This window comes from Macaca fascicularis, chromosome 12, assembly GCF_037993035.2.
Source record: "Macaca fascicularis isolate 582-1 chromosome 12, T2T-MFA8v1.1".
NCBI classification, from domain to species: domain Eukaryota; kingdom Metazoa; phylum Chordata; class Mammalia; order Primates; family Cercopithecidae; genus Macaca; species Macaca fascicularis.
The window spans coordinates 42,214,104-42,286,192 of record NC_088386.1 but is presented as its reverse complement, the minus strand read 5'-3'; the positions used below and the strand labels follow the sequence as shown (position 1 = coordinate 42,286,192).

General features: G+C 36.0%; 1 pseudogene across 1 annotated transcript; it reads right to left on the bottom strand.

Moving 5' to 3' along the window:
• Positions 1-54,181: 54,181 nt before the first annotated feature.
• On the bottom strand, positions 54,182-54,886 carry LOC102119091 (large ribosomal subunit protein uL6 pseudogene; annotated as a pseudogene). Its single transcript, XR_012420938.1, has one exon. The product of XR_012420938.1 is annotated as a large ribosomal subunit protein uL6 pseudogene (transcript).
• Positions 54,887-72,089: the final 17,203 nt, after the last annotated feature.

Below are 72,089 nucleotides of genomic sequence, written 5' to 3'. Positions count from 1 at the left end.
CAGGAGGCGGAGCTTGCAGTGAGCCGTGATCGCGCCACTGCACCCCAGCCTGGGCGGCAGAGCGAGACTCCGTCTCAAAAAAAAACAAAAAACAAAAAGAAAAAAAAGAAAAACATTATCCCTTCATTGTTAAATTACACTTGCTACTTTCTGAAAGGTCAGTTAATTATGTTTGTGTGAGTCTGTTTCTGGGCTCTCTTTTCTATTACACTGATGTTTTATATTTGTCTATTCTTTCACAAATACCATTCTTCCTTGATTACTATAGTTCTATATACGGCTTGAAGTTTAGTATTTTCAGTTATAGTATTTCAGTAGTTGAAGTTGTGTATTGAACTTGAATATTGATTATCCTGGGCCTTTGCTTTTCTATATGGAATTTTGAATCAATTTGTGGTTTTAACTGGGATTACATTGAATTTATAGATCAAGTTGGAAAGAACTGGTATCTTGACAACAATCAATCTTCCCATTTAAGTGTATGGAATATCTCTCAATTTATTTAGATCTCCTTTTATTTCTTTCATCACAGCTTTATAGTTTTCTTCATACTGAACTTCATGTTTTGTGGACTTATTATGAAGTATTTCACTATTTTTATGTGCTGCTAATGTATATGATATTGTGTTTTTAATTTCAAATTATAATCGTTCATTCAGTATATAGGAAAACAATTGACTACTGTATATTAACCTGTTATTGTGCAACCTGGCTATAATCACTGATTAGTTCCAGGAGGATTTTTGTTGACTCTCTAGGCTTTTCTATGTAAATAATCCTGTGATTTTCAAACAAATATAGTTTTATTCCTTATCTTTACATCTTTTATTTCCTTTGCCTATATTATTCCTTTACCTAGGACCTTTGATATGAGGTTGAGGAGGAGTGGTGAGAGGCAACCTTCTTCCCTTGTACAAGATTATAGGGAGGAACTATCTAGTTTCTCAACATTAAATAGGATATTAACTGTAGGTTTTCTTGTAAACTTTAAAAATCAAATTCAGAAAGTTATTTCATTCCTATTTGCTAAGAGTTTTTTTCATTAAGTAGTAGTAGATACTTTTTCTGAATCTAGCAATACAGTCATATGATTTTTCTTCTTTAGCCTATTGATGTGATGAATTAAATTAATTGATTTTTGAATGTTTAACCAGCCTTGTATACCTGTATAATCCATCTTGTGTAGGGTATAACTCATTTCCTACATTTTTGGATTTGATTTACTAATATTTTGTTGATTGTTGTACCTTTGTTAATGGCACATATATGTCTGTAGTTTTCTTTTCTTGTAATGTCTTTATTGTATTTTGGTATTAGGGAAATGTTGGCCTCATGCTGGTCTCATAGAAGGAGCTAGGAAGCATTTTCTCTGCTTCTATTTTCTGGAAGAGATACTAAAAAATGGTATCTTTCTTTCTTAAATGTTTGATAGAATTCACTAAAATTCAGTAAAACCATCTGGACTAGTTCTTTTTTGGAAGGTTATTAATTATTGATTCAATTCACTTTATTTAATAGATATTGGCTTATTTAGATGATCCTTTTCTCCTTTTCTGAATTTTGGTAGATTGTGTCTTTCAATAAATTAGTCCATTTCAATTAAATTATCAAATTTATAGGCATAAAGTGTTACTATTTCTTTACTGTGATTTTCTTGTTCATGTATCAGTAGTCTGGGGCCCTCTTTTAATTCTGCTATTAGCAATTTGTGTCTTCTCTGTTTTCTTTGGTTATTCTAGTCAGAGTTTTATAATTATATAGAAGTTTTTTAAAGAATCAGCTTTCGGTTTCACTTATTTTCTCAATTGTTTTCCTCTTTTCAATTTTATTAATTTCTGCACTATTTATTATTTCTTTTTTTCTACTAGCTTCAGGATTATATTGTTCTTTTTTCTTTAGTTTCCTATAGTGGAAGCTTGATGATTAATTTTAAATCTTTCTTCTTTTCTAAGATAGTCATTCAATGCTGTATGTTCCCTCTAATCATTGCTTTTGCTGCATCTCACAAACTGATATACTTTCATTTTTCTCAAAATATTTTTTAGATTATCTTCAGATTTTCTTGACCAGTGTGTTATTTGGAAATGTCTGGTGTAATCCTATTTCTCCAGTGACTTATGCTCTTGGTCATCTGTGACTCTGTATCTGCTTATTTCTTGAGTTTCCCCCGCCACCCCCCAGGGCAACAGTTTGGCCTGTGACCTTAGTTTCCTGATGGACCTAGGGAGAATTGTTGGCTTTTACCTTATGTGTCCCTTTCCCTTTCCCTTTCCTTTCCTTCTTTCTTTTCTTTTCTTTTTTTTTTTTAATGGGTCTTGCTCTGTTGCCCAGGCTGGAGTGTGGTGGCATGAACTCGGCTCACTGCAACCTCCACCTCCCAGGTTCAAGCGATCCTCCTGTCTCAGCCCCCCTAGTAGCTGGGATTACAGGCATATGCCACCATGCCCAGCTAATATTTTGTATTTTTAGAAGAGACTGGGTTTTGCCATGTTGTCCAGGCTGGTCTCAAACTTCTGACCTCAGGTGATCCACCCGCCTTGGCCTCCAAAAGTGCTGGAATTACAGATGTGAGCCACTATGCCTGGCCTTGGCTGTTTTCTTATTGTGAGGATGGGAGTGATAGTTTCCAAGCTCTTTGCATGTCAGGGATTAGGTATGACTTTCATAATTTTCAGGTTTGACTTTAGCCTTAGTATAGGTGTTCTTCAAATTTGCCAGTATTCTTAGGATGTGGTCTTACTTCAAGGTCTTCACCTTTGTGAGATTTCAACTGAAAACCTGAGGTATTCTCCAAAAACTTTCTACTCTGGCAGGAATCGAATTCTGATTTCTCCTTGGCACTGTGTGTATCTGAAATCTGCTCATCTCTTCAGCCTGTTATCATTAATCTGTATAACAGACTCCATTAATAATACCCTGTGAAGTGGAATTGTTACACAGATAGCCATTTTGCTACCTTGGATGCTGATTTTTGCTCCCACACCCAGTGAAACTGTTACTGAAATACCAGGGGTTTGGTCTAGGTCCTGCTGCTCACCACACAGAAAACCAGTCACTAAGATGGTGAGTATTGCCAAGGAAGAAGGCTTTAATTCGGTGCTGCAGCTGAGAAGATGGGAGATCAGTCTCAAATGCACCTTCCTGACTGACTAAAACCAGAGGTTTATATAAAAGGCAAGAAATGTAGCAAGGTGTTAGAAAGCAAGAACTTGGGAGGGGCAAGGAAGCAATCATGGTGAATGAGGGGTCTGGTATCTGGTGCAGTGATCTGGTTTCAATTCTTTGACACTTTTTGTGAGAGGCCTAAAGATTGTTGCCTGAAGAAGGAACTCAGATAAAACAAAAGTTCCAAGCTTTTTAAGACCAGAAGGGCCAATTATTATGTTTATCCAAAAACAACTGTTGGTGGGACTCTTGGGCTGGTTTCAAAACTATGACTTTCTGCATGGGCTCATCTTTCTTGCAAGATAGTGTCACAGGGTCCTTAGTGTTGCTTCGCCAGCTGGAAACCTCTGTGGCCCATGTCACCTTCTGCTTTAGTATTGCTTGTGCCTGCTGGACTCATTCCACCCACCTGGCCTGGCAGGCTGCACTCGGCTCACATTACCAGCCCAAATCTCATGCCTGCCAAGGGCGAGCCAGGTGAGGAGCAGTGACAGGCATGTGAGCAAGCAAGCATTGGGTGTGGCCACTGCACACAGCCAGGCACACCAGCTGCTATGGTGGTGCAGGCAACTACAGGTGCTGGCACAGATGCCAGCTCCATTCAAAGTTACAGCTGGACCAGACATACCTGAAGCAGCTTTTGCTGCGGGCACCAGCACCTGGATGAGGGGAATGCAGTGGCATCTGAAAACTCCTAGACACCAGGAACTACAGAGGCCCAAAGACGGTGTTACAGCATGTCACAGCCCTGGCTTGGGGAGACCCGAGGTCTGCACTCCCAGAAAGGCTGCAGCTCTTCTCTCCTTGCAGCCTGCAGCATGGTGAGTGATGGGGCAAGTTTCTAGGGGCTGTGTTTCAGTCCATTTGTGTTATACCTCTTTCAGTCCTGCTGCCCCACTCTGGGCCACAGATCCTGGGCTGACTTGGTTCCGCTGCTGCTTTCCCTCACATGGGATGGCCACCCAGTGCCAGCAGAGGACTGTAGTGTTACAGCAGCTCTGGCTCAAGGAATCCCAAGGTCTGGGCCCCCATAATGTCAGCACTCTTCACTCCTGCAGTCTGGGAGTGTGTCACTGCCCACAGCTCAGCGAGCCAGACAGAAATGTGTTACAGCTCCTTGTGCTCCTGGGTCCTGAGTTCTTGTCCCATGTCAGGGAAAAACGAGGTTATGTGGACAACTGGAGGGTGAGCAAGGCAGAGATAAACTTTATTGGGTAACAGAACAGCTCTTAGGTGACCCAAAGTGGATTGTTCCTTTCTGGAGGCAGGTAGTCCCAATGAGTGTCTGAGTCTGGCTGAATCTGAGGGTTTTATGTGCTCAGAATAGAAGAAGTGTGTGCTGATTGGTCCATGGGTGGCCAGGCAGACCTGGAAAAGCACCATCTGATTGGCTGAAAGGCATCAATGAAGTTTTTATTCCAGGTGGCAGACTCCAGGCTTCTGGCTGTCCTTGGCTTGATGGTGGGGTTTCACCAGGGACTCAACCCGTCCCACCTAGGAACGTGTCTGCCTCCTGCCACCATCAACATGCCATCCATGGCACCCAGGCTGTCTGTGCTAAGGGGTGCCTGCAGGCCCACGCTAAGCCACTCTCAGCCTCCCGTCCTCCCTCCCATGCTCGTCAGCACCCAAAATCTGGAAGGGGCCAAGGTGGCAGGGGCCTGATGTGTCAATGCTGCCCCAAGCACATGCATACCTAGCCAGGTAGCAACAGTTTCTAGGCTTGGCTACAACTTTGCTCCACACTGGAGCAGACATTGAGAGTGGGGAGAGGCCAGGGAGTGGGAGCAGGCACTTCAGAGCCTGGGGGGAAAGGGGGCTTCCCAGGTCCCTGAGAGCACAGGGATGCCCAAGTCCAGAGACATGGCTGGGCAGCTGCAGCTGCACCCAGGAGTGCAGGCTGTCACCCCACCACCTCAGTAGGGCGAGGGGCTGCTGCTGGGATCACCTGTTCCTGATTTCTGCTGGCTCCAGGGAGCACACAGCCCTGACCATGCCTCCCCACCTCTAGCTGTCATCCTCACAGTGGCCACTCCAGATGGGCCGACACTGCCATCATAGTTTCTAAAAAATTTTCAGAGAGAAAACCAAGATGTCACCTCTTGTGCATTTTTTTGTCCAAATAATGTAGCACTGTGTTAGTTGCTTTCTGATGCATGAAATCAGTTGTTTTATATATCTGGTAAAGCTTTTATTTATTTTTAATGGTCATGGTAGGCAAACGGGGGTTAAGTCCAATATTATGTATTCTGTAATGGCTAGCATTCTTACTCTTCATAGTTTGCCTAAATATAGAATCTAGAAGTGATAGTTTATTCTTTTTCCACTTTGAAGCTATTACTCCAAGTACATTAAGATTATGAAGACTAAACTAACTAAAAAATTAAAATTAAAAAAAATAAGAGATGTAATTTTACATAGTGGGAATGTGATAAAATCACATTTTGTGTTTTAATATACAAGGTTATATATGCAAAAGTATGTATATTGTGATTATAAAAGTTTTTCTCTTTCAGAGGCAATGTTTACTATATATTATTTTTGTCCCTACAATCTGACTTATGGTTATAGGTGCCAAATAAAATACAAATTCATTTTATCATCATAATAAGCATGTAGAGTGCCTATCATCATTCCCGTTTTATAAAGGGAGAAAACTGAGATCCAGCAAAGTTAATTTATTGTCCACAGTCACAGAATGAGTAATTGGAAAAAACTAAAATTCGACCCAAATCTTTTCTACTCCAAGTCTAAAGCTCTTAACTGCTTCACTTCTCTGAGTTCTGGCTCCTTTTTATTGCTTTCACAGCCAAATTCTTTAGAAATTACCTCTTACTTTTACCTCCATCCCCACCACTATTCTCTTTAAAATCTATAATCTAAAAATTGTTCTTCCATCTGTTTATGCTTTTTTTTTTTCATCAGGATGTTCCATCCTGCTTTTTGCTACAGTGCCTTCGCCTGCTCTGCCATTCACCACTGTCAGTTTAAATCCATATTGCTTTCAAATTCAGGACTTATTCTCTACAAAGAAATGTAACCCTCCAGCAGATGTTTTTTTTCGTTTTTTCTTTTCTTTTTTTTTTTTTTTTTTTGCTTCGTTAAGATTTCAGTCAATATCAGGAATTATTTTCCTAAATCAACACCACTGTTCACCTTAATTTTCTCAAGTGATATGAAATACATGCATCGCAGTTTTCTCATTTCAAAATAGAGGAGATCATCTTAATATTTTCACATTTTAAGCCACCAGTAATCTTGCTGAAAATAGTTACTGTTAGGCCTTAAAAGCTGCCTAACCCGCTTAATGTTTAATGTTGGCCCAAGCGAGTGTCTGAAACCTCTTAAACAGTAGAGAATTAGTTCCTTTAATCCTAGTTATAAAAATGATGATTCTCAGTCGAATGGAGAGGGTGAAAAGGTAGGGAGTATTTAATCATGAGGATGTTATGATGACTCTCTTTATTTTTGAACCCCATCTTCATGTTTCTGTTCTGTGACTTTTAAAGCTTCCTACAAAATCATATTCCTCCACCTATATTCATAAGTATAACTATATATCCTCATACAGGAATGGGAATCAAGGCCAGTTAAACACCCATGGTGTTGCAAGTGTGAAGTAAAGCTCAAGTAAGTAGCTGTCTAACACCAGTCTCTGGCTTCCTCATTACGTGGCATTCTCCTGTGTGCCTAAGTGTGTTCACCTGCTGACTTCTTGTGAGAACATCAGCCATATCTGATTAGGGCTCAGCCTACTCCAGTATAACCTCATCTTAACTATGTCTTCAACAACTCTATTTTCAAATAAGATCACTTTCTGAGATACTTACTGAGGGGTTAGGACTTCAGTGTTTTTTTGGTTTGTTTGCTTTTTTGCAGGGGAGGAACATAATTCAGACAATAACAATACTTTGTTCATTTTAGAATGATGGTTATTAATGTCTGTTTACAAAAGATGTTAGTATTTTGATTTTACTTTTTTCTGTTTCTCCAAGAAACTATTAAACAAGAATTAAAAATGAGTTATGAGTTGGCATAACATTTATGGGTAGAAAACATTAGTTTTAAAAATCCATGCAAGTAAGATAGTAAGATATAAAATGCTGATTCAGCTTTTGGAGTTACAAGAAACCAAATCAAAAGCAGTTTAAAATACAATACAACAAATCAAAAGCAGTTTAAAGTACGACAGTGGAGAAATAGGCAAATAGTATATAATATATTTGAGCTTTCTTACTTTTATTTAAATATTGATAAGAGAATACGATATTCAAATTTTTGGACACTTTCTCAATGTACCTTATTTGTTTGTTTGCTTATTGGTGGATAAAGCAATGCTGCTTCCTTTAACATGAAAAATAAACTGCACTTATTCATTTAGAAAATAAACATTCTAGAAACCACTTTTATAGATGATTTTTGTTGCAAAAAAGTTTATTTCACTAATATAACTTCCTATTGAAAACCTATGTAATAATAGTCAGAAAAATTAATAAAGTATTTGTAATACAGGATATAAATTGATTTATGTGGATTAATCTGACATCCCCAGATACTATAACCTTCCTAAAAAAAGAGACCTTGTCATTTACATATTTGGAAAGCTACATGATACTTAGAACAACATTAAAATTGAAATATGGGCTCAGGAAAACAACAATTTGTTGTTAGTTTTTTAAATTGCCATTACAATCTCATTTAAAATATATTTGATTGGGGAAAAAAGTGAAACATCTCATTTAGATGTTTATTGGTACTTAAAACATGTAACATGAGAAATGAGCTGACCACCCAGTCATGGTCTCAGTCCCATATTATAATTTCTCTCTTCATCAGTTGAGAATAGAGCTGAAAACAAATAATTATGTTCATTATTGCTATTTAACTGAGTCAACACACTGTTTCTAGGTTGGCTCCATTTTAGCTTTTAGCCTTTGAAATGAATACAATGTCTTTGTGTAACCGTTTCTAAGAGGACAGTCTATCAATATTTAATTTCACCAGCCAGAGAAAGCATTAACATAGCATAAAACAATTTATGAGATTGGCTTAGTCTTGAATTTTCTCATTAAATGTAGTTAAAATTTATCAACAAAAGCATTCTGTGTGCATGTTTGTTATCTTAATAATTCCAATTAACTTTTGGTAATTGCTGAGAATCTGCAGCTATCTATTTTTCATTGTTACAGTTCTCAACAACCAGCAGAAAAATGAGTAAAATAAGCCAATAACGAGTAAAATTTAGTGTAGGTCAACTAAGTTTTTATTCTCAGTGGAGAATATAAAATTTATCAAGAAATCAAATCTGTATTTTTACAAATATTTGAAAAGAACCCAAAATATCAGTAAAGCTCTACAAAAAGCATGAAAATCCTTTAGAATATTACATACACACACATCTATGCAGACACAGGTATGTGGTTTTTTTTTTTTCAGACATATTCCTTATTATTACACCCTGATATGTATAACTCCAAGAATAGTATTTCTCCTGATAACAGGTCTACTCTTTCTGGTGCTTACTTTATATCACTTCCACAATGGACATAAATTGTGAGGATGAATACACTGAACTGAGCTACATACATACCTCAGGTTAATTTCAACTTCAGTCAGTCTCATAGCACAATATGGTGCTACTCAGTTACCAATTGTTTATGTCATGAAACAATTAGCTTATAATAATAGTTGTAATGACAGGTTTTAAAACTAGATATTTTCTGCAGACAAAAATCTATGATCTGTTTGCCACATGTAATCATATGAAATATAAATAGTGAAGAAAAGAAAACTAATGAAAAAAACAGCAAGGTATTACCTGTGTGATTCAACCAAAAAATCAAATATGTGGCTGACCCTAGAAAAATGAGTGATTACAAATTGTTAATTTAAATTAGAAACACGCTAAGTATTTACATATTATGTTATTTATAGATAAGGGATAACTTACCAGTTTGTTAAACAAAATAAATAATATATTTTGAAGAGCTACTGCCCTACATTATTCTGTAATGTAGAGAAGTAGTTTAAATTGACCAACTCTATAGCTAAAAATTGGTTCAAATTTCAAGTCTGTTATTTATTAATCAACTTCATTAACATCTCTGAGACTTTCCAAATCTGAAAATTGATTTTAATAAATTTTACCTTAAAAGATTGTTATCATGATTAAATAGGACATACTATGGAAGAATTTGGGACAGGGAGTGACTAATAGATCATGGTAATATTGGTTAGCTGTGTTTTTCTTCCATCCTCAAGGTTCACAACTACTAAGATATGTTTTATCATGCTTAAAGGAGGAGAGAAAACAAAATCTTGGGCCTTTGAAAAATAGGAAGATTGAATACAAACTGCTTTATAAATCTGAGGTGTTCAAAGGAAAGTATCAAATTATAAATATTCTGGATTCTAGGTAGAAAAAAATTTAATTTTATCCTGAAAATATGTAAATATGTAACCAATAACCTGCACAATATGTAGATTCTATTTATCAGACATTTACTGTATGTATTTGGAGCATGAGTTTTCCAAGATAAGGTAATAACATAAAAAGTTATCTCATGCTGGTGATATCTTTGGGTCATTTGACATAATTAAACACAAAACAAATATAAAAAATAACATTGCAAATATTTGTAGCATTTCAAGAGATAAACAACCCATATAAGAAAGATTTTTTTAAAACTTTTAACTTCAGGGGTACAGATGCAGTTTTATTATATAGGTAAACTTGTGCCATGGGTGTTTGTTGTACAGATTATTTTGTCACCCAGGTATTAAGCCTAGTACCCATTAGTTATATTTACTGATCCTCTCCCTCCTCTCACCGTCCACCCCAAAGTTTGTGTGTCCATATATTTGCATCGTTTTGCTCCCACTTACAAGTGAGAACATGTGGTATTTGATTTCCTGTTTCTGTTTTAGTTTGCTAAGAATAATGGCCTTCACCTCCATCCATGTTTCTGCAAAGGATGTGATCTTTTTATTTTTTATGGCTGCGTATTATGCCATGATGTATGTGTACCACATTTTCTTTATTGATAGGCATTTAAATTGATTTAGCGTCTTTGCTATTGTAATGGTGCTGCAACGAACATATGTGTTCATGTGTCTTTACAATAGAATGATGAATGATTTATATTCCTTTGGGCATATGCTCAGTAATGAGATTGCTAGGTTGAATGGTAGTTTTGTTTTTAGGTCTTTGAGGAAACACCACACTGATTTCCAAAATGTTGAACTAATTTACACTCCAGCCAACAGTGTATAAGTGTTCCCTTTTTTCCACAACCTCACCAGCATCTGTTACTTTTTGACTTTGTAATAATAGCCATTCTGACTGTTGTAAGATGGTATCTCATTGCAGTTTTGATTTACATTTATGTAATGATTAGTGATGTTGAGCTTTTTTTCATATGCTCATTGGCTGTGTGTATGTCTTCTTTTCAAAACAGAAAAATGTCCCAGCACTTTGGGAGGCCGAGACGGGCAGATCACGAGGTCAGGAGATCAAGACCATCCTGGCTAACACGGTGAAACCCCGTCTCTACTAAAAAGTACAAAAAAACTACCCGGGCAAGGTGGCAGGCGCCTGTAATCCCAGCTACTCGGGAGGCTGAGGCAGGAGAATGGCGTAAACCCGGGAGGCGGAGCTTGCAGTGAGCTGAGATCCGGCCACTGCACTCCAGCCTGGGCAACAGAGCGAGACTCCATCTCAAAAATAAAAAAAAAAATTAAAAAAATTAAAAAAAAAAAAAACAGAAAAATGAACAAGGAAAAGTTTGGAATGTAGAAAATATGAAAAACAGAGTTGTAAATAAATCTATAGTACAAGTAATCATAATAAATATAGATGTATTAAAATCTTTTGTTTTAGATTCACAGAATTTCTAGTTGAATAACCAAAATTCAAGCATATGTTTAAAAAAATAAAATTTAAAATATCTAACATACAAAAACATAAATAGTCAAATATTGGATGAAATAAGGTATCACAGGCAAATGCTACTCTGGTAGCTAAATTAATCAAAGTATATTTTAAAGTAATCATTATTAGGATTATAGTACACATTAAAAACAGTGTTCAGTGTATAATAATGATTCATTGGTTACATGCACATAACAGCTTCTAAGTACATAAAGTGAATATTGACATGTGAAACAAAATAAGAAGTTTAACCAGTAGAACACAAAACAAATACAAATAAATATCCAATTTTATTTATTGTGTAGATGTCATTTTTCCAACCACAATTCAAAAAAACTTGAAATAAAACACACCAAAAATGTAAACACTTGCATGTCAAAAAAATGTTAAATCATACTTTTCAATAATTTATTAATCAAAGAATATATTAAAATTAATATCAAATATTTAGAACTGAATGGTTAAAAAATCAAAATTTTAGTTTTCATAAAGCAGTATCTTAGTTGTTATAGTATGATTCAAATACATTTCATGAGAAATAATTGAAAATCTTAGAATCCTATCCATGAAAAAAAAAAAAAAAGCATTACACTTTTGTTTCTAATACTATTCTCCAGTAAAAGAAGCCAGAATACCTTGGAAAATGGCTGAATTGGGGGCTGGGACAGGGAATATACAGTATGAGCCTGTAACATCTTGTAATGACAGAAAATAAGAACGTGCTTAAAACCAAAATATCTCTTGTACTCCATAAATTTATACACCTACTATATACCCACAGAAATTAAAAGTAAAAAAAAAAAGATACAAAAGAATGAAAACCAAAATAATAAGTACATGTTAAACAGACACATGACCCAACTGAAAAAGCTCTCAATGGTCAAAGTTGTAACAGTTTAAGCACAAAATAAAGTATTATTAAATTACAGCCTAAAATGTAAAATAAATATCCATGTGCATTTACAGATATAAATAAATGATTAAATAAATTAATTAATGGGAGAAATAATAGATTAGTTTCCCATATTGAAAGAGTCCACATAGCTTTGTTGATGCTTCTCCTTTAGGAAAGTGGAGCATGATTTTCCAACCCCTGAATATGGAATGCACACAGTGACTTTCATCCATTCAGTACAATATGAACAGGGAGAATAAAGGAGAACTTTTCAGTGGAGAAACCTGACAAACACTACCTCAGTCAGGTAATCGAGATTAATGTCATCAATAATAAGTCATACTGATATTATGTATCCCTAATATGACATAATGAGAGTGACACCCTAGCCTAACCATGAAAAAATGTGGGATAAACTCAAATATAGTAACATTCTATCTTTATTTGATACCTCAAATATATTCATATTTGGTGAATACCTCATAAGTACTCAAAAAATGCCAGCACCATAAAGTCAAGGAGTTACAGACAGAATGGTGTTCCCCAGAGTTCATATGTTGGTGCCCTAATCCCAATGTGATGGTATTTGAAGATGAAGGCTTTGGGAGGTAATTAGGTTTAGATAAGGTCAAGAGGAAAGGGCCTTTATGATGGGATTAGATTAATTATTTATATAAATGACCAGACAACTTTTCTTTCTGTGCCATGTGATGAACACAGCAAGAAGATGATTATCTGCAAACTAGGAAGAAGGATCTCACCGGAAACCAAATTGGCTTAGTTTGATCTTGGACTTCCCAGCTTTCAGAAATGTGAAAAATAAATGTCTGTTGTTTAAGCTGCCTGGTTTATGGCATTTTCTTATAGCAGATAAACCAAACTAAGACATACAAAAACTGAGTAGCGGTCACAGAATAGAAGAGCCTAAGACATGATGACTAAATGCAACCTGATATCCTGAATGGGATCCTGCAACAATAACAAAAGAACATTAGGTAAAAACTAAGGACATCTAGATAAAGTACGAATTTTAGCTTATTATAATGCAGCAAAATTTTTTAGTTGTGACAAATGTACCACTGTAATGTAATATATTAACAAGAGGGGAATAGAGTGTTATATTTTCTGTACTATATTTAAAACTTTTCAAACATTTTAAAACTAAATTCTGAAACCTTTCTAAAGGTTTATTAAACACAAAGATATTGTAAACCCAAATAAGTCTATCAGGAAATAATAAAAATTAAAAACATAAATATGTCATTCTTATCATATAACAATGAAAGATATGGCATATTGAAATTTGTTTGAAAAAGTCAATAAAACAGAAATACATCTCCCAAAATGGGTCTTGAAAAAAGAGAGAAAGCATAAATAAATACAGAAGGAATTAAATGGAAGACATAAATATAATTATGGCATTTTTTGTAATCACAATAAAATATCACACATAATATTATATTATTTGAATATCTAAATATTTAGGCCAAATATATTTTTTAATTTTTTAACTCAAAAATTTAGATCAAAGAAAAATTTTCAAGAAAAACTATAATTTAGTAAAACATTACCGTGAAGAAACTGAAAGTGTGAATATATATTTATCAGTTAAAGAATAAAAATTATTAGATTGTAATCTACAATCCACCACTCTCAGGCACACATTAAAACACTGGGTCTAGATAATTTAAAAGTTAAATATCATTAAGACTGCAGGAAATTGTTTTTTTTCTATGTCAACTTTCATGACAAGAGAAAAAAAGGAAATTACTCAAAATAATTACAAGAGGCTATAGTCTTAATATTATTATAGTAAATAAAGTTACAGGCCATAATGATTTCTGAATATGAAGACAAAAATATTTAATAAAATACTAGAAAACCAAATCCAACAATGATGTAAAAGTACACTATGACAAAGTATACTTTTTTCCTCAGAGGATGAAAGATGTTTTAGCATAAGAAATATCTCTGAATATTACAACAATTAAAAATTAATGGAGAAATATATATTATTCTAGAAATAAAAAACAATGCAATTCAACATTTATGCATTTAAAAAACTTCTTAATATTTCAGGAATAAGCAGAAAATTCCTTTCCCTGATAAAGTTGTATGCTAATAATCTATATTTTCTTTGACTAAAATGAAGAAATTATGATACAATGAAGAACAAAAATGCTTAAAATCATAGTTATGTAGTTAATATATTGGAGACTTAAGAGCTATCTGAGTAAGAGAAGAAAAAAATAACAGAATGTATGAGACTTCAAAAGGAAGAAACTGCCTGAAGAGAAAATCTGCAAAACTGCTGGAAAACATTCATATATATGAGAAAGTAGCATTCCTATATATCAGAAAAATGATTAGGATAAATCTTTACAAAAATAATGATTTATATAGTTAGCCAAAATTATATAATACCAAATAATATCCCTAACAAAAAGTGTAAGGTATTTGTAAATTGTAGTGTTGTGTTTAAATATATGAAAATGACAAAAATAAATGGAAAAATTAGCAATTATGGTTGGAAAGATTCACTATCATGAAAATAGCACTATCTATAAAGCAATGAGATGATGATTGTATCCTAATAAAGTTTGTGTTTACAGAATTTGGCAAAAATCTTAAAATTGATATGAAAGGGAATGAGGCATAAAAAGTAAGAAATATTCTTGAAAACAGGGTGTTACTTGATCTTACTTTTTATTGATCCTGGTATTGCTGCCTTTTAAGTGGAGTATTTTGTACATTAGCATTTAATACAACTTGAAATATTGCTGGTATTCGGTCTTGCTTTTATTATTTGTTTCTATTTATTTCCTCTGTTTTGTTTCTCTGTTTTTCTCTTCTTAATTTTCTGCCTTCTTAAGACTAAAAAAGGTCTAAAATGTTACCCCATTTGCAAGCAAGCTAACAAATTAGCTTGCTGTAATTTCATAGATTCTGGCAGAAGACATGAGACTCCAAAGTTAGAGATAGGGGTCTATTATTTACTGACAGCAATAATAGTAGCCCTTGTACCAGCAATAACTTTCCTGGTTTCCTGAGACTCGATTTTCGCAGGGAAACATGAAGAATGCCAGGTGACACCTGCAAACGTAGTAAATTTCATTATAGAAGAAACGTCCTAAGCACAGGGGACCTGATTATTTTATAATACGCTGTAAATTTACCTGACCTTTGCTTTGGAGCCTAGACTGTGAATATGTCTGCCCATTGCTCAGAAGGAGAACACAATATCTCTATCTCAATTTTTTAAGGAAATTGGTCCTCTGCTCCAAAGGAAGACACTATCTCTGTCTTCAGAGCTTACTTGCTCTACTAACATCCTTGCAAAGATAGTCTAGAATAAAGACAGTAGCACCTCTGCGTAAAAGATGTGCAGAAATGCCAGGTACTTACTGCAAAAGAATTGTCCTTCAACAATATAAACTCCTTGTGCCTACACATGGAAATATTTTATCTTGAATACATCACAACATTGGCTACTCTGATGAATCCTACAGAGTCTGGAACTCATTTTGACTCATGTAGCATTTAATTCTACTTACTGTCAAGTTGTAGGATGAGTCCTATTTGCAACATTGACCTTGACCATGCCCACAGAAAGCTGGACAAATCTCTTAAACTATCCAGGTCTACACTAGAAAGCTAGATGGCTTTATTCTTCAGTTTCTGTACTGACTTTTTCACTTAACTGAGGGCATTAATCCAGCAGATATATTACTGATTGCATAGACTAGACCTTAGCCCATAAAGAAGAGCTCCAGTGCTATTGTAGTGCATAACAACCTTGGCCAATATATTGAGTCTCACCTGAAATACTTCCAAAACCAAGGTGGTGCCCTTGGTTCCTTAATGTCAGTGACACATTCTGCACCACCTCTTTAAGTTGGATGACTTCCATTATAAGAATAGTTGTCCTTGCAATGTACACCAATAATGAGTTAGTTACTCCTATGGAAATCTTTCCTGGAAGGGTAGCCTCATTCTAGAAACATCTCTACAGTCATTTGAAGACCACAAGATATACTAGGCATATTTTCTTAAACACTTGAAAATCTCTTATGACCTCTTCTACAATGCAAATGATTTTATATATATATATATATATATTTATATATATATATATATATATATAAAATCAACTTTATGCCTAGCTCCCCTAGAAGTAATACCGTCCTAGGTTTGCACATGTTGTTATAATGTTTGAAACCCCACAATGTGGCCGGGCGCGGTGGCTCAAGCCTGTAATCCCAGCACTTTGGGAGGCTGAGGCGGGCGGATCACAAGGTCAGGAGATCGAGACCACAGTGAAACCCCGTCTCTACTAAAAATACAAAAAATTAGCCGGGCGCGGTGGCGGGCGCCTGTAGTCCCAGCTACTCAGGAGGCTGAGGCAGGAGAATGGCGTGAACCCAGGAGGCGGAGCTTGCAGTGAGCCGAGATCGCGCCACTGCACTCCAGCCTGGGCAACAGCGTGAGACTCCGTCTCAAAAAAAAAAAAAAAAAAAAAAAAAAAGAAACCCCACAATGTATAAGCTACATGTTTTCACTCTGTAAGGGGGCACAGGATGATGTTGACTCCAATATGGCTTCCCAGTCAGCTAGTAGAACTTACGGGTTCATGGTTTCTTTTCAGTGACCATGACTAATGCTTTTTTCGTGGTGGGGAGGCGGACCAGGTTGGGGTACTGAGTGATACTCTAACTTGTATATTTGTTTAGAAATGATCTAGAAAACAGCAGAATATGTGACCAAATTTAGTTTCAAATTTAGCCAGAATCAACTGATGGGACTGGAACAGCAGCATCATAATCTAAGAAAATGTCAACAATGGTAAGGCAACAATAACACTGAGAAAGTGTTAAAAATTTGATGTAGTTAGTCTATCAGAAGCAGGCAGGGGCAAAACTTCATGAAGGGTAAACATGCAATATGACTTCCCTCATTATAACATAAAATCTCAGCTTTTGATAGGAGTGACAAATTTTGCATGTAATGATAGCCTCTGTAATCCTTTTTAATGTGTACCCTATGATAGTGAGTGTGCTGCCATGTCTGATACCATAATGGATTCTGGCAGCAAAGGTAGCAATCTAGGTGAAGCAGAATCAATCAACAGTTTGATTCTGGTTTGTCTTTTTGGAGAATGAGCATCTATACAAGTGGCCCAGAGAGGCTGATCAGCAAATGTAATTTGTTTTCAGAGTTGGTGGCCTCAATTTCTTTCTTTTTACTTTTTTTTCTAAATTTTTTAGTTTTTTAAAATTTTTATGGGTACATGGTGTACATATTTATGGGGTACATGATATGTTTTGATACAGGCATGCAATGTGAAATAAATACATTGTGGAGAATGGGGTATCCATCCCCTCAAGCATTTATCCCTTGAGTTACAAACAATCCAATTACATTCTTTTTTTGTGGTTGTTTGTTTGTTTGTTTGTTTGTTTTTGAGACGGAGTCTCGCTCTGCCGCCCAGGCTGGAGTGCAGTGGCCAGATGTCAGCTCACTGCAAGCTCCACCTCCTGGGTTTATGCCATTCTCCTGCCTCAGCCTCCCGAGTACCTGGGACTACAGGTGCCTGCCACCTCGCCTGGCTAGTTTTTTGTATTTTTTAGTAGAGACGGGGTTTCACCGTGTAAGCCAGGATGGTCTCGATCTCCTGACCTCGTGATCCGCCTGTCTCTGCCTCCCAAAGTGCTGGGATTACAGGCTTGAGCCACCGCGCCCGGCCCCAATTACTTTATTTATTTTAAAGTATACAATTAAGTTGTATACTTAGTAATGGGGTTACTATTAGGTAGGTATTACTAATAGTAGGTCTTATTTATTCTATTTTTTTTTTAGCTCATTAACCATCACCACCTTCCCCCAAACCTCAACTACCCTTCCCAATCTCTGTTGGGAGCTACCCTTCCCAACCATCCTTCTACCCTTTATGTCCGTGAGTTCAATTGGTTTGATTTTTATATCCCACAAATAAGTGAGAACATGTGAAGTTTGTCTTTCTATGCCTGGCTTATTTCACCTAACTAATGATATCCAGTTTCATTCTTGTTGCAAGTGACTGATCTCATTTTTTTTTATGGCTGAATAGTCTCCACTGTATACAGGTACCACATTTTCTTTATCCATTTATATGTTGATGGAGACTTAGGTTGCTTCCAAATCCTAGGTATTGTAAGCAGTGCTGCAACACGCATAGGAATTCAGATATATTTAAAATATACTGATTTCCTTGCTTTTGGGTATATACCCAGCTGTAGGATTGCTGGATCATATGATAGCTCTTGTTTTAGTTTTCTGAGGAAGCTCTAAACTGTTCTCCATGGTGATTGTGCTAATTTACATTCCCATCCACAGTGTACAAGGGTTCCCTTTTCTCTGCATCCTCAGTAGCATTTTTTTATTGCCTGTCTTTTGGATATAAGCTATTTTAACTGGGATAAAATGATATTGTAGTTTTGATTTGCATTTCTCTGATGATCTATGATGTTAGAACTTTTTTATGTTTGCCATCTGTATGTCTTCTTTTGAGAAATATCTATTCAAATCTCTTGTCCTTTTTTATTGGATTATTGAATTTTTTTCCTATAGAGTTGTTTGAGCTCCTTATACATTCAGGTTTTTAATCTCTTGTCAGGGGGTAGTTTGTAAATACTTTCTTCCATTCTATGGGTTGTCTCTTCACTTTGTTGATTGTATCCTTTGCTATACAGAAGCTTTTTAACTTGATGTGATCGCATTTGCCTTAGTTGCCTGTGCTTTTTGGGTATTGCTCAAGAAATCTTTGCCCAGAAATGTCCTAAAGATTTTCTCCAACGTCTTCTTGTAGTAGTTTTTTAGTTCGAGGTCTTAGAGTTAAGTCTTTCATCCATTTTGATTTGATTTTTGTATATAGTGAGAGTACAGGGGTCTAGTTTTATTCTTTTTCATGTGGATATCCAGTTTTCCCAGTACCATTTGTTGAAGAGACAGTGCATGTTCTTGGAACTTTTGTCAAAAATCAGTTCACTCTAGGTGTGTAGATTGTTTCTGGGTTCTCTATTCTGTTCCATCACTCTATGTGTCTGTTTTTGTGCCAGTACCTTGCTATTTTGGTTACTACAGCTCTATATATAATTTCAAGTCAAGTAATGTGAATCATCCAGTTTTGTTCTTTTTGCTTAGGGTCTGGATCTTTTGTGGTCCTGGGTATTTTGTGGTTCCATATAAATTTTATGACTTTTTTTTCTATTTCTGTGAAGAATATCATTGGTATTTTGATAGGGACTGCATTGAATTTGTAAATTGCTTTGGATAATATAGACATGTTAATAATATTGATTCTTCCAATCAATGAACATGAAATATGTTGCCATTTTGTGGTGTCCTCTTCAAATTCTTTCATCAATGTTTTAAAATCTTCATTATAGAAATCTGTCACTTCTTTGATTAATTCCTAGATTTCTAATTTTATGTGTGGCTATTGTAAATACGATTACTTTTTTTTTTTTTCACATTGTTCACTCTTGGCATATATAAATGCTACTGATTTTTGTCTGTTGATTTTGTATCCTGCAACTTTACTAAATTTGTTTATCATTTCTAATAGTTTTCTTGTAGGGTCTTTAGAGTTTTTCTAAATATAAGATTATGTCATCAGAAAACAAGGATAATCTGACTTCTTCCTTTCCAATTTGGATGCCCTTTATATCTTTCTCTTGTCTAATTGCTCTAGCTAGGACTTCCAGTACCATGTTGAATAATAGTGGTGACAGTGGGCATCCTTTTCATGTTCCAGATCTTACTTGAAAGACTTTCAGTTTTTCCTGTTCAGTATGATATCAGCTGTGCGTCTGTCATATGTGGCATTTATTATGTTGAGATATGCTCCTTCTATATGCAGTTTTTTAAGGCTTTTTATTATGAAGGAGTGTTGAATTTTATCAAATGCTTTTTTCAGCATTAATTGAAATAATCATATGGTTTTTATCCTTCATTCTGTTGATATGATGTATCATGTTCATTGATTTGCATATGTTGAACCATCCTTGCATCCCAGGGATAAATCCTTCTTGGTAATGATGAATGATCTTTTTCATTTACTGTTGAATTCAGTTTGCTAGTGTTTTGTTGAAGATTCTTGCATCAATATTTGTCAGAGGTATTGGCCTGTAGTTTTCTTATTTTGATGTGTCTTTGTCTGGTTTTCATATCAGGGTAATTCTGGCTTCATAGAATACATTTGAAAGTATTCCTTCCTCCTTTATTCTTCATAATAGTTTGAGTAGGATTAGTACTTTTTTGTTTTTTAAGTTTGGTAGAATTCAGCAGTGAAGACATCAGGTCTGGGATTTTCTTTTTTTTTTTTTATTTTGAGACAGAGTCTCGCTCTGTCGCCCAGGCCGGAGTGCAGTGGCTGGATCTCAGCTCACTGCAAGCTCCGCCTCCCGGGTTCACGCCATTCTCCTGCCTCAGCCTCCCGAGTAGCTGGGACTACAGGCGCCCGCCACCACGCCCGGCTCATTTTTTGTGTTTTTAGTAGAGACGGGGTTTCACCGTGTTAGCCAGGATGGTCTCGATCTCCTGACCTCGTGATCCGCCCATCTCAGCCTCCCAAAGTGCTGGGATTACAGGCTTGAGCCACCGCGCCCGGCCAGATTTTCTTTACTGGAAGACTTTTTTTTGTTTGTTTTTTTGTTTTGTTTTGTTTTGTTTTTTGAGATCAAGTCTCGCTCTGTCACCCAGGCTGGAGTGCAGTGGCGCAATCTCAGCTTACTGCAGCCTCCGTCTCTTGGGTTCAAGCAATTCTCCTGCCTCAGCCTCCTGAGTAACTGGGATTACAGGAGTTCACCACCACACCCGGCTACTTTTTGTGTGTTTAGTAGAGACAGGGTTTCACCATGTTGGCCAGGCTCATCTTGAACTCTTGGCCTCAAGTGATCCTCCTGTCTCAGCCTCCCAAGGTGTTGGGATTAGATTACAGGCCTGAGCCACTGTGCCCAGCCAACTGGAAGACTTTTTATTATGGCTTTCATCTCATCACTTGTGACAGGTCTGTTCAGGTTTTGGATTTCTTCCTAGTTCAATCTTGGAAGGTGTATGTGTATAGGAATTTGTTCATTTCTTCTAGATTTTCCAATTTATTGGCATATAATTGCTCATAGTAGCCACTAATGATCTTTTGAATTTCTGCCATATCAGTTGTAATGTCTCCTTTTTCATTTCTGATTTTTATTTGGATCTTTTTTTCTCAGTATGGTTAAAGGTTTGTCAATTTTTTTTTTAACTTTTCAAAAAACCAACTTTGTGTTTCATTGATCTTTTATATATTTTTTATTTATATTTCATTTATTTCTGTTCTAATCTTTATTATTTATTTTGTTCTACTAATTTTGGGTTTGGTTTGCTCTTGCTTTTCTAGTTCTTTAAGGTACATTGTTAGATTGTTTATTTGAAGTTACTAACTCTTTTTTGATGTTGGTGCTTATAGCTGTACACTTCCCTTTTAATACTGCTTTTGCTGTATCCCAGAGGTTTTGGTATGTAGTGTTTCCATTATTATTTATTTCAAGAAATTTCTCAATTTTTTTCTTAATTTCTTCATTGCCCCACTGGTCATTCAGGAGTACATTGTTTAATTTCCACGTATTTGTATAGTTTTCAAAATTCTTCTTGTTATTAATTTCTAGTTTTATTCCATTGTAGTCAGAGGATATGTTTGATATTATTTCAATTTTTTGAATGTTTTCATATTTGTTTCATGACATAACATATGATCTATCCTTGAGAATGATACATGTGCTGAGGAAAAGAACTTGTGTTCTGCAGCTCTTGCATAAAATGTTCTATAAATATCTGTCAGGTCTATTTGGTCTATGGCGCAGATTAACTGATGTTTCTTTGCTGATGTTCTGTCTGGAAGATCTGTTCAGTGCTGAAAGTGGGGTGTTTAAGTCTCCAACTATTATTTGATTGGGGCCTATCTTTCTCGTTCTGGTAAATTTGCTTTATATATCTGGGTGCTCTTACGTTGGGTACATATTTATTTAAAATTGTTATATCCTCTTTCTGAATTGACTCCTTAATCATTACATAGTGACTTTTATCTCTTGTTGCCATTTTTGTCATGAAATTTGTTTTTTCTGATATAAGTATAGTGATTCTTGCTTTATTTTTTTTCCCCCATTGGCATGGGATATCTTTTTCCATACCTTTATTTTAGCCTATGTATATATTTATAGACGAAGTGTGTTTCTTGTAGGCAACAGATAAATGGGTGTGTTTCTTGTATTCAACAGACATTCAGCCAGTCTATATCTTTTGATTAAAGAGTTTAGTTCATTTACATTTAATGTTATTATCTATAAGTAAGAACTTACCCCTGCCATTTCATTATTTGTTTTCTGGTTGTTTTTAGTTTTCTCTTTTTTCTTTCTTTAATTCCTGTCTTCCTGTAGTGAAGATGATTTTCTCTGATGATATGATTTTGTTTCTTGCTTTGTATTTTTTTGTGTATCCATTGTATGTTTCTTGGTTTGAGGTTACCATGAGGCTTGTAAATCCTATCTTATAACCCATTACTTTAACCTGATAACAACTTAACATTATTTGCATAAACAAGCAAAAAGAAGACTAATATTTACATTGACTTCTCCCCACTCTTACACTTTTTGTTGTTTCTACTTATATCTTATTGTACTATGTCATGAAAAGTTGTTGTAGTTATTTTTGATTGATTTTTTGTTTAGTCTTTCTAGTTAGGATAAGAGTAGTTTACATGCCACAGTTACAGTGTTATAATATTCTGTGTTTTTCTGTGTACTTACTATTACCAGTAAGTTTTATAACTTCAGGTGATTATTTATTGCTTATTAATGTCCACTTCTTTCTGATTGAAGTACTCTCTTTAGCATTTCTTATAGGACAGATCTGATATTGATGAAATCTTACAGCTTCTGTTAGTCTGGGAAAGTCTTTATTTCTCCTTCATCTTTGAAGGCTATTTTCACCAGATATACTGTTCTAGGGTAAAAGTTTTGTTCCTTCAGTACTTTAAATATGTCATGCCACTGTCTCCTAGCTTGTAATATTTCCACTGAGTAACCTTCTGCTAGGTGTATTGGAGCTCCATTGTTTGTTATTTGCTTCTTTTCTCTTGCTGCATTTAGGATCCTTTCTTTGTCCTTGACATTTTGAAGTTTGTTTATTAAATGCTTTGAGATAGTCTTCTCTGGGTTAAATCTGCTTGGAATTCTATTACCTTCTTGTACTTGGATATAGATATCTTTCTATAGGTTTGAGAAGTTCTCTGTTATTATCCCTTTCCATAAACTTTCTACTCCTTTCTCTTTCTCTTAGATTTGCCCTTCTGAGGCTATTTTCTAGATCCCATAGTCATGCTTTTTGTTTTTTATTCTTTTTTTTCTTTTGTCTCCCTGACTACATTTGCAGATAGCCTGTCTTCAAACTATTTTTTTTCTGCTTGATGAATTCTGCTATTAAAGGACTCTGATGCATTCTTCAGTATGCCAATTTTAATTTTCAGCTCCAGAATTTCTTCTTGATTCTTCTTAATTATTTCAATCTCTTTGTTAAATTTATCTAATAGAATTCTGAATTCCTTCTCTGTGCTATCTTCAATTTATCTGAGTTCTCTCAACACAGCTATTTTGAATTCTTTGTCTGAAAGATCATATGTCTCTCTTTCTCTAGAATTAGTCCCTGGTGCCTTATTTAGTTCATTTGTTGAGGTCATGTCTTCCTGGATGGTGTTGATGCTAGTAGATGTTTTTCAGTGTCTGAACATTGAAGAGTTAGGTATTTAGTGTAGTCTTTACTGTCTGGGCTTATTTGTAGCTGTTCTTGGGAAGCCTTCCCAGATATTTGAAAGGACTTCAGTATTGTGATCTTAGCTGTTTCTCCTGTAGGGGGCACCCCAAGTCTGGTAAGTCTGTGGTTACTTGCAGATCATAGAGGTACCTACCTGCTTGATGGTCTTGGACAAGATCTGAGAGAATTCTCTGGATTAACAGCCAGAGACTCCTGTTCTTTTTCCTTACTTTCTCCCAAGCATACGGAGTTCTCTTTCTGTTTTGAGCCACCTGAATCTAGGGCTGGAATGACACAAGCACCCAGTGGCCACCACTACTATGACTGCTCCAGGTCAGAACTGAAGCCAGCTTAGCACTGGGTCTTGCCCAAGGCCTGCAGTAACCACTCCTTGGCTACTGCCTATGTTTGTTCAAGGCCATGGGGCTCTACAATCATCAGTTGGCAAAGCTAGCCATGCCTGTGTCCTTCCTTTCAAGGCAATGAGGCCCCCAGGCCTCAGGTGGGTCCACAGTGCCATCCAGGAGTCAAAGACTATAGTCAAAAACCATAGAAGTCTACCTGGTATTTTATTGTATTGTGGCTGAGCTGGCACTCAGACCACAAGATGCTGTTCTTCCCACTTTGCCTTCCCCTTTCCGAAGGCAGAGGAACCTCATCCTGTAGCCACTGCCACCTCTGACCATGAGGAGTAGTCAGACTACCACCAATGTTCCCTTAAGGCCCAAGGTTTCTTAAGTTAGCTTGTGGTGAATGTTGCCTAATCTGGGACTCACCATTCAGGGCAGTGTGCTCCCCTCTGACCCAGGGCAAGTTCAGAACTGCCACCCAAGAATTAACCTGAAATAGGGGATCCCAAGAGCCCGCTTGGTGCTCTACTCCCCTGTGGCAGTGTTGGTACCTAAGGTGCAAGACAAAGTCCCCTTTACTTTTCCCTTTGCTTTCTCAAACAGAAGGAGTTTTTCCCTGTAGCCACCCCAGCTGGTAATGTGCCAAGTCTCTCCTGAAGCCAGCAAGTCTCAGTGGCTCATCAAGGTCCTTGACATAGTACCTGGGTATCATTGCTGGTTATTCAGGGACCAAGGGCTCTTCAGTTAGCAGGTGATGAACGCTGGCAGGACTAGACCCTTTCCTTCAAGGCATCTGGTTCCCTTCTGGGAGCTAGGGCCTGGAATGGGGGCCTCATGCCTCTGACTTGTGCCCTACACTGCTGTAGCTGAGCTGGCATCTATGATGCAAGACAAAGACCTCCACACTCGTCCTTCTCCTCTTCTCAAGTAGAAGGAAGGGGTCTCTTTTGGAGCTATGAGCTATGCAGCCTGGGGTTAGGGAAGGGGTGATGCCAGTACTTTCTTGGCTTCCTCAGCTGGTGTCTCATTAGGTCAGGTGTCCCCTGGTCCACTCTCTCTGGGTCTAGTTTAGCCCTAGGACATGCCTGTGAGTTGCAGTCCTTATTGCCTAGACTGCCTTTCAAGTTTACTTAGAGATCCAAGAGCACTGTAGCTCTCAGTGGTGAGGTTTGTGAGAGCACTGAAGTTTAGCTCTCTGGGATGAGTGAGTCCCCTCTGGCTAGGGCTGGTTTAAAGGCCCACTCTGTGGGTGGGTGTCAGCTGAGTTTGGTTTGCTTTTCATTTCTGCTATAATAGAACAGCACTGAGTTCAGTGCCTCACAACTGCTGTGTTCTGTGTTCTCCCGCCTCCAGTGCCTAGAGATGCTTTCTGTGCCCATACCACACAGCTGCTGCCAGGGGTGGGTGAAGGGTGGCATCAGCAATTCGGGACTGTTTTTTCTATCTCTTCAGTGCCTCTTTCAGCGATATGAAGTTAAAACCAGGTACAATGAGTGTTCAGGTACCTGAATTTTGGTTCTTGTGAAGGTGTTTTCTCTATGTAGATGGTAACTTGGTGTCTTTGAGGAGGCATTGAAGGAGTTTTCTATTCACCGTTTTGCTTTGCTTCCTTGAGGAGTTTCTTTAATCTCGCAGTTTATTATTTCCCAAGTGGCTGACCAAAAAGCTAAGGCATTGGCAGCATCCCAATAGTCAATAAAAATGTGACTTTTTCATCAAGTGGACAGTGATATGAGAGCAGCCTTGAGTTCTGACCACTGAAAGCAGTCACACCTGCTTTCTATTCTGTATAGCTCGTGATGAGGAGGTTGAATAGCTGCAGTTGCTCAGTTGGCATCATAGGGTTTCAACTTAACTAAATCACTAATGCAAATTAGTACTTAGCATTTAGGAGAACCTCTTCAAATGAAGGATACTATTGAATCAGCAACTTTGTTTCAGGTAGAATAGAGAGTAGAGCATAAAACTTCTTCCAAAGGATAGTGGCCACTTTTTCATGTAAAGCCAAGATGATGTTGGTAGCCAGGTTGGTTCTGTTCTTTTTTGTTTGTTTGTTTGTTTGTTTTGAGATGGAGTCTCACTCTGTCCCCCAGGCTGGAGTGCAGTGATGCAATCTCGGCTCACTGCAACCTTTACCTCCCAGTTCAAGCGATTATCCAGTCTCAGCCTCCTGAGTAGCTGGGTCAACAGGCACCTGCCACCACGCCAAGCTAATTTTTGTATTTTTAGTAGAGACAGAGTTTCACCATATTGGCCAGGATGGTCTTGATCTCCTGACCTTGTGATCTACCCGCCTTGGCCTCCCAAAGTGCTAGGATTACACGCGTGAGCCACCATGCCTGGCAGGTTCTGTTCTTAAATATATTATTTCCATTTGACAAACTAGCTTAGTTGAGCCCTTCCTATCTTGTTAGTTATTGAGTTAAAGTTGAATATCCCAAAAAAGGAAATCAGGCTAGAGAATCACAAAACTTCCATGGATGAAACATTCAGTTTCTACAAGATCCTAGTAGCAAACTAATAGCTAAGATCAGAGGGATAATGAATTCAAAACCAAATTGTCGCCTCTGGATCTAGACTCTCCCTCTTTCCCAGGTGTTTTAACTGGCAAAATTATCAGTGGTAGAGATTTGTGGCTCAAAGAATTTATTATGGTTGAGGTGTTCCAAAGGTACTAGCTCTAACCTACACGTGGCCCTTGCAATCTGGATAGTCCCTTCTGCCACTTAATGAGCATGTATAGTTCAGACATGTAAAATACCAATAACATTTATATATTTAGTAGTTGAAGACACAAAGATCTCATCAACAAGTTTACATTAGCTTCTCTTCCCTACTGTGAAGTCTTCCCAAGCCCCATTAGCTGATTCTTGGTATTTGCTACCCTACAGACAAGATGTTGATCAAATATAAGATAGGAACTTGTATCCAACTGAGCTATAAAGATTTGAGTCCCTTTTCTTCCTTATAGCTTCCCAGTATATTCTTATATGTGTGTATGACCTTTGGTCTTCTTTGGAGGCAGAAGACCTTAGTAATACTACTGATTATTTGTCCCCTTAAAACAGCCAAGGTCAAGAGTGGAAGTGCTGCAAGGTATCAGAGGGTGTGGAGGTAGAAATCAGCTCCACACCAGCATATAAGTCACATTTACTTTTGATATTGAGTGGCCAGTTGCTCACAGATAGAATTGTACTACTTTCTGATGTTTTCTATTCACCCAAGCCCCTTTATCCTTATTGCTGACAGTTCCCACCTTCCTGACTTTTTTTAATTGCTCTGGGGGTTTCTAGACTGAGAAGCAGGGCTAGAACTAAAATGAAGGAGTGTGGCACTCACTTGGGACACAAAATTTTTAAAACATGCCCAAAAATTGAATAATTAAGTAATGCTTTAAAGCAATATTTTAAAAATAAAAAATAAAAAATGCAAAATCTCCATGATGAACAAAATATCAGTATTTCAAAGATGCCATCTGAAGCTACACTTGCATGATTCATCTCATTTGCTCTGCTCTAATCCTGACCTGTCCGATTCTGTTTCATGGATACTATCAGAAGATGATGAGAGAGGAGAAAGAAAGAAATCAGTCAGGGAGGCAGTTAAGGTGGATCCTCAGTTGAATTCTTTCAAACAAAAGAACAGCCTGAAAAATCAAGCTACAGGCACAGATAAGGGATCTTGCACAGTGGGGGCTTGCCTAAGACATGCTCACAGCCAGACAGAAAATAAAGGCTAAACAGGTAACTTTCCCAGACATGCCCACAATGGGAAATTTCATCCCCTGATACATGTTCAGTAAGGGGAGCAAAGCAATATGAAGTAACTCAAGCTAAGAGCCCACATGTGCATCAGGAGGATGGGGTGGAGCTACCAGAAATTCATGCCTTATGCAAATGAGTTGCCCATCCCTCACTGGTTTCCAATAAATGCTTTTGGATTCAACTGTAAAAATGGCAACCTTCTTTTGGGTTCCCTTTCTACTGTGTAGAGCTTTCTTCTTTCGCTTAAACTTTCACTCCAACCTCATCCTTGGTGTCTATGCTCCTTAATTTTTGTTAGACAAAGAACCCTCGGTGATACCTCAAATAATGAGACTGCTACATTGGGGTACATTGGTGAGACTGTAACAGTGAGACTCCTGGTGTGAAGAGAAGCATTTTCCTTCTTCCCTTCCTTCCCTGCCTTCCCTGCCTTCCCTGCCTTCCCTTCCTTCTCTCTCTCTCTCTCTCTCTCTCTCTGTCTCTTTATCTCTCTCTCTGAGGATCTTGCTCTATTGCTCCATGCTGGAGTGCAGTGGCATGATCCTAGGTCACTGTAAACTTGAATTCCTAGGCTTAACTGATCCTACTGCCTTGGCCTTCCTAAGTGCTGGGATTATGGTGAGCTACCATGTCCAGTCTTTAAAAAAAAATGTCATGGCACAGCAAGAAGCGTGAGCTTTATGTTTATGAGAGTTCATCTTCACCCTATATTTCATGACGACAGTGTGGAGGGGTGCGAGGATATGCTGCATATCCAGAGGGTTTTGTCATGCCTGAGATGCTTTGGGCTTAAGGAATCTGATCTTTTATAGTGGATAGAAAATTTGTCTGACTTTCGCTTCAGAAAGAGACACGACTTTTATTATAGTGGACATGAAACAAACCTGCCCCTTCTTCCAGAGGTGGTCATTCTGTCTTCAGAGCCTGCTTGCCGTACAAACATCCTTAAAAAGATAGGGAAAAGGCAAGCAATGCCTTTGCTTGCAAGACATATAGAAATGCAAGTAAATCATAAGGAGTTTTGTCCTAAAGTATCCTCTAAAATATTCCAATTGAAGTGAATAACTTCTAAATCAGTAGGTTAAAAAGGGGGCATAAAGAAAGAAAAGAATCTGTATTCAATCTAATAGAAGAAAAGAAGGGGGAAAAGCATTACAGAAAAAAATGTGACCAATAGGAAACAAAAAAATTTATAGAAAGTGTCATGCGCTCCATGTGAAGAGACCACCAAACAGACTTTGTGTGAGCGATAAAGCTTTTTAATCACCTGGGTGCAGGTGGGCTGAGTCTGAAAAGAGAGTCAGCGAAGGGGGATAAGGGTGGGGCCATTTTATAGGATTTGGTTAGATAAAGGAAAATTACAGTCTAAGGGGGTTTGTTCTCTGGTGGGCAGACGTGGGGGTCACAAGGTGCTCAATGGGGATGCTTTTTGAGCCAGGATGAGCCAGGTAAAGGACTTTCACAAGGTAATGTCATCAGTTAAGGCAAGGACTGGCCATTTTCACTTCTTTTGTGGTAGAATGTCATCAGTTAAGGTGGGGCAGGGCATTTTCACTTCTTTCGTGATTCTTCAGTCATTTCAGGCTCTCTGGGCATATACCTGCAAGCCACAGGAGATGCGATGGCTTGGCTTGGGCTCAGAGGCCTGACAGAGAGAATTCCACATATATAAGTAATCACAAAAAATTGTACCTGATTAAATTTACTTGTGAAAGAGAAATCTCAAACGGGTGAAAGAAAACGTAACTAAAGCTGTCTTATTCCCTCCTTATGGTTTCTATTCCCTATTTTTATTTATTTAATGAACAGATAGCACTTATTATTTCCCTGGCACAGTTCAGGCTGCTTTACAAATAATCTACTTTAATTCTCATGAAAATCAGAAGAGGTTGATTACAACCACTACTATATTACTCTAATATTATGACTCTAATATTCGAGTAATATATTACCCTCATATTAATATTACCCATTTGGCTGCTGAGAAAAATGAGACATAAAGAGGATAAATAAATTTCCCAAGGCCACCTGTTACTAAGTGGTCAAGATAAGATTTGAACCCTGGTATTCTGACTAAGGTCTGCCCTCTTACCATATCTGCTTCCTTTTTAACTCTTTTAAGCGTATTGCTTTCCCTGTCCTATCCTGTTTCTCTTTTAACCCTGCCCCAGCCTTCCCTGGCTTCCCCAAATCATTCTATAGCTCAAAAAATGGAATTGCTAATGCCAGGAGAAAAACTAAAAATCACAGAATTGTTAGAGTTATACCTGGGAGTATTAATCACAAAGAACCTAGAATAGCTATGTTCATAACAGATAAAATAGACTTGAGTGAACTTTACGAAAGAAAATTTAGAATAATAGTGGATGCACTGTGAAAGCTTACCTCACATAAAATTCTTCATGGCTGGGCGCCGTGGCTCACGCCTGTAATCCCAACACTTTGGGAGTCTGAGGTGGACAGATCACGAGGTCAGGAGATCGAGACCATCCTCGCCAATATGGAGAAACCCCGTCTCTACTAAAATACAAAAAAATTAACCAGGTTTGCACCTGTAGTCCCGGCTATGTGGGAGACTAAGGCAGGGGAATTGCTTGAACCTGGGAGGTCGAGGTTGCAGTTAGTCGAGATCACAGCACTGCGCTCCAGCCCAGCGACAGAGCAAGACTCCATCTCAAAAATAAAAAAAATAAAAAAATAAAAATAAATATTCATTTAAGGGGTACATTGGAAAAAGAAACCTCAAAATCAGAATCCCAAGTGCCTCAAAAATAAGGGGACGTGTCTTTTACAGGCATGCAGAGGCTTCCAAGAGACTAAAGGATTTAGAAATAGCCTCTCCAAAGAGTCCTTATAAAAGTCAAATAAAAACTTTAATTGATCATGAAAGAAAAAGAAAATATATGTTGACTGACTTAACTTCAGCTGCTCAGTTCTCTATCCAAATTACTCTGAATGTAACCTTTATGCTTAGTTTTCTTTTCTCTGCAAAAGTAAAAAACAAACAAACAAACAAAAAACACTACACAAATGCCTTATAAATTCAGGCCTTTATATCAACTAGGCATTCTTTAAACGTCTTTATACCTTAGTCAAAACCTGAGTTTGGCCAGACACTGTGGCTCATGTCTGTAATCTCAGCACTTTGGGAGGCTGAGTGAGGAGTATTGCTTGAGGCCAGGCATTCAAGGCCAGTCTGGGCAACATAGTGAGACTTCATTTCTACAAAAAAACAAAATTAAAAAAAAAAAATTGTTTGGACATGGTCGTGCACATCTTTAGTCTCAGCTACTCAGGAGGCTATGGTGGGAAGTGTCAGGCCTCTGAGCCCAAGCCAAGCCATCGCATACTCTGTGACTTGCATGTATACGCCCAGATGGCCTAAAGTAACTGAAGAATCACAAAAGAAGTGAAAATGCCCTGCCCAGTCTTAACTGATAACATTCCACCACAAAAGAAGTGAAAATGGCTGGTCCTTGCCTTAACTGATGACATTACCTTGTGAAAGTCCTTTTCCTGGCTCATCCTGGCTCAAAAGGCACCCCCATTGTGACCCCCCACTCCTGCCCGCCAGAGAACAAACCCCATTGGACTGTAATATTCCTTTATCTACCCAAATCCTATAAAACGGCCCCACCCTTATCTCCCTTTGCTGACTCTCTTTTCAGACTCAACCCACCTGCACCCAGGTGATTAAGAAGCTTTATCGATCACACAAAGCACGTTTGGTGGTCTCTTCACAGGGATGCTCATGACAGGAAGATAACTTAAGGCCAGGAGTTCTAGGTTGCAGTGAGCTGTTCATGCCACTACACTCTAGCCTGGGCAACAGAGGAAAACCCTGTCTCTACCAAAACAAAACACCTGAGCTCAGAGAAATAAAGACTTCCCTGTCCTCCCTATCCCAAAGGCAAAACCCATAAATTTATTGAGGAATTTAAAATTTTCATTGGAACATATAATCCAAGATGCTCTGATCTTTATCAGTTTTTTCACATAATTTTGGGACCTGGAGAAGTCCATAAATAGATGGCTGAAACCAAATGGGAGGTCCATGGGAAAGATATCAAAAATCTAATAACCACTCAATTTTCCAGGGATGCACCAAAAAGGGCTAGAAAAATAGTGACTTCCAGGCATTAAAAATTCATGCCCGATTCATCAATCAGCTCCTCCCTAAACTCAGTAATCGAGTTGAAAAACAATGGCTGGTTTGGGAAGTTACCAATCTGACAGAATTAGTCCCCCAAATATGCCTCCCTAACATTATTCTGAGCTGGCTATTTTTAGAACCTTTGTAAGAGAAATTTACATCTATAAAAGAAATCTCCATATGTAAGGGTGACTTCACTCTGTCAAAGAAAGAGAAGGAGAAGTAAAACACTAGAGAATGAAGAAGGCATTGACTCAAACTACACCACAAACCTTGCCTTCATTTAAGGTACTTTTCTTGGCCATCTAGTCTTAACTAGACTTTTACCCACACCCTTTTTTATTTGGGTAAATATCCTTTTTTGGCATTTAGGCCTGGTGTCTAAACTTTGTGTCTTTGAGATGTAAATTTTCTATAATTTCTCCTCTAGAATCCTAGGATTATTTCTTTAATATGCAAATTTTAGGGATATGCCTCATCAGAAAAAAAAAGATTTTTGAAAATTGGGCAAATGAATAACCTTAAAAGTCTTTTTCACAAATATTGGTAAAAATCTTTAGCCATCTGGATGAATAATCTTAACTTGTTTCATCAGCCAAGACCACAGTTCGGATCCAGAAATATTCTTTTATAAACTAGTGCATTTTGTATTACTGTACCTGGCACATTGCTAAAACTTTAGAATGAAAGCTATAAGATCTGTTTCTGTCTGTATATTTATGTATGTCTATATGTATGTTATGCACGTGTGATACTTTTTCTACTTCTAAATGAGTTTGCCAGAATTAAATTTGCAAAAGAGCCCTATTTACTTGGCTTATTTTACTTGATAAAGAAAAATAAGTGCTTATATAAATTATTTCCATAACTCTCAGAAATACAGAAACTAACCCAAATGTTTTTCAAGTGCACTGATCTGGGGATAATCTTTGGCAAATAAAAACCAGTTTCAGTTTGTTGGTTTAATTAAAACAGATATGTCTTCAGAGTTGCCAATATTAAATATGATGCAGACACACAACTTTATAGCTACCTGGGTTTACAAGTCAAATAAATTTATGTTATCTCAACAAGGTAGTTAAGATGATAAAACTATGAGTTCAACCTAAGAAGAAATGTGAAAATGTGGAATACATTATTTCATGTGTATTAAGCACAGCAGCAAAACAAAACAAAAAGAACTATCTATTTAAATTTGTTAAGGTTGCTTTCTTGAGGATGGTCTATCATGCACACACTGTAAAAATAGTTAATAGGAAAATAACTTGAGACAGTGGCTTTCTTTGTCTAATATCTCATAACATTTTCATGGATTCAAATATAATTGTTAAGAACAAGTGAATTAAACAGATGTAAGAAACAAAATTTTATACATAAACCCTTCAAACATAATTATGTTTTATATATATCTATTTAAAAATAGCTTCTCAAATCTCCTTGTTAGCCTCCACCATTGGAATTTTGCTAATTTAAGTTAAATTATGGATATTCATTGAATATATAGATTTTAAAATAAGATAAAGTATCTGAATATTAATTACTGAACATAGGTTTAAACTGATCTATTTTTGCCTTTTTATTACAGAAGAACTAAAGGAATTTGAGTCTGTTAGAAAACTTGTTCTGTGCCATAGTGAAAAATTGTACTATGAGGAATCATATGCTTCTCGACATTATGAAATGATGCAGTCATAGATTTGCCAATTTACAGAATGCTAATATGATAGACAGCTATTTTATAGTTTTTGCTAAAAATTAAAGGTACTAAGGTTTAAAAATTCTAATAAATATAGGTTAGTTAAAACAAGTAATAAGTGAATCAACTTTGTATACAAAGAAAGTAAGACATGTTTTGGTAAGAAAAGCTATAAAGTATGAGATTTAGTTTTGTTTGTTCATCTGTTGTCTTAAGGGACAAATAGAGTAATTTTTGGCCTAAAGTAGAATGACTTGTTGTTCTAAAAGAGAAGGAAATATAAGACAAAATCTAAATAAATATAAGTAAGTTGTAGAAGTTTTGTGGAAAGGGAATCTTGGAAAAGGAATTTTATGTGTGGTTAAGATGGTTAAGATTAGAATGTGTTTATTTTTATGTGTTCTTTATACCTGAGCTTTAACAGCAAAAGTACATTAATCCAAAACTAGAATTTAGTCTTCTCTGTTAAAATGACAAAGTTTTCTTATTATATAGGTCTGCTCTTGGTAAGAAAGTGTGAAATATTTTTCCTTACCTTTTGAGTAATTTTCTTAGAAAATGAAAATTCTGTGCCTTAAAACAATTTCCTGTGCTTCATGTTATCCTTTTCTGGTAATCAGAAAACTGAGATTTCTCACTATTAAAAGAGCTTATTTTTTTCCATTATGTAATTAAAAATCTTTTCATTTTCATTTTGGTATTGTTTCACAGCGACCTATGATCATAGTTAATTGAGTCTCTAAATCATTTGATATTTTTGATAAACTTTCAAAAATAAAATTCAAAATTAAATCTTTTTTGACCTTGAATGTACTTTGGAATTTTCCAGATGGGTGCCTGAAATATCTCAAGTGAATTTGCTTTCTCTTCTTGCAAAAAGAGAGCTATTAAACTAAGTAGACTTATTTGATATGTTCAATTTGCATGGGAAGCCTTGTTAAAGAAATGATGTTTGACCTTCTTAAAGTTATATTTATATGGATATATGTTACTAATATAAATGTTACAGAATTTGTCTAAAATTCCTAGAACTCTTATGTGTCCTAATTATAATGTTATTAAGCACAATTTTAGTTAATATGTTAGAAAAGTGATATGTTACAGGAATAAAATTTTCTTGCCAATTTTATTATAATAAGCATCAGATCTTTAACCACGGCCACTTTAAGTCTTGTCACCCACAGGCAGCTCTTTGCAAATGCCTATAATCCTTAAGTGTTTTGACTTCAAAGGGATTCATGGAAAAGACTGGTAAGTACAGGTTCTGGTAACTTTATTAACATACCATCAAACAGGATAATAATTTGTACAACTCTAATGGAAAAACTAGATTCATAAAACCGATAACCTTTGAAGCAGAATAAGAATCACGTAGGACTGAATAAATTGATGATTGCAATTTTTTTTGGAGACATTGCTAAATCTTTAAAGTTTTGTTTTTCATACTTAAGGAAATATTTTCTCTTTTCTCTAAAGATACCTGTAAATTTCAGCAATTTGGTACCTTTGTAAACCAAAATTAAAACAATACAATGTAATGTAAAAATTTGTTTTCTCTTCTTGCAAAAAGAGAGCTATTAAACTAAGTAGACTTATTTGATATGTTAAGTTCGCATGGGAAGCCTTGTTAAAGAAATGATATTTGACTTCTTGAAGTTATATTTGTATGGATACATGTTACTAATATCACTTGAGATATTTCAGAGACCCATCTGGAAAATTCCAAAATAAGTTCAAGGTCAAAAAAGACTGAATTTTGAAATTTATTTTTGGAAGTTTATCAAAAATATCAAATGGTTTAGAGACTCAATTAACTATGATCATAGGTCACTGTGAAACAATACCAAAATGAAATACAAAGATACCTTTGTAAACCAAAATTAAAACAATTTTTTTTTCCTCCGTACCTGATTTCTCCAGAATTTGGAAACTATCAGTGAGTATTCGTGTTCGTAACCATATATGATTATTTGTACAAGTTTTATAAGAATCTGTTCTTAAAACAGGATACAATTGGAAACTTTGGTTATATTGCAATGACTTTGATTGAAATATCGTATTTGAGAATGTGTATATAATTAGATATGACCAAATAGTTTTAGGGAACTAAGTTTGACTTTATGGGGCCAATAAAGCCCTTACAGTGGGGTGTGGCAGGGTGTCCTAGACTTGGGGTTGAGAGGTTGTTTTCCTGGAAGGCCCAAGAAACTTATGAATATTTGGGGGAACTTGAGGCGAGAGATTCACCCAAATCTGTAGGTATTGCAATTGAACTCTGATGGCAAGTCCTTGGCTTGGTTTCCTAGTCTCAAGAGAATTGTAAATGTCTAATCTGAGATTTTTTGTTGTTGTTAAAAGTTCCAGTAAAGCAGACTTAAAAAGAGCTCATATAATCAATCACTATTCTTGCTGCACTTTTGCAAGTAATCAGGCCAAGATCAATGAGACTAGAATCTTATTGTAATTATCTTTAGTAGAAATGGGGGTGACTATATGGAGAAAAGCTCTTTTTCAGTAGAAAACTATAGTGCATCCATTATTAGATTCTAGCCCTGTTCATTGTCTTTGGAGTTTTGTTATTTACAAACAACAATCAGATAGATGTGGATTGGACTGGATCCTGATTTTTTTCATTTCCTCCAACATCTGGCTACAACTCTCCAAGCTAATGTTTGCAGTTTTCTGCCCCCCTTTTTACTTAGAATTACTAATAACAAAAGCTGCCTTTCTTCTGAAGCCCCACAAACTGAAACTGGATAATTTCATATAAAGTTCAGAGGCCAACTTTTATGCCTGCTGCTGTGTAGGCCACTCAGGAATTTCACTGAGATAATTGAGACATTGCAAACCAGAAATATTGTCAGATTGCAACTGCCATACTCATTCCGCCATCTAAACATGCTCCAAGCTCAAATCTAGAAATCTTCTTGACTAACTGCCCTATCAACTCAACGACTAAATTAATATTTTGTTCTAGCCATTAACCCTTGCTTTTTTTTTCTTGTCTTTCTTTGTTCATAGAAATTCCCAACTCATTCATCATTTGATTTACTTGACTTTAGCTGGTTTGGTTTTTAGAGACCTTGGCTAAGGAATATGTTCTAGTCTCTTTGTATTATCCTCCTGATAGTCATCATTGTAATCTTCCTGGTGTGCTATGTTCCCTCAAGAGTCTTAAATGCATCCTTGCATCCATCAACCGTATGCCAGATGGTCTCACTGCTATTAGAATGACAAAACAAGAACCTGACATCCTGACTTACGAGTTCCACAATGACACAAAGGCAAACCAGGCATGATGGTGACACAGAGCAATAGTTATGCCAGAGTTTTGGTCAGTCCCTCATAAATGAGAGGCCGACCCAAAGAGGGGATTATTAAAATAATTAACTTAGAGGCTATTAGACTGAGGTAGCTCTAGTGCCTTAAGCAAACTGAAGTTCCCACAGAAGCAATTTGAAACCTAATTCATTGTAAAGGGTCACATCCTAGGGAAACAAAACTTAAGCTTAACCAATCAGAAATTGCCAGCTAACCTTTAAATGGGGACTTTGAAGCTACTGCTCCACTTTAACCAATAAAAATTTTCTTTGCCTTACTTTGTAGTATACCTTATAAAAGTTTTCCCCTTACACCCCATCAGTGGAGCCCTGAACCTCTTGCATTCTGAAACTGTCTGATTCATGAATTCCTATTGCTTGAATAAACTCTTTAAAATTTTAACGTGCCTAAGTTTATCTTTTAACAGAATATTATATAATTTAGGAAAATATATTTGGGCGCATGCGCAAATACAAGAGGCATATTTGTAAGGAAGGTGAATATTTAGACTGAAGTTTGCTAATAACTGCACTCAACAAGAAAAGAGGGAGGTTACCCTTTCATTTTCATTCTTAGTTCGCTTTATTAAGCTAAGTTTTAACTGGGAGGGTAGTGCGTGTCTGTAGCCCTAGTTACTTGGGAGACTGAAGTGGAAGGATGGCTTGAGGCAAGGAGGTCGAGGGTTCAGTGATCTACGATCGTGCCACTGCACTCCAGCCTGGGCAGCAAAGCAAGCCCTTCTCTCTTAAAAAAAAAAAAAAAAAAAAAATCTTTTGGAGTCACACAGAGTGGAGGATTGTTTATAGCTCAGATAATGATAATTGTGCCCAATATGCTATAATAGCGAAAATCTAAATGTAGATATTAAATCAAGACTTTAGCACAAATATTATAAAGGTGACACTTTTTCCAATTCATGATTCTGTAAAGTCTGCAAAGAAAGATATGTAATTGGCAATAGCATTTTGAGTGACTTCTAGTTAGTATGTTATCCCCTTTTATTACTCTTAGAGACCAAATTTCTTCTGGTTGAAAGGGTATGTTGACTTAAATGTGAGAGCTATGTTGAGCAACGTAAGAATTATCATTGCTATTTGAGGGTTTCCACAACAACTTTGCTTTAAATACTCCCTTTTCTTTGTCCGGGGAATAAAGAGCTAATCTGAAAAGCAAAAGCTTGGTCGTTTGTTTATGTGGAGGTGACATGAAGTGATTTCCGTTTTCTAAGGTGCTATATTGATAATACCTACATCGCAACTCAGAAAGTACATGTTGTGCTCTATCTGTTGATCTTGTCTACACATTCTGCATTTCTAGAAAACGCAATTATTGTTTTTGTCTGTTGGTATTTTATTAAAATAATCTATTTATATACATTTATATGGAATGTAGAATGCATCTACAGAATGGAATTTGGAAGAAAACAACTGTTCTTTCTAGATGCTTTAGATTTTACTTTTCTTTAATATAGTTAGATTGCATGATAAACTTTAGGTTGCAAATAAAAATACAAAATAAATTTGTTTGTTCTTAGGATCTAAATCTACTTGTCTTAACAATGTATCACATGCCAATAGTTTGCAGCACAAGAAGATTATAAACTGATTGTTAGATGTGAATAACAGTAACACAAAACATTAAGGCAAGTGACATTTACATAAGTATCTTGATCTTAATACATGTAATTTACATATGAAAATTTAATCACCACAGAGATAAACAGCTGCAATGTTTAATTAAACTCTCCACACAAAATCAGCCTGCAAGAAGTAGTTTGTCATTGCTAATTCATCACAATTCTCTTAAGTATTCTTTAAAATAAAAATGCAAAATAAATGACTCTTATTGATAATTTAACTTCTGGTTACTTTGTATTTTAATTGTATCATCAAAGCCTGTTGAGAATACGATAAAGATTCTAGATTCATTTTCACTCTGTTTAGAAGGCAAAGAATAAATATATAGAAAACAAATGTATTTGTTTACAAACTTATAAGGGTCACTAGTACAATAACACTAAAGAATAATTTAAGAATATTAATGTAAAAATAAGTCGTGGGTAATGAAGGGATGTAAGAGTCTTTCTCAATGGAGGTTTTAAAGAATGAGTGCATTATACACAGAAATTCGTGCCAATATTAGCAAGAGAAAAAAATTGCCAGTTTAGAATAGATAAAACTAAAAATCTGCATTGAATTTTAAGATAGCAAAAACACTGACAAACAGAAAAGAGAATGGTTAATACATAAATGCTGTAAGAAGTCATCTTTGAGAAATAAGACATAAAAGATGAAAGGTTTTGTTTCTATATATCTTATTTGTATAAACAAGTGAAATTATTCATTTATCCATTTAAAAATGTAAGTACCTACTGTATGCCAGACATAATGGTATACTCTAGCATAAGAGAGGGACCTAGTCAGACAATGTGGCTCTCACTATGAAAGTGATATTTGTTGCAGCCTTTTCTTTATAGATATAGATTCAAAATGTATAAATAGAAGACAATTTGATATAGTCATGTCAAAGTAAAGGGCTTCTGGTATTCAGGACTATGCTTCCCATCTCTAATGTTTTGCAGCTAAGTTCAGACTGTTGGACAACATTATAAATAAAATTCACATCACTCATTCAAGTGAAGATAAAATCAAATCGGAATTTGAAAGTGATATTGTTCATAAGCTGGTTCCTAGGATATGCTTTTAATGTTGAGAGCATCCAAGTTCTCTCTCAAAATGTTTTTCCAAATTAGTAAGTCTAAAAGACTGGTCTAGAAGAAATAAAGGCTATCATTTCCAAATATACCAATAATACACTATTCATTGTATTAAAAATTTCAATAATTTTAGTTTCTCTTAAACTGAACGTTTGCATCTTTAAATTAAAAACACAGCAGATATTTTATAGTCTCTCATATGTAAAGAAATTAAGCCAAGACTAAAAAAAAATTTAAGAATAAATCATGTCATAGAGTGAATCACAGGCCAGAGCATCTCAATGACCCGTTATAAGAGAAAATTATTACATGCATTTATATTTATTTCTATGTTTTATATAAAGCAATTCATCTTGGGTCTGGGGTTGCTCAGTTTCTTCTTTTCAAAATGAATAGTTTGGCTTAGACAATCTAAAATCGTATGCACTAAGTGTCCAGCAGTACATGATTTTATTTTACATATTTAAATATTCAGAGCTATTTTTGGAAAAAATAATATATTGAGACAAATATATGGTATACTGTTCCTCTAAATTAGCTTGGCAAATAAGTGTATTTCATCATGAAGACTTAAAAAATAATGCTTAACTTAACACTTTACAGTTTTGTGTGTATGTGTTTGTGTGGAGAGAGAGATAAAAATATCTATATCTTTGCTGTTTATCTAATTATCTACTTATCTCTCTGATTTATTTATTTTGAATTCTTCTTACCCAAAGATATTAGAATCTGAAAATGATTGGTTAGCTAAACTATCAGGAGGCATAAAAAATGATACCTAATACCTTAAATATTTAGTTCCAATTATGAACATTTATTCAGCATTCTTTTGATATAATATCTAAGTCTGCTGATTGAGATTTGAAAGGGACTTCTTTGCATAAACAAATGCTGTATTAAATGTTCTATAGTTTCAAGCTTAAAGGAGGCACAAATTGAAATATACTTGTACTATAACATGAGCAGAAAAACTCTCTTGATATATGCCAAACTTTTACACTTGTCTCTTGCATGGAATTCGATATTTTTACAACCATATTTATCAGTTTGCTTTGTACCAAATTATTACATTATCCATGGAAAAATAGGCACATCTTGCAGAAGCTGATTTGTGGATGACCGCAACCAAAGGTCAAGATGTAATTCAAGTGTGCAAGCAAAAATGTACAAGTGTTGTAGAGCTTCATCAGAGATAGGTCAGTTCAGTGGAAATTGTTATAATTTTTTTATTTTATATAATCTTCAAAACAATTCCAGAGAGATTAAGTGATTCACATGAGACTATGAAATTATTTTGATCTTCATAAAAATATCAAGGATATTAGGTGATTCCCATGAGGCTACAAAAAGTGGCAAAGTCTGAACTCAAACTCAGAGAAAACTTACATCTATTATTTTATGATATACATCCATAATAAAATCGATAACTTGGATTTTTCAAATGAGTTGTGAAAATGAGTATAGAATTTTTTTTTTTTTTTTTTTTTTTTGAGACGGAGTCTCACTTTGTTACCCAGGCTGGAGTGCAGTGGCGTGATCTTGGCTCACTGCAAGCTCCACCTCCTGGGTTCACACCATTCTCCTGCCTCAGCCTCCTGAGTAGCTGGGACTACAGGCACCCACCACCATGCCTGGCTGATTTTTTGTATTTTTAGTAGAGACGGGGTTTACCGTGTTAGCCAGGATGGTCTTGATATCTTGACCTCGTGATCCACCCACCTCTGCCTCCCAAAGTGCTGGGATCACAGGCGTGAGCCACTGCGCCTGGCTGAGTACAGAATAATTTCTTTTAACTATTCTGCAACTATATTGAATGAAAAAATCACTGCCTAGTTATAGATGTTGCAAAATGTCGTACCTAATTTTAAAAAGCTTTTCCATCTATATATGTTTTTAGTAATTCTGTGATACTTTAGCAGCCTACTCTTTTCCTGGAATACTATAAAGAAATTGCCAAAAACTAAGATGGTTATTCTATTAGTATTAATGTGTTAGTGGATTGTTACTAAACCAGAATTCTCTCACAACAGAAGATGTAGCCTTGGGTTTAAATGTTTTTGTGTTGCATTTTTATTTTTTTTAACCTTAAAAATTAAGTGCTTGATATGGTTTGGATCTGTGTCCCCACCCAAATCTCATGTCGAATTGTGATCCCCACTTGTCGGATGGGGGACCTGGTAGGAGGTGATTGAATCAAGGGGATGGTTTCTAATGTTTTAGCACCATCCCCCTAGTGATGTCTTGTGATAGAGTTCTCATGAGATCTGGTTGTTTAAAAGTGTGTAGCATAACCCCCTTTGCTCTCTCTCTCTGTCCTGCCACTATGTGAAGATGTGCCTCCTTCCCCTTTGCCTTCCACCATGCTTATAAGTTTCCTGAGGCCTCCCCAGCCATGCTACCTAAACAGACTGTGGGACTGTGAGTCAATTAAACCTATTCTCTTTATAAATTACCCAGTCTCAGGTAGTTCTTTATAGCAGTGTGAGAACAGACTAATCCAGTGCTGATGTCCTCATTTAAACTCTAATTTTTAGAATTTTTCTCTCTTTATAGTCTCAATTTCTTTTCTTTTTATGCTTCTTAGTTTTCCTTACTCTCATATATTGATATTTTATTCCAGAGAGCACGTGATTCATTTCAGCTTTCGATTTTTTAGTTTCTATCACCTAACTGCTGTAAAGTATAAGGTCCAGTCTTTAGGGAATATATTTTAAATACACGGAGTTGGATTGGATTAAACGTAAAGGTGTCTCTTTCCTATCAGGTGACAGCCTCTCATGGTCTCACTCTTCTCTTCCTTCCCTCTATGATGACTGGGGACAAGATTGCTGAGTTAAATGAAAAGAACAGGAGTCTCAAATCAAAAACAGTATCTGAAGAGTTTGGAAATGTAAAATAATTTGTAGACACCAGAAGTTGTACATTAAATGTGTTACAAACATGAAGTGTCATTGCATATTTATTTGTGTATTTTGCCAGGACTATTGGGTCACAAATGATCCAAGCAATGTTTTGACAAAAGAAACCCATTTTAAATGTAAGTTTTATATAAGCTATGAAATAAATAAAATTTAAATTACAAACTCTCCTCTTTCTTAGGTAAACATTCACTTCCCATTTCTTTTGGATTTGGTAGAATTCATTAAAATATTCTGTTATACATCTTAGATGGCTGCTTATGGGGAATGGACAAATTATTGGCCATTTTATTATATTACAAACTGTAGCAATTGAAGCAATAATGAATACTTTATTCTGTGTTTCTTTTTACCCCCATAAGATGAAAATGAGTCATGGAGAAAAATCCTTTATAAGAAAAGAAATATAATTTAGCTTACCTTTTCTTTTCTGGATTAGTGAGCCAAGCATTACAGCTGCCCATGTTGTCAAAATGCCATGGGAGAATTTAGTAGAAGAGAAGCCAATAATGTAGTCAGTTTCTGACATTTAAATAAATGTTTTTGCTGTTCTGTCAAAATTAATCGTTAACTTCAGCATTAGAAGCATGTATTTCAATAGTAGAAGGGAATTTTCTCACCATCATTTCATAACAAAAGTAACCCTGCGGCGTTATAAATATATATTTCAGACTTAGAGAAAAGATGGATCCCACAGGATATCTGTTCCCTCCATCCGCTGATGATGTCAGTGAGTCTCTGATTAGCTGCTGACATTTGAAATTATGGTGGGTCAGCAAGGTTAATGAAAGCCTTCTTTATATAGCCATGTCCCCATTGCCTCGGTGCCTTCCTGGGCTTTTGGCTTGTTTGCTGACCTCAAAAAGCAAGGCAAAAATAAGAATACACATCAAGAGAAGTACAGTTTGAGCACTCATCTATTGATGATTTCTAATGCTGCTATTTAATAAGAAAGAAAAAGGTTAATGAATAGTGACAACTTATTTAGGAATGGTTGAGTACAAAGGGTCTAGTTGATAACCTTAGTGAACTTATTGAGGATAAACTCTGTTTAGATGAAAGCATTTCAGTAGAATTGGCTAGACTACAATTTTTCTGCCTTTAAGTGACAGAGTTACATAAATTTCCCATTTGATAATATTAAGTCATCCTCTGTTGAGGCAAGAAAAAGGTATAAAACTGAATTAGGTATCCTGACTCATCGATCATAGTTTCTTAGAGCTAGAGAGGGCCCTTGAGACCTAGTTTAGTGTTTTTCAAATTGTGTTCTGTGGCACTTCCAGGTACCCTGGAGTGACCTTGCAAGCCACCGTAGTGGAGGGAAGGAGCACCTTGGGCCCTCATCCCCATTCACTTTTATCATGCCACCTAGGTTGTCATGGAAGAAAGGCTTTGCTGGAAAAATAAAATTTGGAAACTACTGATCTACAACTAACACCCTCATTTGACAGTTGAGTAAATTGAGGTTTACAAAATATTAAATATCCCTTGACTTCTAATTTAGAGTTCTTTTGACCAAAATCCTTTTCAGTATATTTTTAATTGCAGAGAAAAGGGTGCCATAGCAAAAATAATGTTTTGGATTCATCTTTCCAGTTGGCCTGAATCCTGACACAAGGTGGAGGATTCTGCCTTGTGGAATATGGGGCTGAGTTCTCCCCAGCTATTTTCGGATCATTTTATCTCCGCAAGTAGAGAGCTGGTGTGCAGTATCTGTACATTTACTTTCCTTTACATATCAGTTGAGGGCATGGACATTGATTCTGGAACTATAGAAACCTCGAAGGTCTCCAGAAAAGATCATCCAGTTCTAGTCTAGATATATTCACATCATCAACAACAGACGTTAGCAACTTTTCTACCTCCCATGGCAGGACAGGTGAAGGCAGAATTAAACTCCAACACAGATGCTCAAAATGCTGGGGAAGTGCCGGATGAACCATTAAAATAGCGATAGTTATTTTCATTTAAAATAGGAAAGAAATTATGCATTTCTATATGGCTTGACCCTGGACAGTGTGTCAGAAATCTGTGTTTAGAGCTAGGGTGCAGGAATAGGAAGAAACCTTGATGATGGCTCCTTTCATTTGGGGTTTGCTCTCACCTTATTGCAGCCAATGGCAGTTTTTACATGCCAGGTGTAGTGGATTTGGGATGACATGGGTGGTGGTGGTGGTGGTGGTTGTTGTTTTTAGAGACGCTCTCCCTTTGTTGCCCAGGCTGAAGTGCAGTGGCACGATCACAGCTCACTGCAGTTGTGACCTCCCAGGCTCAGTTGATCCTCCTGCTTCAGCCACCCAAGGAGCAGGGAATACAGATGTGCAACACCACCCTGGCTAATTTTTGTTTTTTTGTAGAGATGAGGTTTCACCATGTTGCCCAAGCTGGTCTCAAACTCCTGGGCTCAAGCGATCCACCTGTCTTGCCCCTGCAAAGTGTTGGGATTAAAAGTGTGAGCCATTGTGCCCAGATGGGATTATGTTTTTGATCAAATCTTTATGTTACTATGTGAAGATGCTGACAGTGATCATGGAAATCTTTATTTCATATAGACACTGTTTATTATTTTGTTACCAAATGTGTGAAAGTGTTCTTTAGGTTAATAATTTTTATCCAGAAAAAGTGTTCCCTATTTGCTACAATTTTCTAGGATGATAAATGGCGTTACATAGCATGATATATAGCAGATATTTTTAAACACATAAACACTCACACACGTGTGCACAAACCCACACCCACTCTCTTACACTTGACTGTTTCTTCAAGTTAAGATACATGGCTGAGAAAGTGACAACTTTTCAAAAAAAACTGATCACATGAAGAGTTATTAGAAGGTGTTGGGAAAAATGCTCTGTCACTTATAAAATCTGTTACATGTTCGTCCATGTGTAACTAGAGATAAGAAATAACACCTATTTTATAGCATTGCTATGAGGACTAAATGGAGTTACAATAGAAAACCTAGGAGACTGCTTGACTTGTAATTACTGTTTGTTAAGATGACAATTATTATTAAAAACTTGGAAATTCATAACATTTTAAAACCTGCCAAGTGAAGAATTTTAATGAGCATTGAACTCATTTGTTATAATATTAAAATGCTACAATTTCCAATTAGTTTGTAAAAAAAAAAATGAGTGACATCAGGGAGTGTGGAAATTTACTAGATAAATTTAAACAAATAACCTTTGTGCAAATTGTGCATAACATTGAAAAATGGTTATAATTAATTAGAAGGTAAAAATACTGATGCACTTCTCTTACATCTATCTACATAGTCTTACAAAGTATGTTTTTAAGCTGCGACATACATTAAGACCAATGGTTGAAATAAACTGAATCAAGAATTTCTATGTAATTTAAGTGTTAAAAATATTTTTTAAAATAATACAGTGAATTTATTCACATTACTGTCACTAAAATAAGGTTGACTTTTGTTTTGTTTTGTTTTGTTTTTTGAGACAGAGTCTCACTCACTCCGTCACCCAGGCTGGAGTGCAATGGCACAATTTAGGCTCACTGCAACCTCTGCCTTCCAGATTCAAGCAATTTGTCTGCCTCAGCCTCCCAAATAGCTGGGATTACAGGTGTGTACCACCATGCCTGGCTTTTTTTGTATATTTAGTAGAGACAAGGTTTCACCATTGTTGACCAGGCTGGTCTTGTACTCCTGACCTCAAGTGATCTGCCTGCCTTGGCCTCCCAAAGTGCTAGAGATAATGACAGGAGGCAGAGATATTCTGGAGATAATGACAGGAGGCAGAAAAGAGTGGGTCCCTGGCAAAGCCCCATCCTGAAGCCAAAAAGTCTGAGACCACAACCCAAAGTGAGAACTTATATTTCTCTTTTCCTGCTGGAATGTTGCCTTTTCCAAAACCACTCGTGGCCTGCCCCATCCCCCCATCCTGTGCCCATAAAAACCCCAGACTTAGCCAGCTGAGCGGCGAGAAGCAGCTGGATGTCAGAGACTAGGTTGGATGTCGGAGAAGCGGCCTGAGGACATAACTTTAGAGAAGAATCCAGCTGGAGACAGACAGACTGTAGGGGAAGATTACCTTCCCACGCTGTCCCCTTTATAGTTCCCCTTCCTACTGGAGAGCCACTTTCATGGGCAATACAATCTCCTGCATTTATCATCCTTCAATTCGTTTGTGCAACCTCATTTCTCCTGACTGCCAGACAAGAGCTCGGGAGCCACAAGTGCAGATACAAAAGGCTATCACAGTGACCCTTTGCCCTTGCTGGTGGAAGGCAGCTGCCTCATGTGACAAGGAAGAGGGCCCACTGAGCTGTTAACACTTAAGCTGTTGGTGACCCATAGAGCTAAAAGAGCACTGTAACACTCTCTTTGGGGTTTCAGGGGTTGCGGATACACTCCCTAGATGCTGCCACAGGGCATGCAAAGCATGGAGCTCTTTCATGCCAGTATTCAAAAGCGCTCACCCTGGCTCCTGCACCTGCTTACCTGCATGGTCCCTTCTGCAAGGGGTGGAGCATAGCGGGTCCTAGTGAGTGGAGTTTGCTTCTGCCAGTGCTGAAGCAGCCAGATGATTCCAGCATTTGTACACTCCAGTTCCTGCCTCATTTGCTCACACGCTCTCTCCCATGAGGAGTTGAAAGCTGCAGCCTGGGTAAGCGAGGGATCCCTGTCACAAGTCCCACAAAGGGGTCAGGGAAATATCCTGCTTTCCTGGGATTATGTGAGCCACCACACCTGGAAAGGTTAATAATATTTTTTTAAGGAGGACACAAAGATGTTGCATACCATTAACAGAAACTTAAAAATCATTTAAAACATTGTTACTGTGTCACCATCTCATTAAAAATCTGGCTGGGTGCAGTGGCTCACGCCTGTAATCCCAGCACTTTGGGAGGCTGAGGTGGGTGGATCACTTGAGGTCAGGAGTTCGAGACCAGCCTGGCCAACATAGTGAAACCCCTTCTCTACTTAAAAAAAAAAAATACAAAAAAATTAGCCAAGCATGGTGGCTGATGCCTGTAATCCCAGCTACTCGGTAGGCTGAGGCAGGAGAATCATTTGAACCCGGGAGGCGGAGGTTGCAGTGAGCCGAGATTGCACCATTGTACTCTAGCCTGGGGGACAAGAGCGAGACTTCATCTCAAAAAAAAATCTGTGTTTTATATATATTTTATAATGTACAAATCATTATTAGGGTCATAATTTATAAATAGGTTTTTATTAATTTATAAATCAGTAAACATTCACAAGTAGGGATGTCCATTCTAAAAAGTTTAAAGAAATCAGATGTGAGCCTTTTAAGGTGTGATAAAAATAGAAGTGATAACTAGGAGGAAATGTGATGCTGGTTCTAGGAAATGAGAAAGTAAAGAAACAGGGGCCTTCATCTTGAGTTTCTGAAAGATTGATGAATAGGTTGAGAGAACACAGAATGTTCTCACTGGGCTGTGTTGGCCTCTGAAGTAGAAATGTCCAGGATAAAGCTGAGGCCACTGCCTGTAGAGGGTGCAGTGGAGAAGCCTACTGACATCTGTTTATTAAGAAGAACTAAGCAGTTCTCCCATACATTTTCTAAATCCCAAACTCTCTGGTTTGTCTATATTGACAATGTACCTATTCTCATGTCTTATTTACTATAAAGATGAATTAACATTGTTAGATCCAGATTACAGGGGTATTTTATCTTGATAATTGATAGTTATTTTAATGTTGTATTGGTTTAAAATTGTGTAATCTCTTTATAAGAAGAAGATGTTCTCATGGCTATGTTTTCTCTACATCTTTAGAATATGGAATGCCATATCTCATAGGGGCTCCAGTTGATGAGGGGTTGACTACATGCATGCCTGGAAGCTCTTTGATAGAAGTAAAAGAAAAATTAGTAAAGGATATATCAACAAGCCTACTAGACATAAAATGTACAAAATATTTCAGAGATAATATGAGGTAGTAAAAACTATACTGGAGTAGGAATCTGCAGTCAACTTTCTACTTAATTTTATGACGTTCCTAAAAGCCCTGAACTACTTTATTTCTCAATTTCTTAAGATGGTTTTACAACTTAAAACAATTGATGAAATACCCTGTAAATCTTCTATCTCTAAAATTTTTTGATTAAAAAAAGATGGAATTGCATTTCTTGCCTAATCATTTATAATTGTTAGATTTTTCAAGAATTTTAAAAATGTATATTGTACACTCTGATCTCCCTCCCAATTCAATGTGGTTAAAGTTTCAGGGAAAAGGTGGAAAAATGGGAGATTGCTGCTAGACTAAATATTGAGGCTCATAATAAATATTACCACCACTCCCTAAAACAATTAATTGTCCTACAGGATACTCCCAGGATTTGCCAGTTTTCATCAGTGTTGTTTTCAGCAAGGATAGGAAAATATGTCTACCTCTTTATGGGGAGAAAAAAAAATAAGACACTGTAGATGATGTGCTCCATTCTTGTTAGAGAATTATCAATCTTAAATAAACAATTCTTGGAAAATTAATCAGTTCTATATAAGTATTTTGTATAAAACTAACCCTGCACCATATGAAAGTAGTATAATTCTTGAAAAGAGGATAGTGAGTCTGATAATACTGGGGCTGAGTTCATTTAAGATAAAAGCCATTCTCAACTTGATTTTTCATTCAAAATATGTAGAATTTTTAACAAATAGGAAATGAACTTTGAGATGTTTTTCTTTTGATTCCTATGGGGAATAGTGTTTTTTTGTGTGTGTTTCCATATTTTTCTGTTTTATAAAACAGTTGCTTTGAAAATACTTAAGATTTTGTATCCTACATAGGATATCGGAATTATAAGCAAAGTCCTCCCTTTGCTGCACTTACAAGCAAATTATTTGTAGAATTCAGCTTCTTAGATTTTCTCGCCGGGCGCGGTGGCTCAAGCCTGTAATCCCAGCACTTTGGGAGGCCGAGACGGGCGGATCACGAGGTCAGGAGATCGAGACCATCCTGGCTAACACAATGAAACCCCGTCTCTACTAAAAATACAAAAAAATTAGCCGGGCGAGGTGGCGGGCGCCTGTAGTCCCAGCTACTCAGGAGGCTGAGGCAGGAGAATGGCGTAAACCCGGGAGGCGGAGCTTGCAGTGAGCCGAGATAGCGCCACTGCACTCCAGCCTGGGCGACAGAGCGAGACTCCGTCTCAAAAAAAAAAAAAAAAAAAAAAAAGATTTTCTCCTGCTTCCCTTTAATGTACATTTCCTTGTTCCTTGGAAAATAAAGCCAGCAGATTGATTAAATGGGAATTACGTCTTTTTTTATATAAAGGGAAAATACAGTAAAGAAGACCTAAAAAAATAAAAATGCTTGGTTGACAGCTCAACATTGTAGAAACATGAAATAAACCACTTATGTGAATGAGAAACAGAGTTCTATGAGGGCTACAGCTGAGTCCTCTGCCCAACACAAAATGCTGGATACTTAATTGTGACAGATGATAATTTTGAAAAAAAGAGAGTCACAACAGAATAAAATACATGTGTTTTTTTTTTTTTTTCTTCTGCATCTGGGGCTTGTATAACAATATCTTTGCCAGAAATAGCTAAGTTGATATGGCATTTTTATGTTCTTAGGAAATTTGTATATGATATAACTTAACTAAATCAAATATGGAAAATACATTTCATCTTACAATCCAACTCTAGATGTTCCTGCATGAAGAGTTTGTTAAAAAATGATTCTAATACACTATACCAGCTTGTTGGGAAAGACCAATACAATCAATTAACAATATTTGCTTTGGTCATTTTTAGTCAAATGATGACATTCATTTTACATCCTACTGTGAGACTATTTATTAACTAGAACCATTTATAACATCTAATTTTTAAAATCTCATTTACAATGTCCATATATATTTGTGTGTTTGTGGGTATGTATGTGTTTTGGTAGTGGTGCTTCCGGATTTTGTTTTGTTTTGTTTCATTTTGGTTTTGGTTGAAAAAGGTTAAGGTAGTTCAGGAAAAATTAAGACATAGAGAATTAGATATTCATTACATATAGAACTTATAATATTTTTGCATCAGATTCTTTCTGACTTATTCCACTCAGATTTTATTGTTCTTATTTGAATTATTATATTCAGACATGAAATGCCTTTTTGAAATGATTCTTAAGGAATTCTCCTGGATTTTAGTCATTTATCAAATACTATCTGTGATGATTTGAGAGAAACCAAATAGTGCTAAAGTGGAAAGAATATTCTGACTGTAGAAATATTTAGGAACAGACTATACTGCAGTGAAATAAGTTTGGTGTGAGGCTGGCTGTCCATAAGGAAGTATGAGGAGGAGGTAGAAAGGATGATGGAGGCTCTCGCTGTACAGGACCATAATATGATGATCCAAATTAGAGAGTGTCTTGGTGGGGAAAGCTCTGTTTCCCTTGAACCTAATTTGAATCAAATGGAATTTATTTACAATTTATGTAGTATTGGGCATCTTGTGTACTTAGTGTTATATTGTTCAAACTATTGGCAAGGGACGAAGAAGAACATGACTACCTATCCCTATAAATAAGTTCCATCAAATACCAGTTCTGTGAAATTGACGTCAGTTTTATCATCAGTACAATGGAGATATTCATAGGGTGGTTTTGAGGATTGAATTGGTTAATACAAATAAGGAATGTAGAAGGTCAAAAAGTGAATCTGTTTTTAGTATTATTGTATATATAGCTAGGATTTGTCCCAGTAAAAGAGAATTTCATTCCGGAGGCTGCTGACTCAGGGATAAAGAAAAAGACCATGAAGTAATTATAAAATATCATGAGGAACTCAAAGAAGTCAGTTGTGACCACAACAGTGTGGAATGATGTTTGTTGAAGCTCAGAGAAAGCGCAATGGAAATTTGGTTATCAATATTTTAATCTGCTTGTGGTGTCCTCTATGACTTTTGAGATGTCACAGAAACAAAGAACTGGGTAGACTGGTAAGTAGAGAGTCAGGAAAGACTAACTGCTTGTACGTTTCTTTCCCATCAAGCCCCTATAGATTATTGGGCCCTCAGAAACTCATGCAGTAACATTTGGAGATAGAATGCAAGCTGAATGTCCCTCACAGCTTTGGTTTAATTAAGTTCTATTATAGACAAACTTCCTAAGAAAGGAGGAATAATATGTGGAATTCTTGAGACTCGCAGTAGCTTGAACACGCTATGAGTCTTCAGGGAACAGCATATAGAGTTTTGTTTTGTTTTTTTTAATGTCCCCAGTTTGCCAGCACTGTTATTTTTGTTATGATGATGTGGGCATCTGCACCCTAATGGTTAAGATTCTATTCTCACCAGATGTGGTCTTTTGGAAAAGAGTTCAAGCTACTTGGCAGGTCAGTGGAGGGGAAGTGAGCTTTTTCACTGCAAGTGCTCTCTTGATTTTGTGAATAAATGGATGACTTTACTTTCCAAGATTGTCAGTCTCTCACAAGAACTTATATTTAAATCATAATAATGATGCCATTTAAACTTCAGTTCATTCTGCCAGTGTTTGATTAGCAAGCTGGCGGAGCATAGAGATAGAGAGGATGGCAGATCTTCATTTCATCTAGGGTATTATTATAGCTTACACTGGCTCTCACATTACCATTATTATTATTGTGAATTGTTATTTGTGGGGCTGATAGAATTTCTACCATTATTCTAAGTGGGGAAGATGACATGGTCCCTTTCTGAGGGCTTCATGATCAAAGTTAAATAGATATTATCGCACTTCAGAAAGAAATGAGGGAGTTCCAATTCTGAGAGTTTTGTGTAGAAAGTTATAATTTAGATACATTTACCTGTGGAGAATTAAACTCAAAGTACATTTTTGCATGCATAAGCTGCATCTGTGTTTGAATGTCTATATGTATTTTTATACATGGGCAGAGCTCACGCTCATATTTGTGCTGTTATACTTGTAATAATAGGAGCTCCAGATAAAAATCTTCCGCAACATGCATCATTAAATGCAGGTAAACATCACTCACACACATTTTCTTGTCATAAACATGATTACTGTCTGCCTTTAGCGCTCACTGTGCATAAGATTTTAGTTTTTGTTTTTAAGCATGGCAGGTGAAACAGCTTAAGAGTTAAGGCTTTGGGGATTCACTGAATGAAGAAGAATTACAAATTTATCTCTGCATCTTTCACTCTGAACAGTTACATGCACATGTTATGGGCTGGTTAAATCAGAGGCTAATAATCTTCTCCTTTACTAATTTTGTAAAAACAAGTTTCACAGAAAATTGAAAGGACATTTTGCTATATGTTTTTCCAACATAGTTGTATTTTTTAAGATACTTTTTAAAATCAGTTTTTACTTTAAAGAAAAATTGATCAGAAAATACAGAGTTCCCAACTATCTCCTCATGCACCAAACTCCCACTCGCAGCAGTTTCCCCTTTATTAACATCTTATGTTAGTGTGACTCATTTGTCATAATTGGTCAACAATATTGATACATTACTAATTACTAAAGGCCATAGTGTACATTAGAGCTCACTGCCTGCGTTGCACATTCTATACGTTTTAACAAAGAGATTATGACACATATCCAACACTGTAATATCACACAGAATAATTTCAGTGCTCTGGAAATCCCCTGGACTCTACCTGTTCATCCCTCCTTCCCCCTGAAACTCTTAGCAGCCACTGATTTTTTTTAATGCCTCCAATGTTTACTTTTTCCAGAATGTCATATAGTTGGAATTACATAGTACTGGAATTATATAGCAGCCTTTTAAGATTGGCTTCTTTCATTTAGTAATATGTATTTAAGTGTCTCCTATGGCTTTTTGTGGCTTGATAACTCACTCCTTTTTCTTGCTAATTAATTTTAACTTTTTTGGATGTTCCACAGTTTGTTTATCCATTCACCTTTTGAAGGTTACCTTGGTTGCTTCCCCGTTTTGGCAATTATGAATAAAACTGCATGTGCAGGCGTTTGTGTGGACATAAGTTTTCAATTCCTTTGGGTAAATACCAAGAAGCACAATTGCTGGATCATATGATAAGAGTATGTTTAGTTTTGTGAGAAACTGCCAAACTGCCTTCCAAGGTGGCTGTACCATTTTGCATTCCCACCAGCAATGAATGAATGTTCCTGTTGCTTCCTATCCTCACTAGCATTTGATTTCGTCAGGGTTCCAGATTTTGGTTCTTTTAGTAGGTGTGTAGTGGTATCTCATTTTTGTTTTAACTGGCTTTTTCTAATGACATACAATGTTGAGCATCTTTTCATATGTTTATTTGCCAGTAATATATCTTCCTTGATGAAGTGTCTGTTCAGATCTTTTGCCCATTTTTAAATTGAGTAGTTTACTCTCTTATTGTTGAGTTTTAAGTATTCTTTGTATATTTTTGGATACCAGTCCTTTATTGGATAGATGTTTTGCAAAGATTTTCTTCCAGTTTGTGGCTTGTCTTTTCTTTCTTGTAATAGTGTGTTTCTTTCTTTTTTTTTTTTTAGAAGCTCCAAATCAACAGGTCTTTTATTGCATCATTTAAATATCACAAGTAGGTCTTAGGAGTCATCTGGCATCTTCTTTCTGTAGCTGGATAACTCTTAGATCTTATTCATCAGCCTGCTGAATAGTTCCTTTTTCAGAGACATAGATACCATCCAAAAATTTCCTGATATCCTTGTTTTTAACTGTTGTGGCTTGCTGAATCAAAGCCGCTGAATTTGAAACAAGTTCAATGTCATTTCCTTCAAGGATTAATTCATCTTTCTGGGCTTGAGATACTGAACAAGCAACACCTGGTCTCATCCGAACCCTGCGGATGTATTTTTCACTCAAGAAATTTCGGATTTCAACAAGAGACCCATTCTCCTGGATAACAACGTTGATGAGGAAGTGAGCATACACAGACCTCATCTTGTAACGGAAGCCCAGTATAACACCCTTGATCATGTTCTGTACATGACTACAAATAGTCCGAACGGTAGCCAGTTCCTTTCTGTTACCCCACCATTTGTCAACCCGAAGCCTCTTTTTCTTCTTTCCAAGAAAACTGAGTTCTACATTGATGTGATTGAAGTCCCTCCGCAGGGTTCCTCTGGGGCCCTTCACGATAACTGTGCGTCCCTTCAGGGTAATGTCGACATTTTCTGGAATGTCGACAGTCTGATTGCTGAGAATGGTCTTCATTCTTGCAGTAGACGCAGCAAAGAAAGCAATAGTGTCTTTCATATAGTAAAAGTTTTTTATTTTAATGAAGTCCAGTTTATCAATGTTTTCTTTCATGGTTTGTGCTTTTGGTATTATATCTAAAAAGTCTTCACCAAATCCAAGACCTCCTAGATTTTCTCCGGTGTTATTCTATGGAAGATTTATAGTTTTGCATTTTACCTTTAGGTCTGTGATTAACTTTTTATTCTGCATAATTTTTGTACATAGATATTAATATTATATTTCAGTCCCTCATTCTTAAAAACATCTAAAGCTGTCACAAAGGATTTCTACTTTGTCTAAGACAATTTAGAGAATGTAGAATAGAATTCTAATTCCAAATGGTTAACTTAAGAGCAAATTGACTGTCTTAGCCTCAGTTTTATCCTATGTGAAATAGGGATAATATCATGTGTTCACCTTCCTCACTTGTATTTTTGCAAAGATCAAATCACATGCTGTTTATGGGAGCATCTTAAAAATACTAAAGAACAAGCCATAAAATTAAAAGGGTTCCTTAGTGGAATTCCTAGACTTCCTTTCTCAGCTAAACACAGAAATATTAAAATTGAATTCAGAGCATGTAACTGACAACAAGGAACCCAAAATAAGAAGTAGTATGCTAAAGCAGCCTAAGTCACATCTGAAATATGTTGATAACTAAACTTAGTATCACAAAAGCCTTAAGTCTATGGCTATTACTGAAGATGAAGATAAATTAGTTGGAAGTAATTATGATTTCATCATCTTCTTTAGGCTACAGTCATATCTGCTTGTTATTGAATTACCAGATTATACAAATACAATAACTGGAATAAAAATGAATGTAATTGGTTAAACTTACAAAATCAAGTGACTTTCTTATACCAGATCACGTGCCTCCTTAACCTGTAAGAGGGGTAGAAAGTTCCAACTTTCCTTTTGAATTATGAAAATGTTCTACTGTCTTTTTACACAACAGGTCCATATATTTAATGTGGTCTTAGTGATTGCACTGGAATTCAAATGCATTTACGAAATTGAAAATTCTTGTCACCAATCAGTAGTTGGAAAAAAGGAATTTTCAGCCTTCTAAAAGGTGAAACAATGTGATTAAAAAGCTCAGATATAGACAAAATCACTGAGACTGATATGAGCTATGAAATATGCTAGAGATGGCATTGTACACATCGAAAGACAACCCTTGGCTTTTATAGTCAGTGAATTTTCAGGCATAACTAATTATACATAAATTACTCCATGTGAAAGTGATGCCAACATTACTTTCTCTTCCTTTTATTTTTTTTTTTTCTTCTTCTCTTCCTCGTTATTCTTACTTTTCCTTGCCCCTCTTCCTCTTTCTCATCCAATGGCAATTCATTCTGTTTCTCTCCTTATCCCCACATGTAACAACAATATAAAACTGGGACTGAATAATTTTATCCAGTAAGTTAAAATATAATCTGGGTCAAATAATTTGTAAATATAAATTCATGAATACAGCCACATGACCCAATGTTCCATCTTGTTTTTAACATATGTTTTATTTATTTATTAATTATATGGGGGCTTGGGGGCAAGAAAAAGGATATAATTACAGTCTTGTCCACGTTTGTTAGAGTAGTGCATGCAATATAAAAAACAAACAAAAACAACAACAACAGCAACAAAACCATAGTCTTGCCATCTTGCCTTTGAATTCATCCAAGACCTTCTTGAATTGGATTACATTTTTGGTATATCTGACATATTTTCAAGGTGTTCTAAAGAGTTGTTTAAATAATGTTGCTGTTGGGAATTTAACTTAGCATTGGTAATTGGGCCAATGATAATACAAAAGTGTGCAGAATTGCAAAATGCATCTGTCACATTGAAGAAAACTGTGTATCTCAGAATATCAATGCACTACTTAGGCTGTTGAAGGACCACATAACTCTCATGCTGCTGGTGTGCAGGTGGAGTGTTAGTGTCACAGTTGAATAAGGCAGTTATTAAGTTTTGGAGGCCATGACTGACTCATATCTACATGCTCTCCTAAACTGAAGTTGTCTTGAGCCTGTTACTTCATCTTTGTTCTGTTAGGTTGGTGTAAAAGTAATTGCGGTCTTGCCATTACTTTTAATAGCAAAACCTGCCATTACTTTTAATAGCAAAACCTGCCATTATATTGCATCAACCTAATAGAACAAATTAGGTTTGTGCAAAATGCAGGCACACGTATTAAATAATTGTGCCTTCATTCACAAGCACGGCTCACCTATATTACTACTGTGTGTGCCTGTAGCATGCACAGAGGAGAGGCAGCACAGGATAGAGGCTAATGAAAGAGCCACAATTGTCCTTTTGCTTCAGTGTAATTTAGGCAAAGTCAAATGAGTTTCTGAGGAAGAGTTGTTTTCATTCTGCAAAGGTCCTATGCACAATCATGTTTTAACAAGATTCCCAATTTGCATTAGGAAAAGCTGGCTGACTTTCCCACATAAGGCTATTTGCTGCACTTGCCCTTTTGGTAACATTACTATGTGTTTGCATTGAAGCCTATTATTAAATGAATAAATAGCAGGAAAATGCAATATTAGGTAAAAGAAAATGTTGGACTTTCAAACGGCAAACAAATGTGTTGAAAAGTCTTATTCGTTAAATGTGGTTCTGTGGACCTCTGAAAGATTATAAAAGATGTCAGAGAAAACTTGTAAATAATAAATAAGAACTTTTATTATGTGGCTACATGGACCTCACCAAAGAGAAACAATTTATGGAAATATGGTACAAGTTTTCTCTATCAGGTATAAAATTACTTCTACCATTTTATGTATTTCCATATACAAGAGAAGATGTTGCTGGGGGTTCAGCACACAAGACTTTCCAGAAAAGAATTCCCAGTGTTTCTATTGCTCTCTTGTCTCCCGATGAGTATAAGGCTTTCAGTCCTCAAACCCTTCCTAATGAGCCACATTTTTTTTTTAGGATAATCCAAAGTAATCCACAAACTGTAAACTTTTCTATAAAATTAGCAGTGGACTACTGGGTGATTTCGCAAATGACAAAAGGAAGGATGCTAAAGATTTTCCTCGGAGTCTTTTTGGCTCTTTGCCATTCTCTGGATGGTGGCCGATACAAAATCAGGGCCCAATTTTATGCCGATTTTGTGCCCCAGTTAGCAGTGCTAATTGGGGCACATGAGGAAATTGCACTCTGCCCTGTGGAAATTTTCAGTTAGTCAACTAAATCAGAAAATCATTGAGAGTACTAATCCATCACTCAGTCACTACCTAATTAGGTGCAAAATCTATGCTCCCTCCAGGAAGGACAAAGTGGAGACATGGGATCTCAATGATCAGTTGTTTGAAATCAGATCTTTTATCTTTTGTTACAAACTCGTTTAAAAATACACGTGTGTGTGCTTTTGAGGAGTGCGGCCACTAGGATGTTTTAGTAAAAATTAACAGTCCAAGTATTATTAAAGTAGACAGGAGTAAAGGTCATTTGGTTTCCCTCACATTTGAAAGACATAGATTTTCTGAGGAAAAAAAATATTTTTACACACACAGAGTATAAATACACTGATAAATTTAACAGCAAATGTTCCATATTTCAAAGGGTCAAGTTACAGTTTGAGTTCAATCTCATTGTCTTGTACGACAACCGTGTCTAATGAGAGGGCAGGAATTTTTGTCTGTTTTAGTCACTGATGCATCTCAAGTGCACAATCAATATTTTCAAATGAATGAGTGAATGGACAGATGATGCTTAGGCAATAATTGATCTTAAAATATTGTGTTTACATGCTATTTTAAGTTATAAAATAGTATCTGTGATGTGTCTGGTACCATGTCCATGGTACTCAAGAATATTATATATTTGGTAAAATGTTTCAGTAACTCTGAGGGACAACATGGCCTTTAAAATATCTTTACTTTTCTAGAATACAAGAAGGTGATTTGAAAAATTTTGCTCTAAGTTTCCCTCAGATTTTTGTTTTAGAGAAAATATAAATTAGGTAAAAGAGAAATATTGTTCTAAAATTAGAATTGTAGCTTAGAATCAATGTCTTTTTCTGAAAAGTAGTTAATTTTCTCTCTTGATAGAGTGCATAGATTTATTTTTCTATTTATTTATTTATTTATTTATTTATTTATTTATTTATTTATTTTTGAGAAAGGGTCTTATTCTGTCACCCAGGCTGGAGTGCAGTCATGCAATCATGGCTCATTGCAGTCTCTAACTTCCAGGCTCAGGCAATCTTCCCACCTCAGCCTCCAGAGTAACTGGGAAAACAGGCATGTGCAACCATGCCTAGCTATTTTTTAAAAAAATTATTTATAGGAATAGGGTCTCCTTAGGTTGCTTAGGCTGGTCTCAAACTCCTGGGCTCAAGCAATCCTCCTGCCTCAGCCTCCCAAAGTGCTGGGATTACAGGCGTGAGCCACTGCCCCCAGCCATAGATGTTTTTATTGTAACGTGCAAATCACTTTCAGCTCCAGAAAAGCTAGAATCTTAAGGAAACAAATTTTGGCAAAAATTATCCCTAGAATAAACCCATTTTTTTTCAATTTTTATGTTTTTTAAACTGATGTATTTACTTGTAGATTTTAGTGAAAGATAATAGACAGTTTTAGAGAAAATTTTAAATTCTGAACTTGAAGAGCTAATTAAAATATTGCCTGAAGTAATGCATTTTAATGAGTTGAATCAGAAAGCTTTCCTACTGGCATTATTTTAGTTCTCTTCCTACCTATCTGAACTTCATATATCTTTGCTGGCTCTTTTTACCTTCTCTTGTTTTTTTTTTGTTTATTTGTTTGTTTTTCGTTTTTGTTTTGTTTTACCTGGATCCTTCTATTGTCTTTCCCTTACAGGAGTCACACACTGTAATCCATGATCTCTCTTCTGCATTCCAGTTCTGAAATTCCAAATTCCTAAGAACATTTCCAAATAAAAGTCCGAACAGAACATCTAGATCAAGAAATATTACTCTATTTCTATTCATTTTTCCTTCAAACCTTGCTTTTACTTCTGGCATTATAATATCTGTTAATTTTACATTACTTTCTGGAGTTCATCCTTGGCTTAAACCCTTTTGCTCCTTTTTCTTTACCTCACACTTTCAGGAAGAGTTCTCAATCCTGTTAATTTCTTTTTGTTTTCCACAGATTGTGCATCCATCATTTTTATCTGTAAAGCTTTCCCTTATTCTCATTTATTAACTTCTTAGGCCAGGCTTAGACAATTGATTTTAACAAGTTCCACTGCCTCTGATGGCATAACTTCTGCAATAACTTCACACCAAGTTAATTTTCCAGATTCTATTGGAAAAATATATCTGAGATCATGTCACACTCTTGTTGAGTTACTAACCATTGCCTACAGATACCTTTTCAAAATCCCCTTTCTAGTTCCTCATATTCCACGTTCTGGCTATACCCTATATTCCCTGTCATATGACTCACATATTTTCTTCAAGCAAGCAAATGAAACAAAGCCTCAATATGATGTAATGGACATTCCCCAAAACAATGAGCTTTGAAACCTTCATTTCTTTGTTCTCTCCACGTTACTGCCTCCTGTCTATCAAAATCTTATTCTTTTTTTAGGATTTATGAAAACATCACCTTTTCCCAATTCCTCCTTCACTAGATGTTTTAGGGATTGAGGGATGGGGTGGTGTGAGGAGAAGAACTCTTCAGGCCTCACATTATTCCAATAGCTCTTAGTAGAAGATAGTAAAAGAACACTTTAGAGTGTCAAGACTTAGAGATTATTTACAAGGGCTTAACAAATTGCTAATTTTAACTCAAGTTAACCTAAAGTTATAATCAGATATTGCCCATTCCATGATTTCACCCTTCAGATAGTTACTTCTCTCTGAGCAGTTTTAAAAGTCTCAGCAAAATTGGTTGGTTCCTATTCTCAATATGCCTTTCACTCAGCAACCTGTTTCCAGTTCGATATCCAGGATGACTGATAAGCACAACATCTAATTGCAACTTTTCATTCCTCACTTGGTGCCTGGAGTAAAATTTTCTGTGAGTTACTAATAGAAAGATACCAAATAGAAAAACCCTTATGAAGGTAAATAAACTATAGAACATTTTTTCATTCATCTGTTAGCCATTCATGTGTCTTCTTTTGAGAAATGTCTCTTCAGCTCCTTTGCCCATTTCTTAATTGAATTATTTGTTTTCTTTCTATAGAGTTGCTTGAGTCCCTTATGTTATTTGCATATTAATCTCTAATCCCTTATCATATGTAGTCAAAGAGATGTCTGCACACCCATGTTAATTGTAACACTATTCACAATAGCCAAGTTATGGAATCAACCTAAGTGTCCATCAGTGGATGAATGGATTAAAAAATTGTGGTATATATACACAATGAAATACTATTCAGCCTTAAAAAAGCCATGTTGTCATTTGTGACAACATAGATGAAACTGAACATCAGGCTAAATGAAATAAGCCAAACACAGAAAAATAAACACCACATTATCTCACTTATATGTGGAATCTAAAACAATTGAACTCATAGAACCAGAGAGTAAAGTGGTATTTACCAGAGGCAGTGGTAGGGGTAGAAGAAATGGGGAGATAATCACGAAAGACTGCAAAGCCTCAGTTAGGAGAAATAAGTTTGATTTTTTCTGAGGTCTGTTACACAGTAGGATGAATACAGGCACAAACTGCCATTACGATTTTTTTAATATAATGTGAAAGGATTAGATTAAGCTAACTAACCTATTCATCACTTCAAACATTTGACATTTTTTGCTGTGAGAGCATGAGATTTACTTTCTTGGTGATATTGAGATGTACAGTACTCAATTATTAGCTATACTGTGTAACTATAATTTGTCAGTGTATAATTTTAAAAACTTTAGAACATATTGTGCTTTTGTTCTATCTTCCATTTGTATTAGGCTAATTACTATAGGATTACAACAGTCTAGCTCTTGCTGTATAGAATTCTTTTAGCAAAAGTATAAGAAGTCTAAATGTTCACAAGTGAAGGGAATGCTAACATACAAAATGGCTGAGAGCCCTTGGGTGGGCTGAAGCAAGATTTTACAAGGGTTTTCTGCCACATTTGCTTTATACAAGAGACTCTTCTCCCTCACAATTAGGACATATTCACATGGGATTTGTCATATCCTGCCTTATATCATAGGTATTTGTATACATAACTTTTTCCAAAATTGTATTATAAAGTGGTGGAGAACAGAGACCAGATCTTATATATCAAAGCATTTAGAATGGTGATTGAACATGGGAGCTATTTAATAAATACTTGATGAAAGAATAAATGAAGAAATTGTTCTATGAAATTAAAACACCTTAGTGTCTTTGCTTTGTCTGCTCATGGCAGTTCTGTTACAGCCAGATGAGACCTGGACTTGGAGGTATAATTTGGGTTTGAATCTCATCCCTACTCCTTTCCAGACTTGAGAGCTTTGGTAAGTTTAGGAATCTCTCAGAACTTAATTTATCCATTCATGTAACATAGATTTCATTTCCTTTATCTGTAAAATAGTAATGGGAATAATTTTACCTATATCATAAGTGGCTCAATAAAGTTCTACAGATGCCCATATAACAACTTCCCTGGCTTTGTGAACATTGTAAAGCCAAGTTATCTTACCCAAGGATCAATGGTATTTTCATTAATGCCTATTACCTTATACCCAAAAGTCTCAGTTTTAGGAACTCAAACCTCATCACCAACAAATCTACAATGAGATTTGTTCTGCCTCATCTCTGTAATTGCACTACCTAAATTGGAATACCGACTACCAATTACCAGCTTGGTGACTTTGGACAAGTTTTAAAATTTCTCAACGCCTCATTTTTTTTCCCATTTAAACATAAGAAAAATAATACCTACATAATAGAATTGCTGTATATGTTGAAAGTGTTAAGTTGTTTAAGCTCTTAAAAAGGTGCCTAGCATATGATGAATATCCAGTAAATATTAACTACTGCTATATATATAATAATTTGTTTAATATGCATTTCTCCTGCTGTACTGCATCATAAGGGGGAGTAAACACATCTTTGTGTGTATGTGTGTGTATGTGTCTTCTATATGTTCAGCACCTAAAGCAGAGACACTCAATAGATATTAATTTGATGAATGGACATACTGTGGATGGAGAACTGTGTGGTCCTAGATTCGATGGTGACAGGAAGAGTAGTGAATGCAATAGTGATGAAAATTTTTTGCTTATATATTAAATTTTAGAGTAAATAAATGTTTAAATGATTGATATTGTCTACCTGGTTATTGTTACCTATTACAAAGATTACCACTCTGACATCAACAGAATTAATAGCATATAGTTATTGAATACTGTATGTGTGTACAGCTTTCTGCTTGTGTGCTGGGAATACACAGTTCTGTCACCTCACATTTAATGTCAAAAGGATTTAAATCTAGTTGGAGAAGTAGACTAAAGAGAAAAAAAGAGCCAACAATGTGTGTTCCTCATATGCATGATGACTCCTATGGATCTCAAGTTTATGGAAGCACAATGAAGAGGTCACTAAATGAGTGTGCTTTTTAGGAAAAGATATCTTAGACTATACCGAGGAGAGAAAGGAGTTTTCCAATGACAATGACATGACCAAATGCATGACAAGAAAATGAATTGATTGTATGTGAAAGAGTATGTGGTCTCACTTGTGCAGAATGAAATGTGTTTAAGGTCGCATTTTCTTAGAATGTGGTGCTCAAACCAGGTTTTCTTTTTTTTTCTTTCTTTCTTTTTTTTTCCCACCGCAACCTCTGCCTTCTGGGTTCAAGTGATTCTCCCACCTCAGCCCCCCAATTAGCTGGGATTACAGGCATGCACTGACACGCCCAGCTAATTTTGTGTTTTTAGTAGAGACAGGGTTTCTCCGTGTTGGTCAGGCTGGTCTCGAACTCATGACCTCAGGTGATTTGCTGCCTTGGCCTCCCAAAGTGCTGGGATTTCACACATGAGCCACGGTGCCTGACCTTCAAACCAGATTTTAAGTGTAGAGAATTAAATTTGATTCTAAATAGAAGAATAATGTTCAAATGATGGAAACTTTAAATAATATTGGAAAAGTGAAATTTTTAGGTCAGAGCATAGTTCTATACAAATTGAATTTGAAACGATAAACTAGATGGACAAATATTTGTGCCCCTAAGGCAGAGGAAAAAAAAATTTTGTTGAGTGTTCGAAACCAGTAACTATATTTGTATATTGCTTGGATAGAAGTGATAGCTGGTTACATAAGCAAGAAAAGTCAAGAGTCATAGAAACTGGGCTTATTTACATTTAAAGAGCAGTGGAGGAAACTGAGGAAGGCAAAAGGGAGGTTCAAAAAAGCATATTTTCCTATTTTCTTTCATAGAAACTGGGGGAAAAAAGAGTTTTTAAAATTCAACAATTTTCAAAATATCATATACATTTTAAAAAGTCAGGAATAATTAGATTTTAAAGAAATTATTAGATTTAGTATGGAGGAGTTGATTGATAGCATGAGAAAAATGATTTCATTAGAATGGTGTATAGATACTTAAGTAAATTATGGTAGAAATTGGATTAGGTCTTTGTCTATATTAGACTGGATTCAATTCTTTGTGTTGAAAATGAAGAAACTGTTTATGTTGAGCCAAGTTTGAATATATAGGTTGTTATAAGTATGTGCCGAGGTTTATATGTAATGATGAGTAGTGTTGAATATTTGAAGACTGTGGTTCCCTGGTTTCCATGTAATCTCAATATCAGGTACCTTTGAAAGAAAGGTTATAAAGTTATTGTGTTTCATCTTTTGCTATAGTGAATGTAAAATCAGTTACTATTTCTAACATATCTTTTAAATCATTAACTAAGATTTTAACAATTTGTGTGTGTTAAAATCTTATTTTTTTGAAACAAGATAAAGGAATTCTATACTTTTAACATTTCATTATATTATTTTCATTAGCTATATCTATTTCTGTTGTATTGCTGAATCATCTATGGTCAAAATTATTTGTTCAAAAGGAAACACTGTCAATGTACACTTCTGAAGGTGAGTTTGGTGTTTTCCCATTTTCAGAACAATTTTTAAGAAAAAAGAGTATGTGGTCACTATTCTGTTTCCTCATTCTTAAGAAAAGATGCCAAATGAAGATTTTTTTTTTAATTGCAGCATATAACTAGGTGTCTTCTTCATTGTAAGCCCCTTGACCCTGCCCTCTCAGGAAAATTCTGGAAAATTTAACATGTTTAATGGTCAGTATCCCATTCCCTGAATATTTGTTTCTCCTTAGTAGTCAGTTGCTGTCACAAAAGAAGCCCACTAGATGGTGGTAAAAGCACAAGCTACCTACTCTGATTTTATTTAAAAAAAAAAGTCTTCAAAAGGGAATGCTTACAATGTTTCATAGGTTGTATTTTGCCCATTTTTTATTAGATAGAGAAGAAGCAAGAAAAATAAAGTAGAATAGTATTTTCCATGAAACTTAATTGTAGTTATGAAGTGGAATACCTTTTGGCCCTAAATTATTTTCCAAGGAACTGCTTTCAAAATTAAGTTGTTTTGTCAAAATAAATATCAAGTAAAATGATTATGACTCATTGTGGCAAGTTTTAATGCAGATCAGAAAGTAATCCAAATCTGTCGGACTCATCATGCCTTTTTCTTCAGATACAAATGAAGAGTAAACAATGTTTTGGCAATTTTTAGGTTAATCATGTAGAACTGATTACTCTAGAAGAAGGCTATTAACATTTAGTCAATTTATACCCTACAATAAGACAAATTAAAATTAATGTTGCTGTTTTTAAGATATCAAATGGGTCATGATTTTAAGAAAAAATGAGAATTGCTATAGAAAATGATAATGTCTCTGGGCCCAGTGAATCTAGTGACTTCTAAAAAACCCACTTAAATCTCTCTAAGAAAGCAGGACAAATAATTAAGTAAATATAATTCCAAATGAGGGAGAGTGTCTGTCTTTAGTTTAAGCAGGTTGCCTTTTAAAGTGTAAAGAGGAATAACGATCCATTGTCAACCATGCTCTGTGGAATAGCAACAGTTAAATCTTGCAAATAGCTTAATAACGAAAGAAAGATCTTCTTTTTAGATAGAATGAAGTATCCTAATGAAGCTCTATTGCATAATTTTTCAATGTTTATAATAATTTCTTCCCTTTAGTATACATTTAATTAGTTCATTTAATACACTTTCTTGATGATATAAATAGGTAAATATATTTTTTAAATAATTCACTTTGTTTATAAAGTAAAAGATGTAAAGAAAATATGTAACTACTAACTTTTGATCAGGTCTAAAATAATACAAACTACACATTATGACAAATTATTGGACAGAAAACTTTTTATTTTGCTTATTTAATATCATCATAATTGTTCGCCTGCCATCTTTCCACATATAAGAATATCAAGTGCTTACAAGCTCCCACGGGGCCCCTACCTTTAAAATGCATTTAATAATAATAGTGAGCATCATTTAAGGGTCTTAAAGTGACAGCCATTGACCTTTCTACAGTCAATAATGTCACAGATCTTGACTGAGAAGTCATTTTAAAAATATACTTCTTTTCATATTGGCATACAAGTGACATCAATTTGAGCATTATCCATATCTGGCCATGATCAGTGGCGAATTCATCTATCTCTGGTGGCATGACTGTTGCCACACGGCTTGATCTACTGAGGCAATTTTAAAGCCCTTTGGCTTTCTATGTTTTCTTTCTTGAACATAGCAGGAAGAAACCTGGGAAACCTCTTCCTGATTTAAAGGATGGTTAAAGTGCTTCCAGCAAAGGCCCTGTTGAAAGGCTTACTAACTCTGGACATACTTTCTCTGAAAGCTGACTCATTCTGCTCAAGCACCATTAGTTCTGAATAGGTTAGAAACAACTAGATCAAATCTAGAAATTAGGCCATTCTGGTTTCTAAAGGAGTACAACCCTTCTCTTGGTCAAGGGGACCCCAGAAAAAACTTAAGAATTGAATTCCCAGCCATGATGGTAAGGGAAGTGCAACATACCTCATTATATCCCTTCCCTTTTGGAGTTTAGGGACAAATGACCAGCATTAATGTTAATCTAGAGATCATAAGACTAACAGAACAAACTCTTTGAGACAACAAGATACAAAATTATAAACAAGAACTAAAGCTGTGCAAGGCAAGGATTAAGTCACATCTGCAGGCCATCAATGTTACTACATGGCATCCTTAACTTAAAACATTTCTTTTTGCTAACTCCAAATTTTAGACAGAGCTTTACTTCTTTAACCAACTGCAAATTAAAGAATCTCTGAATTTATCCATAGCCTTTAAGGCCCTACCTCCATTTCAAGATAGCCTGTCGTTTTGAGCAAAACGAATGTATACCTTCCATGTACTGATTTAAGTCTTTACCTATAATTCTTGCTTCCCTAAAATGTATAAAACCGAACTAATCTGACTGCCACAGGTCAGGACCTCTTGAGACTCTGTATCCCTGAGCTACAGTCATTCATGTTGGCTCACAATAGACATCTTTAAAATATTTAACAGTTTTGCTTTTCCTTTAAGATTGTTCTGACTCAACATATGGATATGTAGCAGTGAGATGCCATTGGTCACTTACTCAAATGCCATCCCACCCCTGACTTTTTAAAAAATAGCTTTATTAAACTGCAATTTTAAAACATACACTCTACCCTTTAAAAATGTGCAATTCAATGTTGTTTACCATATTCAATAAGTAGTGCAGCTGTGGATTTTAGAACATTTTCATCACCTCAAAAAGAAATTCCATACCTGTTAGCAGTAACTTCCTATTCACATTTCTCCCCTATCCTCCAGACCTGGCAACCTCTAATCTACTTTCTTTCTGTATAAATTTACCTATTCTAGACATTTTATATAAATAGAATAATACAATATGTGGTTCTTTGTGATCAGCTTCTTTCACTTAATGTTTTCAAGGCATATTGTAATATGTATCAGTACTTCATACCTTGCTATTGAAAAATAATATTCCATTGTATGGCTAGATCATGTTTTATTCATTCATTTAGAAGTTGATAGACATTTGGATTGTTTAGACTTTTGGCTATTATGAAAAATGCTGCGATGAACATTTGTGTACCAGTGTTTGTGTCAAAATAAGATTTTATGTTTTCATTTCTTGGTTATATACTGAAGGGTGGAATTGCTGGATCATATGGTAACTCCATGTTCAAGTTTTCAAAAAAATTATTTTTCTAAGCAGCTGCAACACTTTACATTTTTACCAGCAATGTATGAGAGTTCCAATTTCTCCACATACTAACCAACACCTGTTATTATCTGTCTTTTTTATTATAGCCATCCTAGTGGGTACAGAGTGGTATATCATTGTGATTTTCATTTGCATTTCCCTAATGGCTAATTATATTCAGCACATTTTCATGTATTTATTGTCCATTTGTATATCTTTGGAGAAATGTCTATTCAAATCATTTGCCTATTTTTCATTTGAGTTTTCTTTTTTTATTGTTCTTTTGAAGTACTTTATGCATTCCTGAAGCAAATCTATTATGAAATACATCATTTGCAGATATGTTCTTTCATTCTGGGTTTTTTTTTACTTTGAAATGATGTCCTTTAAAGCAGAAAAGTTATTAATTTTGATGAAGTTTAATTAATCTGCATTTGCTTTTGTTCTATTGGTTCCTTATTTAAGAAGACATTTCTTGACCTTAGGTCATGAAAATGTATTCCTATGTGTTCTTCTTACAGTTACACACTTTCAGTTCTTAAATTAAGGTCTATGATTCATTTGAGTACACTTTTGTGTCCACCCCGGCTTTTATTCTAACTTCCTTTCTTTAGAAGGTAAAGGGTTGTCCTTGAGTAAAGGACAATATGTTTTAATTAATTGGTCAGTGGAAATAAGAATTTTAAACCAGGTAAAATCTGTATTCCTTTTTCTCTTTTTAGGCAGTGGCTTTATAGTTGTCTAACATTATTCACTTTTTAAAAAATCTGTAGATTGATACAACCAATAGAAGTCCCTTTTAATATTAGTTAGAGAGACCTAGGATATGGAATATAATACAATTTTATTGTTTCTTATTTTTAAGGACATTAAATTTGGGTGGGCATAATTGAAGTCAGCTCAAGACTTTTCCAGGGCTAACAAAGAAGTGTAAGTGACAAGATGCCAGGGTTCCATAGAAAGATAATATAATCATCGGATAAATATGCATAAGGATAAGTAACTTCAAGTTGTAGGAAAAGCTGTGCCTGAAGACCTGCTCCTCTCAAATCTCTTTGTAAACTCCTATTTATAATGGAATATTATTTATTACAATAATTGGTAGATGGGCTGAAATGCAAAATAATTTTGAAATATCGTGAGAGGCATAACTTCTTCCAATGTATTGCCTTGAATAGGATTTGAAATGCAGCACTGCTAGCTCCTATGATACAGTCAGGCATCACTAGGTCAAGAGTGGTGTCCAAGATTCTGTTTTTTTTTTTTTTTTTTTTTTTTTTTTTTTTTTTTTTTTGAGACGGAGTCTTGCTCTGTCGCCCAGGCTGGAGTGCAGTGGCGCGATCTCGGCTCACTGCAAGCTCCGCCTCCCGGGTTTACGCCATTCTCCTGCCTCAGCCTCCCGAGTAGCTGGGACTACAGGCGCCCGCCACCACGCCCGGCTAATTTTTTGTATTTTTCAGTAGAGACGGGGTTTCACCGTGTTAGCCAGGATGGTCTCGATCCCCTGACCTTGTGATCCGCCCGTCTCGGCCTCCCAAAGTGCTGGGATTACAGGCGTGAGCCACCGCGCCCGGCCCCAAGATTCTGAAAACAGTCCCTTGTCTTAGTTCATTCAGGCTGCTATAAGAAAATACCATTGGCTGGGTGGCTTATAAACAACAAAATTTATTCCTGACAGTTCTGGAGGTTAGAAAGTCTAAGATCAAGGCACCAGAAGATTTAGTATCTGGTGAGGACCTGCTTCCTTGTTCATGGATGACCTTCTTCTTGCTGCATCTTCCCATGCTGGAAGGCAGTAAGGGAGCTCTCTGAAGTCTCTTTCATAAGGGCACTAATCCCATTTACGAGGGATCCACCATTATGACTGAACTACGTCCCGAAGATTCCACCTCTCATATCTCACATTGTTGATTATGTTTTCAGTTTATGGATTTTGAGTTAGGTTATTAGGTTGTCACCATATGACACAAACATTAGTTTATAGCATTCTAATCATTTCTAAATTATACCAGAAGCCCAGATGGACTTAACAATAGGCAAAAATCCTGCCATGATCATACATAGCTTATTCATTCCCAGATGCCACTAAAACTTGCTTGCTACTTATTTTGTTGCCAAGGGACTCTGACAGTCAGTATAAAAATAAAGAAAATTGCCTTTTCTCAAAAATTAATTTAAGTGTTAAATATTTTTCTGTTCAGAACCTGTCAATGCCTTTAACATATTTTATAAATTACAGTTTCTACACATTTGAAGTCATTGAGTAAAAAAGCCATACCTTATTATACATTTATGGGTGAAAGTGAGAAAAAGCAAATATCATAATCTCATATGGGTAAGTAACAGACTTTTTAGGGAAATATAATTCAAGGCTCAGCAAAAGGGAGGTAAGAGGGTCCTGTTGCCTCTTAATCCAGAAGAAAGACAAACTGGGACTATGGCATTGGTGGATATACAGTGGAATAAGAGTCAGGGGAAGAAATCCTTTCCCCTGCTCTTCAACGTTCTCATGATACAAGGGTGAGAAAAACCTTGTACTTACTTTAGTGCCCCCCTTATTTATGGGGGTTACATTTCAAGACTCCCAGTAGATGCCTGAAGCCACAGATAGTACCAGACCCTATATACACTATGATTTTCTTATACAGTAGTAGGTAGGTGGTATAAATGGCACGAATACATGGGACAAAGTGATGATTCTCGTCCTGGACAGAACAAAGAGGGACAGTGCAATATCTCGTCACACTGCTCAGAAGAGCATGCCATTTAAAGAGTAAAATTTATATATTTCCAGACCTTTCCATTTAATATTTCTGGTTGATCATGGATAAACTGCAACAAGTGAAACCATGAATAAGTGGGGAGCTACTGTAATGTGTAAAAGAGAGTACTTAGGCAGTAGAGTGAGAATTCCAGCTGTAAAGGAAATTTTCTAAGGGTGCAGGTAGCTAGCACCTGGTAATTCTGAGATAAGTTTGAAGTTTTAGGGAAACTAAAAGGAGGTCATTGCTTCAGTCAACCTGAGCTATTGGGATTTTTACTAGACAACTCAACTTGTATTTTCATATACTTTATATTGTGCCCCAATCTAAAACTCAGTGCCCTCAAAAATAGCTTATTAGTTAATACTTGATGAATAAAACATGCAGTATCTATATATATAAAATAAAACAGTAACCATTTTACTTTCTGTCTGGGACTATGGCATTGCTGGATACACAGTAGAATGAGTAGGGCAAAGAAATCCACCCAAATATAAAACCTAGAGCTCTCATTTTTTGTCTTTTTTTTTTTTTTTTTTTTTGGTTGTTGGGGAGAGGGTCTCACTCTGTTGCTCAGGCTGGAGTGCAGTAGGGCAATCACAGTTCACTGTAGCCTCGACCTCCCAGGCTCAATTGATCCTCCCACCTCAACCTCCAGCGTAGCTGGGGCTACAGGCGCACAACACCGGCCTGGCTAATTTTTGTATTTTTTGTAGAGATGGGTTTTCACCATGTTGCTCAGGCTGGTGTCAAATTCCTGAGCTCAAGCAATTTGCCCACCTCAGCCTCCCAAACTGTTGGGACTGCAGGTGTGAGCCACCATGTCTGGCCATGTTTTTACGTAACAATTAATTTGCTGTACTATACTTCATAATAACTTATCATTTAGCTATTATTATCCCCATTTCCTGAGGTTCAATCAGTGATTAAATAAATTGTCCGATTTTATACGGACTAATTAGAAGCTCTGTAATTTTAACCCAGATTTATCTGATTCCAAAGCCCATACTCTCATTTTGATTTATCAAGCATTAATTTCATAAAACTCTATGAAACTGTACTCAGTTGTACCTCTTTTGATGCATTTAAATGTTTTTTATTTTTGTTCTACCAAATCTCCACTATGTCGTATGAACATAGCTTTTCTCATGCGCTGTTACCAAACTCAGGGTTATAGAATTGGTAGAGTGGCAAGGAGAGCTGCCAAATGAGAAGAAATGATGAGATTTTCTATTCCAATCCAT